At 42.2% G+C, this 71,288-nt stretch overlaps 2 protein-coding genes across 7 annotated transcripts; one reads left to right on the plus strand and one right to left on the minus strand.

The window, feature by feature from the left end:
* The first annotated feature begins 247 nt into the window (after positions 1-247).
* ASNS (asparagine synthetase (glutamine-hydrolyzing)) lies at positions 248-19,000 on the plus strand. Of its 2 annotated transcripts, XM_048305009.1 has the most exons (13): positions 248-538; positions 1,626-1,702; positions 2,220-2,502; positions 5,757-5,994; positions 7,469-7,654; positions 7,958-8,059; positions 10,112-10,239; positions 11,006-11,132; positions 12,488-12,594; positions 12,944-13,044; positions 14,854-14,935; positions 15,203-15,358; positions 16,671-19,000. In XM_048305009.1, the coding sequence occupies exons 3-13, from the start codon at positions 2,254-2,256 to the stop codon at positions 16,878-16,880; spliced, it is 1,686 nt and encodes a 561-aa protein (XP_048160966.1). In that variant the 5' UTR covers positions 248-538; positions 1,626-1,702; positions 2,220-2,253; the 3' UTR covers positions 16,881-19,000. The 2 variants fall into 2 exon arrangements, with proteins under 2 accessions (XP_048160966.1, XP_048160958.1); XM_048305001.1 differs by lacking the exon at positions 1,626-1,702.
* Positions 19,001-28,318: 9,318 nt separating this feature from the next.
* On the minus strand, positions 28,319-34,776 carry TAC1 (tachykinin precursor 1). 5 transcript variants are annotated; one of them, XM_048305050.1, is made up of 6 exons: positions 34,703-34,776; positions 33,748-33,885; positions 33,520-33,616; positions 32,872-32,895; positions 31,167-31,220; positions 28,319-28,940 (listed from the first exon to the last, which is right to left on the minus strand). In XM_048305050.1, exons 2-6 carry the CDS (start codon positions 33,868-33,870, stop codon positions 28,891-28,893), a joined length of 348 nt encoding a protein of 115 aa, XP_048161007.1. In that variant the 5' UTR covers positions 33,871-33,885; positions 34,703-34,776; the 3' UTR covers positions 28,319-28,890. The 5 variants fall into 5 exon arrangements, with proteins under 5 accessions (XP_048161007.1, XP_048160990.1, XP_048160999.1 ...); XM_048305033.1 differs by having other exon boundaries at positions 34,628-34,708; XM_048305042.1 differs by lacking the exon at positions 34,703-34,776 and adding an exon at positions 34,593-34,654.
* Between the last annotated feature and the right edge of the window lie 36,512 nt (positions 34,777-71,288).

Here is a 71,288-nt window from a genome sequence, read left to right on the forward strand (position 1 = left end):
GCACAGAAAATCGTACGTCCTCGGCAAACGCTTCCAAAGGTGTGAGCTTCGCATGCACTCACCCCTCTCAAACCAAATAAAGGAGCTTTAAAGCAGTGCCATAGCTCTTCTCGCTGGACACCACACAAGGCACGCCTCGGAGTAGACCTGCAGGGACAGGATTTCTGATAGCTACAAATCGCCCGCCTGAGCCCGCAATACCCAGAGCGCCCAGCGGTGCCTGCCGGCGTACGCTTCCCCTCACAGCGGCCCGGGGAGGTGCCGGAGCCGGCACTGCTCGGCCTGCGAGCTCCTGCCCTGCCGCGGGGCGGCCCGGGCCGGCTGCAGATGGAGATACGGCTACGGGTGCGGGCCCGACCGTACTTCCCCCCGCCCCGCCAGCAGGCACGGCAGGACAAGGAGGCGCATGATGAAACTTCGCGGCGTGTTTCAACAGCAGCTGGCGGCGGGGGCGGAGCCGGCGCTGGTGGGAGCCGCCTCCTCCATCCTCCGCCGCGGCACGGACGGCGGCTCTTCGTGCGCCGGCGGCCAGCACCGGGTGAGGCAGCGGGGCGGGCGCGGTCCGGGGCCGTGCCGGGCAGGGCCGGGCGGAGGGGCTGCCATCGGGGGCCTCCGGGGGAGCTGCCGTAGTACTCGGCCTCCTGCCGCCGGCTGGCGAGGAGGCGGCGGGCCCGGGATGCGCGGCAGCCGCTGGAGGAGGGGGCGGCCGTGTGGAGGGGCCCGAGGGGACCGGGTGCGCGCGCGGAGGGAACCTGCCCTGGGTGTCCGCTGGCGCCCGGGGACCGTGGGTTACCAGGAGGACGCTCCAGATGGTGGGAAAGCCCAGCTCCATGTGGTGAGGCTGAGGTCCGCAGCGCCATCGCTTGTCCAGATAGGAAAGATGTGGAGGGGGAGCAGTGTTGTTGCAGTGCCGCGCTCCCCTTGGCACGCCTTTTGCGTCCCCAGGGTCCCTGTAGCTGTAGGCTTTGTGGCTCCCTGAACCTTAACCCTAGTGGCCGCGTTGGGCTGATGTCTCCAGCGACATCACTTGATTTGGAGCTCCCCAGCTTCAGCCCAGCTGCGCTGTTAGGGTTAGGTTCAGAGAGCTACAAGGCCGGTGTGTATCTCCAGAGGCACCGGGGCTGCAGCAGCGTGCTAAGGGGAGCATGCCACTGCAACAGCACTGCTCCCTCCACAACTTTGCCAGCGGGGCCTGCTACGCTGCTGATGGGGAGCTCTCGTCTAAACCTATGCTCCTTTGGTTCGAAACAGTTCCCCCTTGTCCTGTCACTACAGGTCTTGCTAAAGAGCCTCCCTCTTTGTTATAAACCCCCTTTGTATGTAAAGGCGACAAACTGAAAGGACGGTTAATGTTTCTGCTAAGATGATGTTACTTCAACGGATCATACTCTATGACCAGTAATGATTTGTTCTATTTGTCCTCTATTAAAAAAAAAAAAGTCATAGACAGCCTTGCTGTATCTAAAGGTAAAATTGAAACCTAATTTCTTGCTGGCTAAGATTTGCTTATCATACTTTGAGCAAGCCAGGCTTTACTTCGTGTTAGTAAAGTCTGCTATTCTTTTGATCAGGCCTCTTGAAGGTTAAGTGATTAATAGCCTACATCTGTTATCTGTGGTTTTTAGGTGTGTGGTGGATTGACCTTGGCTGGATGCCAGGTGCTCACCAAAGCACTCTATCAGTCCCTCTTCAGCAGGATGGGGTAAGGGGCAAGAAAATATAATGAAAAATAAAAAACATTACGGGTTGAGATAAAGGCGGTTTACTTAAGGAAAAGTGAGGATCGTGCACAAGCAAAAGGAAAAAATAAAGATTTTATTCTCTCATTCCCATCAGCAAGTGATGTCCAGCCACTTCCTGGGAAGCAGGGCTTCAGTACATGTAGTAATTGCTCCCCCTTTATCCTCCTTTCCCTTAGATTTTTATCTGGGCAGACATCAGATATGGAATATCCCTTTGGATAGTTTGGGCCAGCTGTCCTGGCTATGTTGCTTCCCAAGATCCTGCTTGCCCCCTGCCTGCCCCTTCTGATGAGGGGGTAGTGTTGGTTTGCATTGATGCTGTGCAAGCACTGCTCAGCAGTAGCCAAAACAGTGCTGTGACACCAATACAAAACACAGCACTCTGAGGGCTGCTGAGGGGAAAATGCACTCCCTCCCAGCCAGACCCAATACACAGTGTCAGCTCTTGCTTACAGTGTTTGTGTCTCTATTGAACAGGTTCTCCACTTGCAGGTAGAACAAGAGCCTCACAATGTGTGGTATCTGGGCCCTGTTTGGGAGCGATGAATGCCTTTCTGTGCAGTGTCTAAGTGCCATGAAGATAGCACATAGAGGTCCTGATGCATTTCGTTTTGAGAACGTCAATGGTTTCACCAACTGCTGTTTTGGTTTCCACCGCCTGGCGGTTGTTGATCAGTTATATGGTATGCAGCCTATCCGCGTGAAGAAATTCCCATACCTGTGGCTGTGTTACAATGGAGAAATCTACAATTTCAAACAGGTAAGTGTTGTATACATAATAAGGCAATTTAAAAAAAAATTCTTTCTTTTTTTTTTTTTTTCAATTTCAAGACTAGTGGATATTCAGAACGTCTTTAAAATGTGTTGGACGAGAATATCAGAAAAAAATTTGAAAGTTAGCAAAGAACTAGTACTTAAAAGGAAGTAAATTGTCTCAGTGAGCTATGAATCTGGTAGCTTATTTAGCAACATACCTAATCTTTAATACTGGGAAATCGCTTTTTAATTGATAAGAAGGGCAGTAAATATTTGCATCTTCAGGTTTGTTCAGTTGAAAGTTAAGACACATTCCTCATTGTCTCTTTGGGAGGAGAATTCCAAGCCTCTTTCTCCCCTTCTTCTCTTTTCATAATACTAATGCTTTCAGACTGTCTTGCTCTTCAGTTGTTTTGGGTTGTAATTCTCCCAAGTTGTTGGGTATTGCATTCTTATTATTGCATCTCAATCTAGATGGGATATGTCACTTAAGATATAGTGATGCATAGTATGCATGCTTACGTATTTATATAAAAGCAACAAGCTTAGGGAGATGTTTCCAGTGTGGCACAAAAGTCCTTAGGTGTCTGCAGCAGAAGTCAGATTTTTTTGTGGGGTTTTTGAGAGTCACCTAAGTTTCTCAGGCACAAAACAAGCAGCAACTCTATTTAGTTCCTCAAGTTTCTAAATGTTCCTGATGGATGTGATGCTGTTGCTGAACACTGTCAGTGTTCCTCAGTCCCTGTGCTGAGATGTCCATACTGCCTGTGTTACTTGGCAAGATGATTCAGATCATCCAAATTTGATGTATAAAGCAGCTTAAAACTTTGTCTGCTTCTGAATCATGCTGAATGAATGTGTAAAATGTATCATATACTAAGTGTGGTATCATCAGAAACGTATGAATAATCTGAGAGATTATAGCATTTCTAATACTAATGTTACAACATCTCTAACGTCGCATTTTTTAAGACAAGTCAGGCTGCAGTCAGTCACATCAGTGACATCAGTAATGTCATTAGGAATTCGACTGAATAGGCAGGAGATTATATTTTTTTTTCCCCAGTCTTCAAGTATTTGGCTGTTTGAAGGGTGAGACTTTGCCCTGCAGTACCTGTGAAATGTATTGTACCAACAGTCTGTATTACTTGCAGTGTTTTGCATTGTGGTTTTTCTGTGTTGAAAGCAGTTAAGAATTACTCTCAGTCATGCTATGCACTGTCCTAAGGGTACCTTAATTGTGCAACACTTGAATTCTACAGGAATTTGTTTGGTTGTTGTCACTACATTATGTACCCTCTTTCTTTATAATGAGATTTTTCTTTCAAGCTTGTGGCTGAAATCCTTTACCTAGGAAAGGATCATTGGTAAAACAGGTGCCTTCCTTAGGTAATGACTTACTTATTTTAACATTGACTCAATTTGATCTAAGACTGCCCCATAAGTAACAATTAAAACCAAAGAACTTAAAATGTTAAAGCATTGTTTTTGTGGGGTTTCTTGGCTTGTTAGTTTTAATGAAACCCTCTCTTTCCCTCTGTTTTGTATGTATTGAAAGGACTTTTAAGAGTAGCACCAGAAGAACATGAAGAATAGTTGGTCTGACTTAAGTCTGATGGCTAATTTCTTCCTCCCCCGTTTTATATGCACAGGCAGAGTGAAGGGGCTAGTTTGAGGAATGGAGGAAGATTAGGCAGAAGGAAATTCTCTGCATAAAAAAACGCTGAGGAATTGCAGTGACTGCATAAGTAAACCGAAGATTATTTCCAAAGTACTTCACTCTGCAGAGATGTTGCACGTGTCTATGTGTTTTGAGTTCGGTAGTTTTTTTTAAACAGTGTTAGTGCTTCTGAAGACCAGTGCTTCTGCACTTCTGGCTAGTGCAGTTTGACATCCTCAGATAGAAGTGTTTCCCTGAAAACTTGCCTTAATGTGAATTGCTTAAGACTGCAGTGTCAGTCTCACTGCCTAAGAGATGATCCTGGGTAAAATTTTTGTAGTGGGTTGCCCCTGACTGGATGCCAGGCACCCACCAAAGCTTTCCTCCAACAAGTGGACAGGGGAGAGAAAATACAACTTAAGTTTCATGAGTTGAGATAAGGACTGAGGGAGATCACTCACCAAATACTGTCATGGGTAAAACAGACTGAACTTGGGGAAATTAAATTAAATTGAATTTATTACCAACAAAATCAGAGTAGGATAATGAGAAATAAAACAAACCTTTAAAAAAACCCCTTCGCTCCACCTCTTCTGCCTTCCTGAGCTCTATCTTTTCCTCCCCAGCAGGAAAACAGAAAATGGGGGTTATGGTCAGTTTATCACATGATGCTCTGCCACTGCTGAAGGAGATTTCTTCCCCTGCTCCACTGTGGGGTCCCTCCCACAGGAGACAGTCCTCCACAAACTTCTTCAGCTTGAGTCTGTCCCACAGCAACAGTTCTCCACAGACTGCTTCAGTGTAGGTCACTCTTCCATGGGGTGCTTGTCCTCCAGGCACAGCCTGCTCCAGGATGGGTTCCTCACAGGGTCACAAGCCCTACCAGGAGACCTGCTCCAGCATGGGCTCCTCTCTCCACAGGTTGGCAGGCCCCTGCCAGGACCCTGTTCCAGCATGGGTCTCCCACGGGTTCACAGCCCCCTCTCAGGCATCCACCTGCTCTGGCGTGGTGCTCCTCCACAGGCTGTGAGTGGATCTCTGCATCCCTGTGATCCTCCATGGGCTGCAGGGGCACAGCTGCTTCACCATGGGCTGCACCCCGGGCTGCAGGGGAATCCCAGCTCTGGCACCTGGAGCACCTCCTGCTCCTCCTTCTCCACAGACCTTGGTTGTCTGCAGGGCTTTTCCTCTCCACATATCCTCACCCCGGTCTTCTCTGGCTGTAATTACATCTTCACAGTAACTTTTCTTTCTTCTTAAATATGTTATCATCACAGAAGGATTACTATCATTCCTGATTGGCTGGGCCTTGGCCAGCGACGGGTCCATCCTGAAGCTGCCTGACATTGACTCTGCCAGATGTGGGGAACACTTCTGGCAGCTTCTCACAGAAGCCACCCTTGTAGTCCCTCCACTACCAAAGTTTGGCCACACAAACCCAGTACAGCTTTGAACACAAAAGTTTTCCTTCTTTGGCAGAAATATTTATATAACTTCTAAAGTGTGATTTGACATACAAGATTATTCATATGAAACAATTACTAAGCAGCCAATGTTTGCAAATGGTTATTTATGTTTTTCTTTATATTTTTTCTTAGCTGCAGAAGCAGTTTGGATTTGACTTCCAAACATTAGTGGATGGTGAGGTTATCCTTCATCTATACAACAGAGGAGGAATAGAACAAACAGCATCCATGCTAGATGGTGTATTTGCTTTCATCCTTCTGGACACTGCAAACAGAAAAGTGTTTCTGGCGAGAGATACCTATGGAGTCAGACCACTGTTTAAGGTGCTGACTGATGATGGATTTTTGGGTGTCTGTTCTGAGGCAAAAGGTAAAGCCAGTTGTGTTTAGTGCCTAAATAATCTTAGGTATTGCTGTTGGAGACAAACTTCTTTGTCAGGCTTTTCTTCTTAGTATGAAGAGAAAATGAACTGTAAGTTCAGTAATATATGAGCTATACTTAGTAGTGTAAGAACTACACATCATTAAAATAAGACATCCAAGATGTTTAATTGTCCTTAATATCTCTAAAATAACTTGCTTATTTAATGAGAATTCTTTGTGTTCTGGAGTTATAGCAGTATTGAATTCAAGATGTTTTATGTTAGGCCAAAGTTAAACATAGTCTATTGACTTAGACTAGACTTACGCTACAATAAATTATATTAGACTTTGGTCTTGGTGTTATGTAGTGAACTAAGTAATTATGCCAGAGAACTGCTAATCTGTAAAAGTCAGGAATTTTGAAACCCTCCTGAAATTTACTGCAGCATTGGGTAATTTCCCAGAATCACATACTTTATTTGATGATCATTTTTTTTGTTTGAGATGACACATCACTGCGCTCTCTTTTGAAGTAATTATCTCTAGTCTTGGCACTATCATAAACAAATCCAAACAATGTCAAAAGGGAGTGCCTAAAAGGCACTTTGGCTAAAATTGACTTTTATGATTATTTCTCTCCCATTTATTGTCTGTCTATTTTATTAGCAGACTCCAATGTTGACTCTTCTAATAGTAGTACTATGTAGTAATACTAAAAGCTGCACCATTTCTGTTGCTTGGGAAGGAAGAAGGGAAGGGAATGTTTTGGAGACTGTGTCCTATAACAATCACAGTGAATTACTGGTCAGTAATTCACTAACAACAAATTCTAACAAATTCTCTCTAACAACAATTCTATGTCCCTTTTGAGGATGTCCTCAAGGGGCATCCAGGTGACCAGCAGGTGCAAAGCATCCTCTTTCACATGGGGAATGGAAATGAGGTTTGGCTACAGGTCTGATACCTGGCATTCAATAGCAGTGGAGTAGATCAGTTGAGAACTGATGAGCTTTGAAATCACTAAATAGATGTCAATTAAGCAATCACTACAATGATGTTGTTTTATTGCAAACCCCTTGTTAGCTTGGCTACACTTAATTTTAAACTCAAAATTACTTTATAATTGTCATTCAGATTCTCCTAAGCATATTATACTTTGACCTGGACATCATGTAGTCAGTTAGAAAAGTGCTCTTCCTAGTGCTCACAGGGATAAATTGCTACTTGCCAATTAGTAAAACTTGCTGGTTTACTTTCTCTGCTATCTGCCTCAGCTTGAGATGGCTCATCCTGCCAGAAGCAGAATCGTGCTCTAGCCAGGACTGATGGTGACTCAAAAGGATATTTTTTTAATACCAGGTTTAGGATCCGGAGAAAATATTTGTATATAGTTTTAGTAGAGAGGCTGTTGAGTGAGGAATAATTTAACCATTTTAAGTCAAAAACTCTGACATTTTTCTTTTTTCCCATTTTATGTGTAGGACTTATCAACTTAAAGCATTCAACATCCTTAGGTTCTAAAGTGGAACCTTTTCTTCCGGGTCATTATGAAGTGTTGGATTTAAAGCCCTCTGGCAAGGTTGCATCAGTGGAATTAGTAAAATTTCATAGCTGCAAAGATGAACCACTCCATGTTGCATGTGATACAGTGGAAGCTCTGCCTTCAGGTAGTACAGCAAAAATTTTACTCTGATTTAAAAGTGAAAAAAATCATAGTCTTTGAATGTAAAATTAGCTTTGATTGGTTTAAAAAGTACCATTTAAGAAAGAAAACAACCTGGAAGAACCTTTAAAATGTAGGGACTTTTGAATTGTTTTTGTAGGCAGTCATGTACAAAGATGGACTTGAGTGTCCCTGTTATCAAAGGAGATTCAGACAAACATCTTTGTTTCCTAGTTAGCAGCATCCTGCAAAGTCTAAGTAACACTTTTTGGACATTTTTTGCCCTTCTCTTTTCTTTTTTGAGCAGGTTTTGACCTTGAAACGGTGAAAAGCAACATCCGTATTCTATTTGAAAATGCTGTTAGAAAACGTTTGATGGCTCACAGAAGGATTGGTTGTCTTCTGTCAGGTAAGTAGCAAGAACCACAGTGATTCTGTACCTTCTCTCTCTTTTCCCCATCCTCTACTAGTTAAAGGAAAATATATTGGCTGTTCTGCTGTGATGTACCTGAAGGGATCTGAATCTTCATTTGCATTTTAGAACAGGCAACAGAGAACTTGTTAGTTTGGAATAAAGTTTTCCAATTTACAAATACCTTGAAAGTCTTGTGCTTTTAAAGTTTACTCTGGGCTGGGATCTTGGCTTATTGAGACACTGAGCATTTTAAAATAAGGCAAATAAATATAGTATTCCTATTGAAAATCACTCAATGTATTCTTAAATACATGAGATTTAGAGTTAGGTTGGTGTCTAAAAAGAAAATGTAATTATTACATTCACTTTGTGCAGATTGAACCTAGAAGAAAGCCTTGGCATGTTTCAGAAGCAGGAAGAAGTGAAATTCTTACTTGCCACCTTTGCTTTAGTCTTCATCCTAAACTTCCTTAATTTACCGTATTACAGGAGACCATCTGGACCAAAATTATTTGCTACACTCTTTTGCAGATAAGGTAATAGCTTGTGGTACAGGAAGTTGTTCACTGACTTAGCTGATCACTGTTGTGATCTGATGGTTCAGTGTTACAGAGGTACTTCACAGTAGTAAGGCTCTGTAACCATGGATCTGACACCTTATTTTCTGTGTTTGTGTAGCACTTGGTACTTGTGGCTAGAGTTCTGAAATGCTTTTCATGCATTCACTGAGCAACAGTAATTACATTCATTTGTCATGAACCCTATTAAATGTGCATCTGAATGAGAGAACTGGCTAGGAGATACTGCTGGACCATTTCTTTACTATGCAATCATAAAAAGTAGGAAGAAGGTAAATTAAACAGGAAGATACACAGAGTTGGAAGATCTCAGTTTCAGTAAAAAAGCTTGTTTAAACCCCAAATTTCAAATATCAAATTAGAAGGCAGTCACCAGCTCCTCAGATGCACATGGAGGAAGCAGCAAAACTAAGTGCCCGTGCTGGTATAAATAATACCAGAGTATCTCAGTGCTTCAAAATTTTGAGTATGCTTGGAACATCACAGAGAATTGCTTTTGTTTCCAATCACAGAGGAAATTCTTCAATTTCACAGTGAAAACTCGGGTTTTTATTTTCCTGATTTCCGCATCCTGAGCCCTCTGTTTTCTGTGCTCTCCTTTTCTCAGAATTCGCGTGTAATTTCGAAAGGAAATATTTTTTTTTACAAGATAGCATCCCCACAAAGGGGATCAGGGTGGGAATTGATGCTAATGCACTTAGCTGAAGAAACACATGCAGACAATAGGAAACAAAGAGAAGAGGGTTTTGCCTAATGCTTATCAGAACTGCAGGCAGATGTGGGCAAACAGGTACTGTGTTTTGCTCAGTACTTTGTAGGAGAACAGCAAGTAGAACTAGCCAAGGATTAGCAGAACTAGCTCACAATAATAAGAAGGTGGATCCTTAGAGTACATCTAGGGAGCTTGTGCATCTCTTGGTTTTATTTTTCGCTTGTTCTCCAAACTGTTCAAATCCTTTCACTCTGCTCTAGAAAGAAGAGGAGGGAAAAAAAGAATGATTGGAGAAGAGTGGAACCCTTACACTAAACGTTTTGTTCTTTTACTTAATTCTGTTCTTTTACTTACTGCAAACAAAAAAAATCCATAGTCCTATCAGTAGGCTATCAAATGTGTAGGTGAGGGGAAGATAGGGAGTGGTTTTGAAATGAAGAATAAATCCCATTTTATCAGAGCTGAGAAGGGGCATAATCTCAAGTGGTACAATGTGTTCAGTACACTTTCTGTTTATCTGAAAGAAGGAGTCCCACTGATGCTTCTGACACCAAAAGTACTAACAACTGTAACTGAAGATGTTCCATCATAGTTGCCTGATTCTTTTATTAAAGAGGTAAATGTGCACTTGTATGAGAAGTACCTTCACACAGCTTAAAAATGAAGCCCACTTACAGGATTCCAGTATCTAGATTCCTTAAGGGGAAAGCAAGACATCATTCAAACACCTAATCAGATGATTTGTTTTGTTGGCAGGGGGCTTAGATTCCAGTTTGGTTGCAGCCATTCTTCTGAAACTGATGAAAGAAATCAACGTTAATTATCCATTACAAACCTTTGCAATTGGAATGGAAAACAGTCCTGACTTACTTGCTGCCAGGAAGGTATCTTAAGCGTTGCTTTCAGTTTGTTCTGAGCTACTGAATGCTAAACAGTGTATATTAATGGTGCTAACTTCATGGTATGGCATTAATAGTAACCCTGCATATTCATTTATTGCTGTGATATAGATCAGTTTGCAGTAAGTCATTTGGTACAACATTTGCTGCGTAATCTTACAAAAGAGGCAGCTGGAACCTTACCTGTTTTCTCTTGCATTTGGAAGACTTTCATGATGGAGTCCCTGTTGCATTGTTGCCAAAAGGATTGTACTTTGGACTTGTCTCAGTTCTCCCTCTGGGTTTTAGGGTAGATCTCCATGCTGTGGTTCCTATACTAAGGCATTTGTATATATGTTAAGTATTGTAAATTAATTATCAGTTTGCTGAATTAACAGCTTGGTACAAACCGTTTGGCATCTGGGGTACTGTGCTGGCTTTCATTACTTTTGTGCTGCTTTTTCCCTTAAGGGCAGATATCTGGAATATTTAGAGTCTCTACAGATTCTGTTAATGTTTTAGGCAAGCAGCTGGATGGTCTGTTGCAATCATGATTGAACACTGTAATTAAGGAGACGATGTTCTCTCTGGTGAACACATCACTGCAAGTCAAAGAGCTGCTAAGTAATGTCTTTTCTTGATCTAATGTAATAATTTTCACTGTAGCAGAAGGGAACTGGTGCTTTCAATAAATGTTTTCTTTAAACACAATGTATGTTTATAAAATGTTTTAGTTGAAAAGTGATGCATTGTTTTGACTTCTTGCAAACAGGTGGCAGCACATATAGGCAGTGAACATCATGAAGTAATACTTAATACTGAAGAGGGGATTCAGGCAATAGAGGAGGTTATCTTCTCATTGGAAACCTACGATATAACAACAATAAGAGCTTCTATTGGTAAGATTTTTTTAATGGCAATCTTTGGTTTATATCACCCAAATAAAATTTTATGCAAACCCACATGTTCATCTGCTAGATCCTTTAGCTGGCACAGAACCTGGGGACTGGGATTCCAAAGTTCTGCTCCCCAGTCTGATCTGTGATACCACACTGAGGCAAAAGCAGTTATTTGCAAGTCCCTGACTGCACAAAACAACTGTCAAGAACCGTTCTTGAAGCTTTGAGATGAAAAACAATTAGTTACATAAAGAAGAAACATTAGATCTGCAGGTCTAAGTTTTCTGCTCTAGTAAGTATGAACCTTGGAGGAAGGGGGAAATTCACAGGTTTTCTGAAGTATTGAATGTTATGATAGTATAACATAGTTACCCTTTCCTTGCGTATTTTTAATACTAACATGAAGTATTTATTATTGCTCTTTAGTAACATAGGTTTAGTAACACAGGTTCTTATAATGTATGTTTGATTCCAAGAAGTGAAGGAAGTCACCAGCAGCTTCTAACAAAGCAATGCCAGCCTGATAAGAGGGAAAAAGCCCCTAATCCAGTGGGGCCTTTTGCGTAATGCAAGCTACAGCATTTTACCCAGTTAACCTTGTGTCATCCTAAAACGTCACAAAAGAGTTATGAAGCCAAATAGGCAGCACAGTTTTCGAAACTGAATTCCCTGTGTGGAATTTTGTCCATGAAGATGGGATTTAGCAATGTAAAATAATGAATGCGTTTCTTTAAAAATTAGAGCAAACATTTTCTGTCATTTTTAATTTGTGATTTGCTGCTTAGCATAAGAAATAATGAACTAGATCCTTTTCATTAGATTTGTAATACTTTTGTTACAAAAGCGTGCCATTCAGAGAGATGCATTGAGTGGAAGGCATAATTCTGTTTAATAAATAAATCTTTACAAAAAAATTTGAAAAAAGGGCTTCATCCAGTTCAACTCTGTGGCAGAGAGTTAAACATCAACTTTTGCTTTTCTCCAAGGCTAGAAAGGTTCTTTGGCACTGTACTGGAATTAATATGCTTAATTTCGTATTGGGTCGGAACAACTCCTGTGTGTGCTCCCACGGGAATCCTCCAGTGTTCCCAGGATCCTAAGTAGACACATCTTTCTGATATATTTGAGGGCCAAGTGTAAATACACAGTTCAGGTATATTTGCAGCACCAACTTAGTGTGGCTGTAGGTTGCTTTGAGTAAAAATGAGATGCTACTTTACATTAGTTGTTTGCTACAGAAGAAAGTAGTGTAGGAGACAAATTTCTAAAATGCTAAATTTAAAACTACTAGCTGTATATAGCATCATGTATGTAGATGTACTTTAATAACTTTATCCTTTTTTTTTTTTTTTAAGGTATGTATCTTGTCTCCAAATATATTCGGAAAAAAACAGACAGTGTGGTCATTTTTTCAGGAGAAGGATCAGATGAGCTGACACAAGGATATATATATTTCCATAAGGTAAGTACATTCACTATAGAGAATGCCCTTGAGTTGCTTGTTCTGCCTTTCAACAGAACATCTCTGAGATTTCAAGGTGTGATGTTTGAGAGTTGTCACAACTGTATATTTGTTGAGTTTTTCTTCTGGGGTGGCTTAAAATCCAAGAGATCATGTCAGACATCATAATCACCTAAAAAATAGCTTTCTTAATCTTCAGCAATTCCTGAGACTGTTATTTCTTGTACGTAGTTTTTGCTGAGTTTGAGATCACTTGGTGGTCCTACAATTCAAATGTAGGGCAGCCAGCAATGGTTGCCTCAGTGCAGCCGTATTCCACCTGTGTGCTCCATGCTGTGTTTGTTTTCAGGCGCCGTCTCCCGAGGAAGCTGCAGAAGAGAGTGAGAGGCTTCTGAAAGAGCTCTACCTGTTTGATGTACTTCGTGCAGACAGAACTACTGCAGCACATGGGTAAAATATATTCCCTTGGATGCTGAGCACTCATAACTTAAAACCAAAGAAGATTAGGCAGGAAAAGACTGCTGAGGATTTGTATGCCAACATGAAGTTGTAGCCTGAAGGAATTTGAAAGCACACTGCCAGATTTAATCTGATCTGTGACTATAGGGCCCACTGTGTTGCCAACTGAAATATTTTTTTTGTCTGGGACTGTACTGGTCTTTACAGAGGCAGTGAATTAGAAATACAAATATTCAGAGTTAAGGAGGGAAGGCAAACTTGTATTTGACTTTGGGGTCTTTGGAGGTTTAGACAAAGAGGAATCTTGAATCCGATGATCATCAGTACTAAAACAACATACTGAAAAGAGAAAAGTATGTGCATTAGTCAGATAGCTGACTGTAATAAAGAGGTATCAGTATACAATCTGTGTAACTGATACCTTAAAGAATCTCCAAATTGAGCGCTGTAGAAAATAGTATTGTTTTACTAAACAGAAGCATTTTACTAAAATAAATACATTAATTAAACCAAGAATAATGTTGGAAAGCTGTCTATAGATAAGAAAAAGATGGTACCTTTGGCAAAGCAAATGACTTAGCTATTGGGAAGCTTTTGTTGTATATTGATCCCACCACAAAATGACTTGCCCAGCTTTTTACAATTTTCTTATGTTTCTCTTTCCTATTAAAAAGTTGGGTAAAGTGCTGGAGAACTGCCATTTGCCTCATAATTTGTTTCATGCTTAAAATTTTCACCACACTTGAAAGGCTGTTTAATATCACATGCTGGCTGCTTTTGTTTTTCTTTGGTCCCTGCTGCACAGCACTGCTAGGAAGAAAGAACCCTCATTAACAAATTAAAACAGAATTTAAGGAGTTCAGATTTTTGGAGAAAAGGGAGAGGAACTAAGAGTAGAGAGTAAAGGATGAAATTACCATTATCAGTTAGGAGCAAGAATAACTATAAGGAAAGAATTGCAGTGCAAATCTTGTCAGTATATGGAGAAATGGAGCCCTCAGTATCTGATTACTGAATACTCAGTATTGGGTTCATTTGGGGTTTTTTTGGAAAGGTGGGTATTACTTGAGGTAGCTGAAGCTTTTTATCACAGTAGAAACTAAAGAGACAATGAAATTACTAGGGTGCAGTATAACATCTCCTTTCACTTGTGAAGCTGGACAGCATAATGTCTCTTGAGGAGACACACTGAGAGGGGTTCTTTCTGTTGAAGATGCAGTTACTGTCATTTTTTTGTTGTCTTCTGTGTCTTTAGAAGCTGTGGTATACAAAAGTGGGAAGGCTTTGTATGTGTGTATCTGCCACTGGTATAGGAGAGAACTAGTGTGAATGCTGTAGGGCTCCTTTTTGTTGTTTCTTGAAAACACAAACAAATGTAGATTTCAGAAATGACAGCAGAAGTCCTTGCTTGGTTCTGTGATATGTTTACAAATGCTGATGCACTCCTAGTGAGTGACTTGGTAGTTCTCTGAGAGGATTTTTAAAATGTGCTTTTGCGTATGTGTTGCAATGGTTGTTGCAGATCCTGTAGGACTGTAATCTGTAAATTCAGGGCACTATAAACTGCCCAGCATATGGCATTATAAAACATCATAGTCTTTAATCTGTGTAGACCATACACTTTACAAATTGGTGAATTAGAATCTGGTAGTCGTAAATATGCAAGTGAAATTTCTTCTAAGTAAAAGCAGAACCTGGTGTTTATGTGAAAGACAGGGAAAGCTTAGCTGCTGTGGAATTTGTAAGTAGATGACTTGTTGGATTAATTCAGTATCTTTTCTATTTATTCCTCCTGCTTAGTCTTGAACTGAGAGTCCCATTTTTGGATCATCGGTTTACTTCTTATTATTTATCTCTGCCAGCAGAACTGCGAATCCCAAAGGTACGTAAAACTAGGGTTGGATGCAAGTGAAAGTTTATAAATTCACTGATACATGCTCTAAGCATGACCAGATTGCTGAATTAGATGGTTAAGTCCTCCACCCAAAATCAAGCATGCTCTTAAGTACTTTACTGAATTGTTGGGCTACTGGGAACCCTTTTCTGAGCAAAACTTCTGAAGGGAAACTATTTCATAAGTGTTTAAATCCAGATCTTTGCACTACAATTCCTGAGACTCATGACATTGTTTTTTTTGTTCTGGAAACAGAATGGAATTGAAAAATACCTTTTAAGATTGTCGTTTGAAGATTCCAATTTACTTCCCAAAGAAATTCTCTGGAGACCCAAAGAAGCTTTCAGTGATGGTATAGCATCAGTAAAGAAGTCCTGGTTTTCCATTCTTCAGGACTATATTGATCAACAGGTACAATACCACTTTTTTTCCTTTCTCACTTAGGTCTGTTAGGTATGGTTGCCAATGGGAGGCAGCTCACATGCTTAGTTGAGAGAATAAATCTGGGTATAACAGTTAACTTGAGCTTCCTGGTGGAGGAGTAAGATAAATCTTAATCAGTGTGCTTCTAGATATCTGAGTTGGTTAAAGGCATTCGTGATCCTAGTTACAAAGAAATGTTAGACCCTGCCAGAAATGACTGTATGAGGAAATGAACATCATTTAAGTGTCTGGATTGCAAATTAGATTGTGCATCAACAAACACAATTTCTGTGTTACGGGCAAAGCAGCTGCTTCAGCTGAAGGCACTTGCATGAACTTACTCTGCAGCTGAGTAACAACATAATGACTTTATAATGTACTTTCTCGTTTGCGTCATTAGTTTTTCAAAGCTGTCCCTAGCTAAGCCTTTTTGCTTTTTAAAGCCTCTGCTTGCGTTGTTAACCAGTGAAGACTTACAGAATTTTGACTCTGTACAAGGGATAATCCTCTCTGGAGTGTAGAGGTAGTTTAATCATGGAGAGGAAGGAATAACACCCTATTTACAGCAGAGCTCCATAACATGGAAATATGTGTAGTCAAGCCTGTTGATGGGAGCTTGTCTGTCCTACCACCAACTCTGTGTTCCCCATTTTCTTTCTGTGCTTCCTCAGGCAAGAAAGTAGTTGGGTCAGGCAACAGTGTTGTGCTGCCTGCTCTGAGCCTGTATTGCTGTAGGAGCAGCAGATCTATTTCACAGAGATGAAAAGTTAGGCAGCATGTTGGCAGTGGAAGCTGCTCATTGAAATTCTCTCAACTGGTGCAACTATTCATCCTCCCTTTCTCAGCCAACTTAGCAACTGCAGGTGTCTTTGCCTCTGCATCCCAGGTCTTTTTTTGCTGAGAGTGTGGTTATACAAAGTCACCTGTTCCCCAAGCTATGAAAACAACCTAGGAAGCCACTTACAGGGCAAAATGACTGTGTTAAGTTTTTCAACTTGTTTCACAGCAAAGGAAGAGTAGGAAAGAAATGTCTGTGACCTCACTAACAAAGGTGGTTGTGACCCAGAGAAATGGGCTTCCGTTATCATGCAGAGAAATACCAACAGCACTGGAAATACATTTGCATATTCATAAAGATCAAGTGAACCCGTGACAAAGGTTTGACCTGTCAAACCTGTGCATCTAGAATAGACTTTTTTTTTTTTTTCAAAACTGGACATTCAGTGGTGGGTGAATCCTTGTGTGTCTTTAAAAGTTGAAGATATTTGCAGCTTAACTTGAGTTTTGCTTATGTCTGTAGGTTGATGACCTTTTACTGGAGAAGGCAGCAGAGAAATATCCTTTCAATCCTCCTAAAACAAAAGAAAGTTATTACTACCGCCAGATCTTTGAAAAGCACTACTGCGGGCGGAGCAGCTGGCTGCCCCACTACTGGATGCCAAGATGGGTTAAAGCTACTGATCCTTCTGCACGCACATTGAAGCATTACAAGTCGGATACCCAAGAATAGGCTGTTCAAATAATCCCCCAATAAAAGTGCTACAAGCGTTTTGTGTGCACTCTGCTTTAAGAAAACCAAACAAATTATGCAAACCTAAAGCTTAAATCATCTTTAAGATGTACTTTGACAATGCTATTGGAAATGACAGCTTTCTGTTGTTAGTGTACTATTAAAAACTTATGCTGCTGTACCAAACCTTTGTAATTCATGGGAAAATACTTTCTGGACAAGGGACTACTTTATTTGACAGCTCTGTTCCTTATGTAACCTTGATGGTATTAATTTTCCTTGAAGTCATTTAATATATTTTAATGTGAGCTCTGTTTTGAGGACTTCAATCAGGCTGAGGGATGCAAACTGCTGCTGACCCTCTGAGCAAAGGGGAATTGGACCCTTGCTATCTAGTGATTTGTGTTCCTGTCTGTGGGACTTGGATAGTCTCTGTATTATTCTATTCTGAATGTCCTTCTACACACTCCTGAAAACCTTGGTCTAGTTTTCAAAAAGTATTTAGATACTCATAGCTATGCAGAGATGCTTACTATAGTTTATAATAGGGGTGGTGCTGGGTGTTAATTAAAAGAATGGCAATCTTATTTTTTACTGTGAAGCCACCAGTTGGCTGTTCTGTAAAGAACAGTTGAAAGACTGTTATCAAAGAGCAGAATAGATAAGAGAAGCCAAGTTATGTCTTTGTTTCTAACTCAAGGAATTCCATTTTTTAATGTATTTATTATTCTTGAAAAAATCGTGTTAACTGGGTGAAGTGTATCAGTCTGATGAAAATTGCATGAATAAGTATTTTAAGAAATTTTTCATTTGTTGTGAGAGTTTTCCCACCTGTATGATGAAAAGGTCGACTGCTGCTGCTGAACTGCATGTGGCTGACTGTGGGTGAACCGAACCTGTCAGCCATAGACTCTAGTTGGACAAAACATCGCTGACAACAATGGGATCAGACGCCTTGCTTGGAAAAATGGGGGAAAAGCTGCTTCAGAAATCACAAGAACTTCTAATACTCTACTGAAAAAAAACCCTGATTTTTTACCCAAGACAACTTTTTATTAACTACTTAGTTGTGGGTGTTACTTTTGTGAAGGTAACTTAAATATAAGGGTGGTCAAGAAGTATGTATGTGTGCTGCAGATTGACTTGATTAGCATCATGCTCTTTATGAAAACAAGTCTGCTTTATTGTCCCTCTTGACTAGGAGACCAAAGCCATTTTTTATTTAAAAGATACAATATAAGCTGTTCTGATTTAAAACCTTCATAAAATGACTGGTTGTCTGTTTGTTGCTCCACCCTAATCCTGCATTTGAGTCTCTATCCCAGAAACTTTACTGAAACCTTTTGGTGGCACCACTGCACTTGAGAGCTGTCTGTAATATGTTCCTGCAGCTTTCTTCACTTAAGGGCCATGTGCTTGTCTTTTTGGATGTCTTTGAAGCAGTAATGGATATTTTGATTTGAGAGAGGAGTTTAGAGTATGCGGTTAGGTACTGATTTGTAAAGATAAGATTTACTACTCACTGTAAACTTCCAAGACTGAGGTAAGAAAACAGTATTTGCCTGAAGTGAAAATAGGCTAAACACATTTTGGGGTCACTGCTCAAATGTACTTTCTGCTGCAACCTTGCAGCAGTCAAGGAAATCCAGCTAAATTTTTAAAAATTCCTAATACATTGGAGGTTTATATATCAGGGCAATATTCTAGACTGATGATTCAGTTATTTTAGCTTTTTACTGATGTGCAGAGGAAGAATACAGTATTTGCTGCCTCGTTAAAGGTCTTTTGAGTGTAAAATCCGTTCATTCCTTCTCCATGTATGGAATTCTACAGCCTTTTTTGTTTCTGGGATACTATATTTTCTCTTTTTATCCTTTAAAATAAAAATTGAGGCAAAAAAAGACAAAACAAAAAAGAAAATGTAAGACAAAAACCATTCGGCTACTCTGGATCATCTGCTAGCTCCATGATGTTTGTAGTTTGTCACAGGAGGGAACGGGATGCAGATCCAGGGTGCACTGCTGTCTTGTCTAGTTTTCCTCTAGCTTTATTCCTGATGTGGTAGCCTCTTTTTCTCACTCTGTTTCTTTTGAATAAAATTAAGCTGGACTGTTCTGACAGCTTGAGTGTATTGGTTTGAGTATTGTGTCAGATGGGGATGGGGAAGGCAGAGATGAGTAGTTGCTTGTCTTGCAGGACTGTAGGGTTCTTGCAAAGTGGCTAAAAGAATGTATGGAGTTTTTCATTGATTTGAGGTGGTTTTGTTTTAATTTGAATTAAGTAATTAAATTTTGTTTTCCCGGCGATCTTTCCTTCTTTTGAAGGAGAAATTAACAGTTCCAAAGAGAGCAGAGCAGGGTATGAGACCTACCAGGTGCTTAAGGTTGCCCAGTGGCGCCCATGCCCTTCATCTTTTTAATGAAGCCTATGTGCTGTTTCAGCCTCCTATTGGTTGGTTGTGTGGAGCCTCACTGACTGTGCCACATCCCAGTGTCCCTGACAGTGGCTCTCTAGAGAAGCTCCCCAGTACAAACCAGCATGTAAGATCCAGGGAACACTTGGCAGGACTTTAGGGACCCTTAGTGCATTGGTCAGAGATTTTTGTGTGGGATGGTTTGAAATTATGTAAAATTTTTGGAACTGTGTTTAAAATCACAGAAAAGTGTAAAAGCAGCCTATTTTAATTAGAGTCTTTGGAGGGGTGGACTTAGTTTGTTCTGATACAGACCTAATTTCCGATTCCCATTAACAGAAGTTGTGGAAGGAGGATTTGATACAAGGTAGGCCTGTGTTTGAGCTGGCTTTTGAACAGTCTCTCCAAAGGAGAGAGTGGCTGCAGTGTGGGAGAGGCTGCTTATTTCTGTAACGAGTTACACTGTGTTCCTCAGCGCCTCTCCATGGGATAGCCAAAGCGCATGCATCACCTGCACCATGCAGGTTCCTCATTTTGGAACTTTGAGACCTGTTGCTTTTTATTTATGTGTCTTCATAGACATTGTGGTTGATGGAAAGGCTGCAGTTAGGAAAGTCTTAGAAAGTTTTGTGTGAGCCTGACTCTGGATGCAGGTAACGCACACAATTGTAATTATTTTTATTTAATAATATCAATTTATTTTAATTTAAAAGAGTAATTTTAATTTTTTCTTTACAAAGCTTGTTCCCAGGAAATGGACAAAGAAGAATGAAGCAGAGAGGTGGTCTTTGCTGCTGTGCTGTCCTGCGAGTTGGTAGGGGTTAATAGCTAGGGGAGGTGGTACATTAACAGCTGCTTTCTAAGACCTGTTTGTGGTCTTTCACCCACCCGTCTCTGTAGTGCCCCTTTCCATCTTTTTGTTGCCTGGAAACTCTTTCAATAAGAGAACTGGCTGGGCAACCAGTTTTTCCCAGCACTATGCTCAGGTTTGGATCTTTCAGTCATCCTATGAGCTACAACAAAAGAGGTTGACTACTCTGGAGTCCACCTGACTCTTGTGTTTCTTGCATGCAAGCGAGTCAGGGCTGATTCTGTCCCGTTTTGTGTCCCGGGAAGCCAACGGGCAGCCACGTTTCTCTCAGCATGACACAAAGAGTCTGTCAAAATTTGGATTCGGATCGAGAAGTTGCTTCCGGGATGATTTAATTTTTTTTCCTAATTTCCTTTTTCTAGCCGGCAGATGGCAGCCTCTATTTAGCTCGTCCTTGCAAATGAGCTCCTCATCCCTGGGGAAGATGCTCTCCATCCTGCTCTCCTTCCCGCTCTCTTTCTGCTTTTAGTATCTTCCTTCACAAACGCTTGTCACTGGGATTTGTGCGTGAGCTTAATGGAATTTAATAAGTACTTGATTAGAATAAGGATAAAGCCAAGCATGAAATAAAGCGCTTTCAATTTGGTCTTGCTCAAAAGATGTTGTGCAGAGCTTCTCATGCTGGTTCTGCAGTTAAGGCAGCAGCTAACAGTTGAATTGCATTAGTATTGAAGGCATTCAATATTGAATTTAGAGATAATTCAAAACTAGTTATATTAAAAATCAGTAATGTGAGTTGGAACAAGTAAAAAATGTCAGTTCTAGGGAAGATGGAAGACAATACCAGACTAGGGAATAAGCAGAGTTAATTTTACCTCTGAAGTTGTTAGGGTTTTTAGTTTTTCCTTTTTTCTTTGTGATTAATGTATGGATCACAGGATTTCAGATAGTCATACAAAGAGAACATTATGATAGAATCATAGAAAAATTTGGGCTGAAAGGCACCTTAAAGATCATGTAGTTCCAACCTCTCTGCCATGGGCAGGGATGCCTTTCAGTAGACCAGATTGCTCAAAGTCCCATCCAACCTGGCCTTTAACACTTCCAGGGATGAGACACCCACAACTTCTCTGAGCAACCTGTTACAGTGTCTCACCACCCTCACAGTAAAGAATTTCTTCCTTATATCTAATCTAAACTTACTCTCTTTCAGTTTAAAGCCATTACCCCTTGTCCTATCACTAAATATCCTTGTAAAACATCCCTCTCCAGCTCTCTTGTAGGCTCCCTTTGGGTAATGGAAGGTGCTATAAGGTCTCCCCGGAACCTTCTCTTTTCCAGGCTGAACAGCCCCAAATCTCTGTCTGCCTTCATGGGGAGGTACTCCTGCCCTCTGATCATCTTCGTGGCATCCTCTGGACTCACTGCAACTGCTCCATGTCCTTCCTGCGCTGAGGGCCCCAGAGCGGGACGCAGCAGTCCAGGGGGTTTCATCTGAGTGGAGTAGAGGGGCAGAATCCCCTCCCTTGATGTGCCGGCCACACCTCTTTTGGTGCAGCCCAGGAAACCATCAACTTCCTGGGCTCCAAGCGTACATTGCTGGCTCATGGTGAGCTGCTTGTCCACCAGCACCCCAAGTCCTTCCCCTTGGGACTGCTCTCCACCCAGCCTGTATTTTTGCTTGAGATTGTTCTGACCCAAGCGTGAGGCCTTGCCCTTGGCCTAGTTGAACCTCAGGAACCCACCTCTCAAGGCTGCTAGGAAGTTTTAGAGGTGCACATCAGAGAGGCTCAGGCACTTGTTTTCTCAAAAGTACTATTTTAAAAATAGGTATGCATTATTAAATGAAGTACCTAATATAAATTTGGAAAGATTTCCCTTTTATGTTAATGGTCAATCCAGTTGTTTTGTGAACTCTGTGATGATAAATTATGTATACCTGAGCATCTAGACTTGAGCCCTGTCAGGAAAAAATATCCCCCAGCGACCACTGGTGGTGTAATTGCAATGTGGAAACACACACAGCCTTTTGCCTGCTCCAGGCATCAAGACATGCTCTGCATGCTGTGAGAGAGGTCTTCTGCATTTTTTTCTTTTTTTTTTTTCTTTTTTTTTTGGTGGTACAGGATGCTTAATTGATGAATTTTCATCAAGGAGAAGATAGAGTAATTGAGTCCAAAACAGTACTTTAGAAAATTATAATACTGGGTACATAAAATTATTTGAACTGACCTCAATTCCTAAACCATAATCATCTTGCAGAGGCCAAGAGGAGAGTCAGATTGTTCTGGTTGCAAAAGCAGACTCCGTTTTTGCTACTTCTATCAAGGATAGAAGTAGTTGTCTATATTAATAAACTGTATTATTTAACGTCTTTCACCACTGCTCTTGAAGACTGCCTTTAACACCTGGGGCAAAATGTATATTAATACAAATTACTTTTGATTAAAACCATTATTATTTTAGCACAAAAAGGAAGGGGGTGGTAGAAAGGAGTGCTCTCGTTTTAAATATTTAAATACTCATTATACCAAAGTGATACAAATTTCTGGCTGACTGACAACTTGCTAATAATAGCTTAAAAATGCAAATAGAGCTATTATCCCAATTGACACTAATTGGAACTCCTTTGGCAGCCTGGGAGGGCAGGACAGGAAGGTTTGATTGTTTCCTAGAGCTGGAATTGGGCTGGTAAGGAAGTGTGGGGAAGATGTGCTGTGGATAAACAGGTTTCCATCTGCACACATCAGAATTCATTATGCTGTATTTCAAGAAACTGCTCTGAAGTGCTGTCTTGTGCTTATGTACAATTTTGGTGAGGTTTGTGGTGCACTGGGCTGGTCTCACTCACGCCCACACAGTGCAGGTTTTGCCCAGGCTGAGTTAGCACTGTGGGACTCCAAGCTGTAAATGCTCGAGTCTCACAAAATAGCTATGATATCTTCTGGGTATTATGAAAATCCACAGTTTTAAAATTCACTGAACTATAATTTCTTTAAAATGTAGTCTTAAGAGTAACTACACTGTATGTATATATTCCTTCAGTAATTATTGTGTATCTTCTCCAAGCAAGGTTTGCTTCCAGATGGTATTGCTTGAATTTTAATGCTTTGGTACACAGAAACACAATGTTGCTATTGTTGTCTGAGTGTTATAACAGTGAAAATTAAATCATTTTTATGTGCAAAATTGAATATCTGTGATTAAAGGTGTTCTATTACTTAGCTAGATGTTTTCAATGCTAACTAGTTTATGAAAATAAAGTTGAAGTTATATTAACATGTGCTGGTGCTGAGGCACTCTAGCTCTGATTGAAAGTAAAAGGCATGAATTTATGCAGCTCTTTACCTGCTTCACACAGTTCCACCCTTTCTTGCCTTTGGGTGGTGTCTCCATAGTTAACATGGTTCAACTCCACGATCTTAAGGGTCTTTTCCAACCTAAATGCTTCTATGCTATGTTGGTGCAGGTGTATCCTTTAACTCTTCCATAGCTATGCTGCTGAAATAAAAATGTAGGAAATTGTTTAGATAGGAAAAAACCAGAAAAGGCACTTTTTTTTCCCCTCAAATATTTTCTTAGCATTTAACATACTTTATAATTTGTGAAGTTTCTTTGCACTTAGCTAGCACATTGCAGAAGTTGCTGGTGAGGTACATGGTGTGCATTGCATTTCTAGCACAGCCACTGTTGTTACTTCTGGCCAAGCCATCTCACCTTGCTGGGCTTCCTCCCTCCAGGCTTCTGGGAGAGCATGAAGCAGCATGACAGACGAAGTGTTTTGTTGTCCAACAGTCAGTTCACATTTCACTTCTTCCATATGCAGTAAGTGGTAATATTGTTTAATTTGGAGATGGATGTAGAAAACAAGAGGTGATTTTTTTGCACACGCTCGGTGTACCTCTCTTTTAATAGGAGTTTCTGAGCTGGCTTATTCTGAAAGAAATCAGATACCTATCAGGAGTGGAGCAGTGACAATTTTTAATGAATATCATAATGAATTTCACACAGCATCTACAGCTGACAAATGTTTCAGTCTCTATCAAGAATATTAAAAGAATAATGCACAGAGTATCTTTTTTTCTTCCCTGAAGGATGTAGGTTCAAGGATGTTTGTTCACTTGCTAACACCAAAAACAAAAATTAAAAAATCATTACTCTTCCAGTAACAAATATTTTCTATAAAGGGAAGTGAGATCTTTTGAAGATAACATGAGGACATGTGGCTGTATCTGGCACTGCAGGTGGCTCTATGCTGACACAGTACAACTCCATGGAAGGAGCCAGTGTGTGCTCTTGTCCTGTCACTCCCGTCACTCCATGAGATGTTTGTCAGTGCAGCGTGTAATATTATGTCTAAGGGAACTGCTTGGGCTCATCAGAAGAGCATTTGGTCGTTACCAAAGTTTGCACTGGGACTTGTTCAGTATCTCCTATGATAAAGCAGTTAAGAGACATAGTTGAAAGGACAAAGTTTGCGTTTAAATAATGGCTATTGGTAGCTCTGAAGGAGCTGTTACTGGCATACTCTGAATAAACATTATTTTAAAGAATCACTTTACTAATTTACAAAAAACTTCTTGACGTTATTCTGCTCTAGCTCATGATGATTAGAGGCTGGGTTCGTGCAAGATGCCCATGCCTAGACATTTCCGGATCCTTCCTTTTCTTTTGGTTAGGACCATGCTGAAAAATACCTGACATGAAACAAGGACTTGCTTGTGGCCTCAGAGTTAGGCAAGTGCTGCAGAGCCTGAGCTCTCCAGGTGAAGTGAGTTGTGGGGAGCCAGACCCCCCTTGCAGCTCCCCAGTTCATGGGCAGGGTTTGTGAGCAGTGGCTCTGGCTCTGGCTTTGGCTTGCCAGGTTAAGTTTGGCTGCATCTGCACCATGGACAACCAGTCTCCATGCAACGGCAGAGAGATGGAGATGACGAGTAGAGCTGCTGGTCCTCTGTGTCACTCTTGGGCAAGACAGGCTTCTGAGAGTTTGACTTCAGCATCCCCATCTGGGTGGAGGGGAGTGCGTGTGTGTGAGGGAGACAGTGCCTACCAGAAGAGCAGCCACACCTCACAATGCAGATGACTGATGTATTTCTGGGGGAAAAAAGAAGCAAAAAGGGTGCTGAGCATGTTGAAGGTGAGCTGTAATGTCAAACTGCCTGTAGCATCCTCAGTGGGGACAATTATCAGCATTACTCTGGGTTTACTCTCTATGCTTATTTCCTAGAAATATTTTTATTGCTTTATTTAAAGCTTGCTTGCATGTTGCTGAGAGATGTCCTTGCTGCAGTGTTATTGATTAGGTTATGCAGCCTGATGGATGTCAGACTGTTGCCACCAAAAACAGCTCAGTCTGTGTCACAGCTGTGGCTGGCTGTTGTGGAGACAGTGAGGGATTTAGTGAAAGCCTCTCCAAAGCCTGCACTGGAGCTGGAGAGTGGGCACTGCCCAGTGATCCAAGGCATGAGAGGCCCAGGGCTACAAGCAATGCTGTCCAACTAATAAAAGTGTTTAAAAGCTGATGGAGCCCTAAAAGGCAGATTAAAGACCACAAAAATTATTTAAAACTCTCTTTGAAATACTCAATAGTCCATAGACTATACTGGTAAAGACTAAGGGCTGATAAAAGACATAATTCCTCTTTGAGTTTCCAGGATCCCAAGATGCCTGTGAAGGCAAATACTGGTATGGGGAGGTGTTGGGAGTGAGTCTGAGGTAGGGACAGGCAGCTGGGCTGGATGCCTGCAGATGTATGCAATTCATGCACCTCCACATCTGCCCAGAACCTGCTGGGGAGGCACAGCCCCATAGCCCTGACGTGGCATGGCCTGGCTGAGCCATCCCTGCCAGCACTGAAATGTGGGGAGGGTTCTATTTTCCTGCCAGCACTGAAATGTGATGATGGGTTTTTTGTATTGCTGGTAGAGTCAGCTGGAACATTTCAGACTATGCCTTTTGGTGTGTTTTCTTTATATCTAGCTGGGAATATGTCTATACAAACATATAAATCAGTGCCAATTTGAAACTTATTTTTCAAAACCCAAATTAGCACAAATCTGATATTATTTTGCCACCAGAAATTAAAATGAGTTGTTTCAAATGCTAAATTAAAACCACTCAACAGACTGACATGTAAAAGAAAACTGTTTTAATGACAGAGGCTCAGCCTTTCCTTCTAGAGTAAATTGTGGTAATGCCATTGACATGCTTGAGAGAAGGAATGCCATCCAGAAGGACTTTGACAGGTGTGGGGAGTGAACCTATGTGAATTTCATGAGGTTCAGCAAGGCCAAGTGTAAGGTTCCACACCCGGGTCAGGGCAATCCCAAGAACAGATACAGGCTGGGCAGAGAATGGATTGAGAGCAGCCCTGAGGAAAGGACTTAGGACTCTTTGTGGACGAGCAACTCAACATGACCCAGCTCACAGCCCAGAAACACAACCACATCCTGGGCTGCATCAAAAGCAGCGTGGCCAGCAGGGCAAGGGAGGTGATTCCAGCCCTCTGCTCTGCTCTGGTGAGACCCCACCTGCAGTGCTGCATCCAGCTCTGGGTTCCTGAGAACAGGAAGAACATGGACCTGTTGGAGCCAGTACAGCAGATGGGCATGAAGATGATCAGATATTTAAATTGAAAGAGAGACTTAGATTGGTTTTAAGGAAGAAATTCTTTACAATGAGGGTGGTGAGACTCTGCAACAGGTTGCCCAGGGAGGCTTTGCGTACCCCCCCCTCCTGGAAGTGTTCAGTGGCAATTTGGTTGGAGCTCTGAGCAACCTGGTCTAGTGAAATGTGTCCCTGTCTGGGGCAGGGGGTTGGACTAGATATCTTTAAAGATGCCCCCATCCCAAACCATTCTATATTTTTTCTAGAAAATTCAGTCCTATCTGTTTACTGGATGCTGTTATTTACCTGTGTTGTCTTTCAAACTCTCAGAGCCCACTGTCTGTTTGTGGGCTTTGCAGTGGTTTCTTCTGCAGGGAGGTTTTTGAGATGTGCAGGCTGCAGGGAGTGGATAGTGTGGCTTTTGCTCTTCTCTCTGTGTCTCACAATTCAGCACATGGACTGTGAGCTCTGTGAGCATTGGGGACCTTCAGGCAAGGGTAACAGCATTTTAGAGTTTTTCTCTTTTTACCCTTCACTGAGCATTACTCAACATGATTTCCACAGTCCTTTTGCTGTGCTGCTATCCCAGCAGTCAGCTTCTCCTCCTCATTGAGCTCAGTGGGAGTTCATACAGAAGTTTATTAGTCAGAAAATTAGCCCTGGAAAGACAAAGAGCTGCCAGAATGCCAGTACAACCCCAGCGTCTCACATCAGTGTGGTCCCTGCCACAAGTCCACCCCAGTTTTTCCACCATGCAGCCCCCCCACCCTGTTAGATCTGGCTTCTACCTAGCTGAAAGTGGGATCTGTTTTAAGCATGGGCAGGCTTACATGCTGCTTCTAACGTAGCAGGAGTGAGGTCCTGTACCCACCTGCTCCTACTGGGGGTAGTTGTGATGATGCCTTAGGTAACCTTGAAAATAGAGGTTTAGAAGTTCATTTCCAAAATGGAAAACAACAAGCAGTGAGTCCCTTTGTATTAAATTTAGCTTGTATACACTGTTTTTATTGGTGATTCATCTGCAATGAAAGTTTGCATCATAGCATCAGAGAAGTACAGCTTGTAGCAGGGGGAAAGAAGATAGAACTCCAGCTGCCTTAGCATCTGGTGAGATGGATGTAGCATTTCAGGACTATCCTGGATATATAGCAATCAGATATTTTAATTAAAAATATAATTACAGTCACTTTTTTTTTTTTTTTATATTGCATGGATTCACACCAACAGGTGCTTTATTATAAATCTGAGGGATAGAGTTTATTAAGAGCATACTTTCAAATAATAAACCTACAATATTGGATTAATTCCACAGCAAATTATTCCCCTTGGGGCTGGGGGATACATTATGCTCTTTCCATTCAGTCAGCATGCTTCATGACTTCCGTCGGGTTTAGAAGGGACGGCACCTTGTGTGACCTGGAGCAGTCCCAGGAACTCCTATCTCCAGTAACAAATCCCTCAAACATTCACTAAATACACGAGGAGCCTCCCTGCAAAAAGAAAACATTAATTTGATATCTCTTTCCAGTCTCAGACCACTGTTGCTTGGATCTAAATCTCATTCCAGACCAACATGGGAAATAACTCCATCATTTTCACCAAAGGAAGGATGTTGCAAAAGCCCCAGAGTAGTTTTTATTTAAAATGTTACTATCATAAAATTCCAGACTATGAAATTAAGACCTTGGACTCCCATTCAAACATTACCCATTCCCTTTTTTAAAATATATTGATAACATAATCACAGAACATAAAACATGCTGCAATGATACAAATATATTTTTTGATACAGCAATTACAGTACATTATAAACCATGAAAACAAATTGAGGCACTAGACTGAACGTCAGTTCTGGTCTGCACTAGCTGTGAAGCTGATAGACTCACTTCCAATGGACAAAAGAATACTTGCTTTTTTAGTAAACGTAACTTTACAGGTCATATCAAACAATGTGCTTTGTTGTGAGACATCACCAGGGTCGCTGGTCCTTTCAGAACCACAACACACCTACACAACAGGTATCACTGCCACAATATGAAAAATAATAATTTTATTGAATGTACAACTCAAAAAACCAAACCCCTTCAGTTATTAAATAAATAATTATTTCATACAGCGGTTAGTTTATATTACACTGCATTAGAACAAATGAAGTTTAATAAATAACGCACAGGAATGTCTCATTTATGCCTCTGTTCGTAATTCTGTGCTATGCTCCCTTCGGAGGACCCTGCAAAAAAAGAAGCAGATTGAAGCACAAGGTACAGACTGGCATAAACCCCAGCAAGCACGAGAAGTGTCAGTCAGAGATCTGCAGCCAGCTGGGGCATCACCAGACCCCAGCAGCATGTTTGGAACAGAGACCAGGGCTCCTGGCCCAGCCCTGAGCTGCTTTGATCTGGTTTTACCTCTCTGACTACACTGTCCTCCAGGACGCTGAAGGTCTGAGCAGTGTTTTCTACCTTTTGTCTGCTGAGCTGCTTGAAGCACCATTATCTCAGAGCCACTTTACATCCCAGTAATTCATCTAAGCGATGGGATCTGAGCATTCAGGTCAATTTGTGGTAGAGGCTTTCTGCACAGACATATCCACCTTCATTCCAGTACCATCAGCTCTTTGAAACTCTCCCTGTCCACAAGCCCGGCACGCAGGGACAATTTTACTATTAAAATGTGGCAGGAGCCAAGCTCCACAGATGTACTTAGACTACCACATCGACTAGCTGCAGGCTAAATTAGTCATAAGTAACTTATGTTTAGTAGTGGTAGATCTCTCCTTCTCGTTCTTTTAAAATGAGAGCAAAACCTAGAGAGCCCTTCTTGAGCAAGGCTGTCCCCAAACCAGGGACTGAGACATCAGCACCCCCTTACCCTGCTTTGGCACATGAGGCTGTAAATCAGCATCCTGCTCACACCCAGAGGGACAGCGTGAACTCCTGCACATTGCCAGGGTGCTCAGGGGCTTTTTGCAGAAGAAAGCCACAGCATGGGGTGAAGGTGGGGCCCAATTAAATATCTTCCAAAAGGGAGAAGTGAGGGTAGTCCTAGCACTTATTATTCCTGATCTTGCTTTGATTACACAGTCCTTAGGACCCATCTTCTCCTCTAGTGGAGCAGAAGCAACTGCTTATGATTTCCCCCTCAAGGAATCAGGCGGAAAAGCTGTGAATTCTAGTTTTACCTGTCAGACAGGTATTGCATAGTCCAACAGAGTAAAACATAATTATTCCCTTTTTGTTAGAAATATCACATTACAGTATCCTCACTATACCAGAAATTTTGAAATTACAGCAGTAAAATCTTTGCATTTTAAAAAACATTTTCTGTACTTTACATTCTCATATTAATGTAAATGTAATCCCAGTGGAAACCAACCCAAATTTATTACTTACAGGCTATTTGCTTTTGTGATAGCAGATGTATTTACAGGTATTATGTATTTAACAGCTATTGCCACCACAGAAAATTGTACAAAATTATTCATGATACATAGCAATTTGCAAAATAATGCAGAGAGCAACATTACTAGTCTTGAAGGGGGTTTAATTGAAAATAAAAGTTACTGACAACCATAATTGCAGAACATAGATCACAGCACATATCCACATAATATAAAGGTGTCAGCTAGTAACTTAACTTTTATCATCCATTTAATGAAACAGTGAGAACTATTTCAGAGACATTAAATACATATTAGGTTTTTTATTTTTTAAATTCTTATCCTGGAGAATCAACTCATACTTTATGGTTCACAGTGAGGGATTTCCTCAGTACAGTCCTATAGCACAAGGAAGGTAGAGCTATGGGGAGTCTCCGGTATCCCAGAGGGCTTCTGCACATGAGGGGAGAAGAGAATTCTGCCCTGCATGGATGCTATGGGAAAATAAATTCACAGTATCCACTCAGTATAAAATACTTTAGGTGAAGTGAAAAGCTGGAAGATGCTGTGAATGTTTAACAGCCTCATCTGCAGAATGAGCTGGTGTTAATGGCAAAGTTCTGTTCTTTCACCTTCTACTCCTAGTGTTAGGAATAATGGTCTCCAGAGAAGATATCCCTTTACCTGATGAGATCTGGATTTAGACCACAATTTTAAATGACCCTTGCATTTTCAACCTCCAAATTTTTCTTGATATGTCAGTAAAATTTAGGGGTTTCTCTTTCACTAGCACTTTGGGGACTAGCAGAACATGCAAAGACAGGGCAGTAATGAAAGTGCTCTTGGGAATGCTACCTGAGCTCGCCTGCAGCTCAGACCAGCCTGGTCATTTCAAGCATTGGAGTGAAGGGAACTCTGAAATATCTTGGGTAACAAAGAAAACGGAGATTCTTTTTCAGAGAACTCTGGATCTGCACTACATAAAGACTGCTTCTTCCATCCGCTGGGAGAGAGAGAAGAGGCAGCGGAATGAAGAGGCTGTGTTTCACTAAGTATCAGATTTAGTCAAATACATACCAGAATTTAAAGATCTTTTGCCCATAAGTCCAACAAAGGAGTCTGTTTTATGTCCTGAAAAAATATATTTAGGGGTGTTTTAATACATTTTAACTAGGCAGGCTTTTAAAATAACAGGTTCTTGCAAGGAAAGAAGACAGGCTCCAAAACTGTTTATCTCACAGACCAGTTGTTCACATCACTCAGACAACAGAGAACAAACATCAGTCTGACTAATCAGACTAAACAGGATAGACCAAGGCACAGGCCAGTTAGTGGACATCTTCTCATTAGCTTAGACAGATCTTTGGTTTGGGATTTTTTTTAAGTATTATGGAAAAACAGTGGCCACTAACAGATTCTTATTTCTCTCCCCATACAATTCCTATTGATCTGAGCAAATGCACAAGGAGGCAGTGTCTTGGTATAGCCTGCATCTGCATGATGCATCTCTTCTACCTGTTGTTTTATTTCTGTAACGTGGAAGAAAATCCTCCCTTGCAGGTCAGGTGGAGCCCTTACTGGAGAAGAAGCCAATGGGACTATGTCTCAACACATCTGAGCTAGACAGTCTGGCTCTATTTTTGGAATATTTATAAGTTCAGGTATTACCTTCCGGTCCATTAGTACTTCTCAAGACACTGGAAGTGTCGAGGATAAATTAACTCCAAGTTTAGGCCTACAGTACATACCAGGTTATAGTAGTAGCTACAGTTTCAGGTAAGGAATGAAAATGAACCGTTCTTCTTTATCTAAACCGGCTTTTGAGACAAACTTAGAAGTTTCTCTTTGGAAAGAATTTTGCTTGGAGAATTCATACACAAAGCAAGATCCTCAGACCTCACGTGTGTTAATTCAAGCTGAAGCAGTTTCAGAAAACTATAATTTTTTAGTTTAGTCAGCAGATAATTTGGCATGAGCTTTGTATCAGACTCTTTATTTGGTTTTCCAGTACTTAACCCTAGAGAAAGCTTCTTGTGGATAATAGAACACTGGGACAGTTGTTGACCTCTGTGGACAGAGAAGGTTTCACAGAATGCAAGATCATTTTTACTTTACAAAAATCTTCCAGTTTCTCTATAAACATCATGAGACAATTTCAGAAAATAAAACTACCACTGTGCAGAGCAAGGTAACACCACAGTGCTGATACCATCTCCTGCTTGGTGGTACACAGAAGCAGAGCAAGGCACACTTATTAATGGAAAAAGATATGGCTCTTCCTATGGCAGCACATCATCAAGCAGCCCCTACTGTGAGCAGGGGTCTGATTCCCAGCCAGGCAATGCTCAGAGCACAGATACAATGTCTCACATGTGAGGACATGGGCGCTCCCATGAAAGCATTCCTGGGGGCTTGGGAATTCATTACTCTAATTTTCCAGATTTTGCCATCTTAATTGCTCCTCTCAGAGTCTGGCAGTAAGCCTGCCTCACCAATGAGAAAGGCTTACAAAATCCCCCCCTTGGGAAATAAGAGAGAGCTGCAACATCCGCACATTAATATGGATTGAAATCTCAAAGCTTGCAGCAGCTCAGATGAGATACAGGCTCACAGTGGCACTGAGGGGGAGGTTTCAATTCTTTAACAGATCATTTCTCCACCAGCGGTGCTGCCAGTCCCTAGCTGAAACCAGTCACCTTCTAAATAAGCCAGTCAAATACACTATTCTCTATTTGAATATCTTCTAATGATTACTTAAAATATTTGTATTTTTTAAACTTACTTTTGTGAGAGATCTGGCCATATCCTGATTGGAAGAGGAGAGGAAAGAGAAAAAAAAAAAAAAAAGAGTTGTTAAAAAAGGATTGGCATATACGTATGATGCTATTGCAATGCTCTGAAAAAAATCAAACAAAAACCCAAACCGATCCATATTCCACTTAAGGGAATTTAAGGTGATTGTTTACAACTGCATTTTTCTTTGAAGAGACTACAAAGACTTGTTTCAGCTTAGCCCACACAATTTAGATTAGTTTAGCTTCAATTTCTTAGATCAATTCTTGGCGCAGTAAACATGTAGAAAACATAACAATAATTGTATACTCAACCCATTTCCACACTTGGGTCATTCAGTGGCATGTATGCTGACCTATGAGTTATCCTGCTATTCCTTACTGGGATTTACGTGCTGTAACTGGTGCACACTTAAGACCTTAAAGCCCTCTCTTTCCCAATCGGTGAGTTTAACTTATATAAAACTTAAAAGAAACAACCGAACAAAAAAGCCTAAACCCAAACTAGCCTCATGGCGGCTTACGAAAAAGATGTAACACATTAAACCCGAGCGATAACCGTGAAAAGTTTGGGCAGGCGCTGGGAGAAGAGGCGTGCGGAGAGGCTTGAGCAGCAGGCAGCCCCCCGCCCCGCTCACCGGCATCCCGCTTGCCCATGAGGCCGAAGAACTGCTGGGGCCGGGGTCTCCGGGCCATTCTCTGCAGGAAGTGCTCCAGGGGCAGCGGCAGCTCCTCCTACGGGGCGACAGCGGGCGGCGCTCAGTGCGGACCCCCCACTCAGACCCGCCCGGGGCAGTGCCCGGCACCGCAGAGCCGCTGGCACCGAACCCCTCGCTGCCCCACCCCGCGGGGCCGCCGGGGCTCACCTTCGCCTGGTCACTGTCGGACCAGTCGGACCAGTAGCTGAGGTCGTCCGTGGTTCCCATCTCCTCGCCCAACGCCTGCGCCGAGGCCAGGAGGAGCACGGCGAAAGCCAGCGGGAGCCTCATCGCCGCCTCGACGTCCTGTGGGGGCAGAAGTTGGAGCCCTGGCAGCCGGGGCGGGCGCGCACAGCCCTGCACGCACTCTCACACAGCCGCCCCGGGGCACACCTGGGCACGCCCTCCCTCTCACGGATAGCCGCACACGCGCCGAGTTACTCCGGCACCCTGCCCCGACTGCTACAGACCCCTCTGGATGCGCACACCCCCCACCTTTACTAGACTGGCACACAGGTCGGTGTGCACCCCAGCGCGCAGACACACAGACACGCACAGCCAGCGGAACCCCTCCGCACACGTACATACAGGGGAAGGCATAAACACACCCTCACACGTCTGTGTACATCTAGACATTCACACTTTCCAAGATATACACACGCAGCCAGGTGCATCCCCCTCATACACGCATCCAGGTACACAGGCATCCACTTACAAACTCATACAAAGAGCTACACACCTTAAATGCTCACACCCGTGTACGGACGTAGCTGTCCACACACACACAGAGACTCATAGCCAGAGGTGCGCACTCATCCCTTCGCACATCCGGATAGGCACATAAGGACAGGCACAAAAACATGCTGGCACATCCAGGGACACGCACGGGCAGACACACAAGCGCGTATAGGCACCCCCACCCCCCGCATAGAGGCACACACATCAAGACCGGGACAAAGAAGTACACACGCACAGCCGCTCACAACCACAGGACAAGCGGACCCCTCACACACAGGCACGGCCGGCCGGGCTCCCGCAGCGCACGCACCGTCTGCAGCGGGGAGGCGGGCGCTGCTCGCCGAGCGCATTGGCCGGCCGCAGGAGCGCTCCCCACTTTATATACCTGGAGACGGGGAGGGCCAAGGCAGCCTCATTTGCCTAAATGCAATTACCCCCGGTTTTATCGTCCCAGCCCCGTGACAGCCCCCGCCCCGGCGAGCAGCCCCCGCCCCCGGCTCCCGCGGCGCCTCCCGGCTCTGCCCGCGGCCAGGCAGTGCGGGGTGGCCGGGCGGCTCCCCCCACTCCCCCCGCTCACCCCGCCGCTCCCTCCCGCCGCAGCTCCGCGCCCTCGGGGCCGCCCCGGACCGTCCGCGGCGAAGGCGCGTCCCGGCGGCGGACGCGGGTGCGGACGTGGGGTGTGGATGCGGGATGCAGGTGCGGATGTACGGGCGCAAATGCCGCTTTTCGCTTCTGCCACCCCGCCCTGCTCCCCCAGGGCATGGAGAGCCGCTCTCCGCTGCGAGAGGCACCGCCGGGAGAGAGAGCAGCGGGCAGGGGCCGGGGGCCAGCGGGAAGCGGGGAGGGAGCCCCGGAGCCTCCCGTGCCTGGGCCAGTTCCTCCCCCGGGTCTGTCTCCCCCGTGCCGCTGCTCAGGTAGCCCCAGCCCATCGGGACCAAAAGTGAGGGATGCACGAAGCTGAGGAGGGCCTGACGGGGTGGGTGCCATGTTTGGGGCGCCGGACCCCCCAGGTCTGGTGTGTATGTGCCTGCAGAGGGTCTGCCGCCACCGAGCAACAGGCTGGCACCGCTGGGCTCCTTGCTGTAACAGGCGAACGCCTGTGCTGGAAAGAGTACTGAGCCAGTCTCTCCAGCAGCACATCCCTGCCTGCATCCTTCCCTAGGACAGCTTTGCACTGCTGCTGGCATTCGGCTCAGATAATTGCTTAGGCTGTTATCTGTTTCATGGTTGCCCCATCTTATTTCTCCAAGGTAAACTGTGCATGAGGCTTCTCAGTTAACCTTGGTGGTCCCTCAGCCCCCACGTTATAAGCCTAAATCAGGCAGTTTGGACAGAGTTATTGGGAGTTAACAATGTTTCTTTTGATAAAGAATGGAATGCTCAGGAGCTCCTTGGTACCACCACTCTGCTTGCTCCAGGATGCTGCCATTAAGGTTACAGTGGTAAACTTCTTCTCTAAGGACTGTTAATTGGCATATAATTGTAGATCCAAGGGAGACTCAGAACCTTCTCTAAATAAAAGTATGATTAATATCAGGCCTCCCCGTTAACCAGAAATGCTCCTCAGAACCCAAAGCATTTCCCGGAACACAATCAGTCATGAGACTTGTCCAGGTTCTGTGGATGTCTACACTTTGTCTATAAGACTGCACTTAAATAAGAAAGATTGTGACCGAGTGAGCTGAGGGTCACTCTGGTCAACATGGGCTGTTTGAGAGTGTGGTTGAGAAAAAGAGCGGTTTGGAGAAGCCCAGCAAGGGACTTCATCCAGCCCAAGCGCCTGAAGTGGGTACCTCTGTTGAGACCTCAAGCATGGGTGGTGAGAATGCTCCTCATTCTGACTATCAACAAGCTTGCAGAAACTACAGTGTTTATCAACTCTGGAAACCCAAACCATCAGATTTTCATGCTGCAGCTTTGCAGCATTCCCTTTGATGTGTGAACTTTGAAGTCTCTTGAAGAAAAATTATTTTCTCGTGGTTTTTTAAATTATGTTGTTTCTGTTTACTATGGTGACAACAGAGCACAGGTCAGATATATCAAGCCAGGCTTGCAAATCCTACAAATGTTCCTGAAGCTCATGTCTCTCAGAAATCCTGACAACTCCCAACTTCCTATGAAGTCAATATCTATCACCTGGGAGTCCATGGAAAGCACAAGTTCGAACCAAAAAATCCTATCTGTTCTAATTCTCTAATTCAACGTTTTACCAAAATGGATGTAACCATAACTTGACCTATGAAATTACAGGGATTTTATTTTTTGAGCGAGCAAGAGAAGAAAAATTTAAAAGGGGTCCTTTCTACTCTTCAGAGACTTTAATGAATTCAAGTGCCTTATCTCAGACTTACCTAATAGTTTGGGTGGAAATGAAAAACTGATTAATATATCAAGCTCACTTTTCCCTTTCTCAATTTTAAAATAAATTGGCTGTTTAATCTTTCCTTGACCTGCAATAGCCAGACATAGCACCATGAACTTTTCAGAAAGTGAGCAGAATTCATGGCTAATGAGCAAAGCTGATTCCTAGGAAGATTTTCTGAGTTCATTTCTTCATGTGAAAAGGAGGTAGAAGGCTCAAAAAAGGAAGCAAGCTGAAGTGCCTGCCTTTGTGCTGCCCAGTCCCTATCCTAGGGATGCACCAGAGCATGGCAGAGTGCCCTTTGTGCACAAACAAAACCCCGTTTCACCAAAACTGCCTCTGCCTCAGACGTATGATATTGGTATATCAGCTTTATATCTCTGAGTAACATTTTGAATAAATGTGTGAGCTCAAAGGCAGGTACAAGGTGTCTATGGTGGATATTTCTTTTCTATCCATGCTCAGGACACAGACCCCACCCCTCTGTTGCAGCTAGACCATGTGATTTCTGACAACCAGCAGGAAGATTTTTGGTTGTGAATCAAGAAATCATTAGATCCAAATGACCCAAATAAGGGTTGACATTTCCTGTGGAAGTGACAGAGAAAGCTGCCTTCAGAGTCCTTATCCAGACACTTCCTTAATAAAGATTAGAAACTGGACTAAAGGCACTTGCTGTGGCTTGAATCTCAACACTAATGGAAAACTATTTGGGAAGCAATTGCTTGTGAAACACACCTCAGAGAATTGGTTTTTCAGTATGCTTAATGTGACACCTCTTGTGTAATGATCCTTGTGAAAAGTTTATTTGAATTTTATGATGATGTTTTGGTTTCCAGTAAAAAGTCTGATAGTTAAACGGTAAGTTACATTGGCTGCTATACTGTTACCTGGTGATTCTTATACCATTAACAAACAGCTAATGTGTGATGGCAAAATAGCAAATTACATGTGCCCATGAAGATTTTGTGCAGAATACAGATTTGAATTTTTTGAGTATGCACAATTTCAGAGCACTTGACATGAAATGAATGCATCTGTCATTGTTCTTCAGTGGTCTTGTGCTTTACAACTGCATGCTGTATATTTAAACCTAGAGCCTAATTCTCATGTACATTGAGATATCTTCATCACTTTACCAGGGACATTCAAATAACAGAGACAGCCCCAGAAGAGATATTTTATGTAACTTCAAAAATTAGGGATGAGATACAGTCATTACTGAGCACAGTGATCCTGTCTGTACATATACCAGACCTCAGCTCTGATTTTGATCGTGACAAGAAGACTGGAAATGTTCTTATCCAAAGATACAACTTTGTAAACATTGGAAAGAGAGACCGTGATTGATGACCTCCTAAATTTTTCATAGGTATGTGTCTCCAGTGTAAATAGAATGATTTCAGTTGCAGATGAGGGCTCTTCGTAACACAGTGATTTATTTTGCCGCTGTAAGATTATTTATTGGCAATGCATTCAAGTGGCATTGGAAAAATTAGCAGAACTCACCATAGCATCCTGTTTTCTAATTAAGTGTGGACAGATTATTGAATTAATCTTTCACCTTTCTTGTATTTTAAATCTTACATTGCAAATTTGTCATCTTCAATTTTTCCTTTAATCAAGGTTTACATTTTCAGAGCATATGCTCATACTTATAAATGCCTATGAGGCATATGTGGTAATTATGCACCTCCCTCTCTTTCTCTCTCTTCCCCCGTCTCCATCTATAAAGAATGACTTCTTATTCTTCTGTCTGTAAAATAAAACATATTGTGCTCACAAGCAGGCAAGGAGGGGAGCTGTGAGATCTGCATGCCACAGGAATGCCCTTTCCTGGGCAGGCATAGGCAGAAGCAAGGCTGATCTCACAGTTACTGAATCATCTGGTAAGAGCTTAAAATGCAATATTGGTCTTTAATTCTCACTTTGGAAAGTTAAAGGGTTTTCCCCACTCTTCTCGTCACTGTCATCTTTTACACTCCCATCACTGTTCTGCATCCCACCAACCCACTAGTATCACATCTTACTTAGAGTGAGCTTCTTTAACCATGATCTGAGGCCCACTTTTGTCCACAGTAAGTTAGACACAAAGCTGGGATGTGGGACCTAATGGAAATAAATGTCAGGGTATTAAAATGCTGAATGTAAACATACAATATAAACGTTGCAGAGAAGGTTATCCCCCCAGCCTAATGTCTCTAGAGGCAATCATCTGCAAGGGAAGTAATTGCAGTCCTGTCAAGCTTCTTGGGTGCAATAGAGAGCATGTCCTTGGAAGGGAAAAAAGCACTTACTTTCATCTGTTTGTAGATCTCTGAGAAACAAAGCTGTGCAAAGCCATCTCTACATCTGCACGAGCTGTGAAGGAATTGGTGAGGAGAAGGGCCTCTAGAGGAATTTCTAGATGTGTATTATTTCAAAACAACTGTGAGAAGAACTGGACTTGCTACTTGGAGATGCCTTGCCATAACTCTGCAAATGATTTTCGTAAGAAAAATGGGAGATACAATATTTGCTCATTTTGTTCAAAAAAGCCAACAGGGAATGACATTTGAACAGCACATTTCGATAGAAAATACAGGACAGTATTCTTCTCACAGAGACAGTGTCTGTTGCTTTTAACCATGAAACCAGGGGTTTTTTCACATTTGCCATCACTAACAAGACGGCCAGATGCGGAGACATACTTACAGCTTTTTACCGGCTAGGCTCATAGTTCAATGCCTTAGAAAGCCTCGGGCAGCCTAGAGAGGTAGCACGGGCAATCCAGCATTTCAGTAGCTCTAAAAGCGGTAAATCACAGCTGCAAAACTGGTATCACCAGCAGAAGCAAAGAGGGAGAAACATAGCTTTTGGTTTGCCTAATTACCGCAATTAGAAGCTTTTAAACAGAAACAGACGACAAGATGTTCACAGAAAGGGTGCAAGCCAAAGAGGGTGGGTCCTCCCTTGGTCCTTTCTTTTATTTGGAGAAGGGGAAAGGGGAGGACTGGGGGCGGACCCAGGGTGACCGGCCAATCAGACACTGCTAAAGAGTTTGAGTTACATTTGGCTTTGCCCGTGCTTGGAACAAAGGGGTTCAGAGCACATGGCAGAGGCAAGTGTCTTGGGGAGGGGGAAGGGAAGCTCAGAACAGGCAGCAACAATTCCCTATTTTTTTTTCTTTAAAGCTGGGCTGTAACTCTTAGTAATTTACAGTGCATAGAACAGTAACAAAACAACAGTGTAAAACATAATTGGAATCTATCATCCCTACAACTCGACAGTACCTAGGATGTCTTTAAACTCAGTTAAAGTTCCCCAGTTAAAACTCAGGGGGCTAGTCAGGACATCTATGATATGGGCTATCAGGACGAAGATTTACAAAATACAGTGCAAAATGTGAGTGCAAAACAGTGCAACTTAACTTAAGGGATTAACATCAAAATCTGCAGTAGGGGGTTTATATGAGGGTGCAAAATCAGGACCCTTTTACGGCGTCTCCTCCAGGAGGCAGTTTTAACCTCCTTAACTTTTGAGGGAGTGACATAAGGTTTTACCCATTCCCCTGGGATCCACCTCAGTCCTTGAGGGGTAGATATACTGGCATATCCATGTCCCCAAGTTACAAGTTTGTATGGTCCTTGGATTTTTTGAGTCTCTGGGTCCCAGATCAGGACTTCTGGATTTTCCTTCAGCTTCTGTCTCCCGGTGTTCTGGAAATGATGATAGATGGGAGGGTTCGGATCCTCAAAGGTGCCGTTCAGGAAGTTTATGGTAAACAACGCTTTGCTGAGTCTGAGGACAGGTGAGTTGAGTTTAGTGGTCCCTGATTGTTGTAGCAGCATTTGCTTGAGGGTTTGATGGGCACGTTCGACAATGCCTTGTCCAGTTGGGGAGTGAGGAATACCTGCAACATGTCGAAATCCCCACTGCTGACGGAAGTTTTTAAACTCCTGAGAGGTGTAGGCAGGTCCATTATCAGTTTTTATCTCCTCAGGTATACTGAGCACAGCAAAAGCTTGGACAAGATGTTTTTCAACATCCTTAGCTTTTTCACCTGCATGTGCAGAGGCATACATAGCATCAGAGAAGGTATCAATAGAAACATGAACATATTTTAATCTCCCAAATTCAGGGAAATATGTGACATCCATCTGCCACACTTCACCGCTATTAATGCCTCTGGGATTGACCCCCATGCCCAGTGATGGAAGCTGTAGCTTCTGGCAGTTGGGACATGTTACCACTATTGCTTTTGCCTGTGTCTGCGACAGATGGAACATGCAGATAAGAGCAGGAATATTTTGATGGTACATGGCATGGCTCAATTTTGCTTGTTCAAAAACTTGGGGGAGCTTTGGTAAGTCGGCTGATCAACTATGTCTGCTGGCATAGCCAGAGCATCAGCTCTACGATTACCCTCTGCAATAAATCCTGGCAGGTTTGTATGTGACCTCGCATGCATGACAAAATAGGCATGCTCTCAGTGGGAAACCAGATAAATTAGCTTTGAGAGCAAATCATAAATTTTTTTGTTTGAGATTTCTTTTAGGAGACCATGCTCAGCTCTAGCAGTTACTCCAGCTACATATGCTGAGTCTGTGACCAAATTAAAGGGTTCTTTGAACCTCTCAAATGCTCTAACGACAGCTGCTAGTTCAGCTACTTGTGGTGATCCCTGGATTACTTTGATGTCAGATTCCCACTTTTGCATCTTTGGGTTTTTCCATGTGATCACGGACTTTTTACTCTTTCCTGAAGCATCAGTAAAATGGTAATCACATCGAGGGGTTTTCTACTCTGAATCTCTCGAGGGATGAAAGAGAATGCCAGATTAAACAATGTATATTTTGGGTAATGATTTGAGATTTGGCCTGAGTAACTATCTAATGCAAATTGTAAATTTATATTATTTTGAAGCAGGTGATCTAATGTGTCTGTTGTTACAGGTAAGTAGATGAATGCAAAGTCACATCCTGCCAGGGTGTGGAGCCTTGCTCTAGCCTTCATGATAATTTTTGCCATTAGTTCTTGTGGCTGTGTGATGGTCTTAGGCGGTTGGAGTGGAAGGAATACCCATTCAGTTATGATGAGGGGTTCCTTCTGCTCTTTGTCCCACTGAAATATGAGGCCATGAAAGCGTGGTACCTTCCCTAGAATGACAAGCTTAAAGGGTAGGGAGGGCTGGTACCTGTGTGCTTGTCTGGTGGAAATGATCTCTTGTATCTTTTTGAAAGACTGCCTTGCCTCTTCTGTCAGGGATCTAGGGCATGCTGGACCGCCTTCCCCTTTTACCAGGTTTGCAATAGGAGGTACATCTTCTGTGGCAAGTCCTAACCAGGACCTTAAATAATTCAGTGTCCCACAGATCTGTTGCACTTCCTCTCGTGTTTTTGGGTTATTATTAATGGTGATGGGTGTTGGGGTGATAGAGGTTTCTGTGATTTTGAGTTCGAGGTATTTCCAAGGGCTTGTTCTCTGCATTTTTTCTGGTTGTAATTCAAAGCCCTTGGCCTCTAGGGCCTCCATCACCATGTTAAGTGTCTGCTCGAGATACTGATTATTGGGAGCACACACCAGCACATCATCCATGTAATGCAGGATGATGGCTTTCTCTGCTTTGGCACGGATGGGAGATAGAATTTTAGCAATATACTCTTGGCAGAGAGTTGGGGAATTTTTCATACCTTGGGGAAGCACAAGCCAATGATAACATTCCATGGGAGTTTCACGATTAATAGAGGGCACATAAAATGCAAATCGAGGGGCATCTGCAGGGTGGAGTGGAATATGAAAGAAGCAATCTTTAATATCAAGAACAGCTAAATGCCAATGTTGTGGGAGCATTGAAGGTGATGGCATACCTGATTGAAGGGGTCCCAAGTCTTCAATAACCTTATTGATTTCTCTAAGATCTTGGAGGAGCCTATATTTGTTCTTTCCTGGTTTTTGTATTACAAACACAGGAGTATTCCAGGGGCTATTACTTGGTACTATATTCCCTTTAGCCAACTGTTCAGCTACTAATGTTTTGAGTGCCTCTAAGTTTTCTTCTTTTAGCGACCACTGGTTAACCCACACTATTTTCCAAGTTAGCTTTTGTGGTTGGCAACTCAGCTCCAACAGCCACAAGGGAAAATTTTGATGTCTAGGGATGATATCAATTTTTGTTCCACACTGAGACATGGCATCCCTTCCCCACAGGGTGAATTTGGTGTCCAGGACATATGGACGAAGTGTCGCTATTTGTCCTTCAGGACCTTCAATTTGAATGGTGTTTTTGGATTGCTTCACAGTTTGGGTACCTCCAATCCCTTGTATGATGCTCTGAGACTGCAATTCCCATTGCACAGGCCACTTATCAAATGGAATGACAGACACATCAGCACCTGTGTCTATCATTCCCATGATACTGATTTTATGTGATCTGTGACAGAGCTTACATTCTATTACAGGTTTGTCGTTTCCCAAAACCTCAGTCCAATACATGGTTGGGATATGACCATCTGTGGGCAGGTATTTGGGCAGTGGAATGGCCTGTGACTTGACCCTTTGGCATAAAGTATGGTGGATATATACGTTGTACCATTAGGTTAGAACACCCGTTCTGATCCACTTTCATGAGTGTGGGTGTAACCTCTATCCCAGAAGGTGTTTCCCAAGTGTCCCCAATAACAAAAAGGTATGTAAAGTCTGGCATGTGGTCCACATTCTGGAATGAGAAGGGTATTACAATCTGTTTGTTGTTGTTGAAATGGTGTGTTTCATCACAGGTTACCTTAAACCTGAATCCAGAAGTCCAAGATGCTTTGTCTGCAGCTCCATTTATGTTGGAACACGGGGCTGTTAGGACGTGTTGAGTCGCTAGTTTCCCTGCTGTTGACCTGGGGAAACAGTCTTTGGAGAGTTTTTATCAGCAATTATAATTGCTCTGCAATTGCAAGCTCCATGTCCCTTTTTCTGACAACGATAGCATATAAGGTTACCTCGAGATTGAGTTTCCCCTGTATCCATAGCATTCTCCACAAGCTCTCCCACCATCCCCACTTTTTTCAAAAAGGGAACAGCTGTGTTCAGCTGCACCTTCTTTGTACAGGCTTTGAGGATGGATTCAACAGTAGGAGGAGGATGCAGAGGGAGAGTGAGGATGACTTGTTTGCAAGCGTCATTTGTATTCACTTGGAGCAGTTCGAGTAGGAGCACTTGTTGGAGGTCAGGATTAGGGACCTGGGAAAAGATAGCTTCACGCAAACGGTTATAAAGTGAATAATATTTTCATTTGGCAATTGCTTGATGTTGGTATAATGAGATGTAGGAGTCTGAGATGGTAATAATGTTAAGGCCTTTTCAGCACCACATGTGATTTCAGTAAGAACTGCACGAGGGATAAACATTGCTTATTTTTGGGGATTTGCCATATTATTGTCACCAGATAAAAGGTCTAATGTGATATAATTGTTGCCAAAGTCCAGGTAATTATGTGGAGTTTGCCACAAAATTTGCAATAAATCAGATAAAATTATTTTCCGTTGTTGTTTCCACAACACAAAATCACCAGGTGTGAGAAGAGTTTGCATCATTGTAATTAAATCATGAGGTACAAGTAAGTGAGTAGCAAAAGTAGCACTTAAAAGGCTCTTAAAATAATTACTATGCCTCCCAAACTCCTTAATTGCCTTGCACAAGTCTTTAATATTAGAATAAGGAAAGGGTGTCCAGCCAGGGTTAGCTATTATGCTAGTAACAGAGAGTGTAGCAGTAGCAGCAGCAGTTACTTCCTGGTAGCCATGGGTTTCAGGATTTAAGGGGGTAGTCACATGACTGTGGGAACCAGGGGCGGGACAATGGGAAGCAGGGGCGGGGAGTGGAGGGGCAGGGGCGGGGAGTGGAGGCGGGGACACGGCCGGAGGAGGGGAGGGGTTGGGGGCGGGGTTGTGGGAGGCAGGGGCGGCACTTGAGCCGTGGGCAGGAACAGAGGGAGGGGTGAAACACGAAGCTGTGGGGGTGGGGTTGGGGGCGGGGACAGGTTCTGACGCGAGAGTGGGAGGGGATGGGGACAAGAAGGGATTTGTGGGGTGGGGGAGAAAGGGATTGTGGGAGGTGTAGTTTAGAGATGAAAAAACATTGCATCCGCCATTATTGGAGACAAACTCAGAGAAAAGGGGCTGGGCAGAGGGGGTTTTTCCCGGGCTGTGAGCACACGGCAATGGCTGTCCTGGGAACAAAGAGATCAGGGGAGAAGGGATTTTTATGCGTGCTTAAAACATGAGGGCTAGAAACTGGGGACAAAGGAGTGGAGAAAAGGGGTTGGGAAGCTCCTGGGACGGGCTCCAGATTCCCGTCCAAGGGAGGGTGCTGAGGAAACACAGGTGAGCCAGGAGGATGATGGCACTCCTGTGCTGAAAAGCAGTCTGCTCTATCTGTGTTTTCCAGTGTAGGGGAAGAGGGGTCAGGGACACAGGGGTTAGAAGAGGGTGTAAGGGAATTAAAAGAGGATTTCTGTGGTGGCTTTTCATGTACTGCTTTTTTCTCCAGCAAAGTATAACTTAGTAACAGGAGAGGAAAACATTTTGAAACTGTTTCGTCTCCTGAATGCTTAAGAGAGGAGAGTTTTCTCCCAACATTATCCCAAAATTCAGAAGATCTCATGTCCTTGGAGTTCAGATTAGGAAAGTACTGAAAAAGCCATTGTACAAAAGATTGAACTAGATTTTTAGGGTATTTATGCCCAGTACAAGAAAGGTAGCTTTGAACTTGGTAGTATATTCTCTATGATGTGCAGAAACCTCAGATCCCATTACAAATGCAGCACCACAAACTTCAGCCCCAAATCGCAAAAAAAGAGAAAAAGAGGGAAAAAAAAAAAAAAAAAAAGAGAAAGTTTGCACCAGCACCAGCTTAAGACACGAGCCCCTAAACCAGCAGGGAAATACTCACCAGAATTCTGGATTTATCACAAGAAAGCAGGTCTGGAGAAAAAAATAAGCAAAGTGGGTCTTCTACTTTTCAGCCGTTCCCTCGCCACGTGGTGTGGGGGAGGGTTCAGGCTGAGGCTCTGGGCTCGATGTTACACAAAAAGTAACAGCTCGCTACACAGAGCTGGCACGGCAGGAGGTACAGAGCTAATTCCAGCAGACACGCAGCTGCTGGGACACCCTAAAGGTGTCTCTGAACTGGGGTTCAGAGAGAGCACGCTGGGCACCAGATGCAGAGATATACTTACAGCTTTTTACCGGCTAGGCTCATAGTTCAATGCCTTAGAAAGCCTCGGGCAGCCTAGAGAGGTAGCACGGGCAATCCAGCATTTCAGTAGCTCTAAAAGTGGTAAATCACAGCTGCAAAACTGATATCACCAGCAGAAGCAAAGAGGGAGAAACATAGCTTTTGGTTTGCCTAATTCCCACAATTAGAGCTTTTAAACAGAAACAGATGACAAGATGTTCACAGAAAGGGTGCAAGCCAAAGAGGGTGGGTCCTCCCTTGGTCCTTTCTTTTATTAAGAGAAGGGGAAAGGGGAGGACTGGGGGTGGACCCAGGGTGACCGGCCAATCAGACACTGCTAAAGAGTTTGAGTTACATTTGGTTTTGCTCGCGCTTGGAACAAAGGGGTTCAGAGCACATGCCAGAGGCAAGTGTCTTGGGGAGGGGGAAAGGAAGCTCAGAGCAGGCAGCAACAGCCAGGGACAACCATGAAATATAGTACAAAATATTTCCAAAGCTGAGGCAGAGTGTGAGCATCATTGTCCTGAGCTTGACCAGGGAAAACCTGCAATCTGAGCTCTCCTCACAGTGCAAAGGGCTCAGAGCAGCCAAGGAGCAGATGCTTGAGATTAATTAGGTTTGTCACTCTTGGAAGAAAACTGCTGACATTGCTTTGTTCTGATGCAGAGACACTGTTTTGTCTCCTGAATACCTTCTAGTTTACAAATATATTTATAAATCAGTTAATTTGATTCAAACCAAACCTTGTGAGTCTGGATCTCACTCTCTAAAGCTTTTTGCTTCAGCTGTCCAAGCTTATCTGCAAACTACCTCACAGTGACCTGTGAAAGTAAGGGAGGATTTAGACTTACTTCATCAACAGGTGAAACCAAAACCCTGTCTTAAAATCTAGCCTTAGCGCACCTTCTGTAAAGCTTTTCTGTAGGAAGTACAATCTTTTCTCAGAGAACGACCTTGGCCTTAGTAAATGTCACAGTTGGATCATCAAAGCCAGGTCCTTTGCCTGTTTTCAACACCCGAGTATCTTCTCCTGCCACCAGAATCTGTCCTCATTGCACTGGCCTCTGGCTGGCTCCTGCTGTGGACAGTAGTGGTGGAGGACAATGGTCAGGCTGGAGTGATAGCCCAGGAAGTGGAAGAGCCCCAGCCTCATGCCATGGGAATACACAACAGCACTGCTTGGTTATCTGGGAAAGCCATGGACACATCACTGTCTCACTCACTCTATTTTGACCCCTGTGCAACAGCAGCCCTCAGTGGCTGGGCACGGGCCTGGGTAGCCCTGCCTCCCACCCCCACTTCCAGACCTTCTCCCACAGGGATGATGAGGGGTGTTTTACACCATCTCCTTCTGCCGATTCCCCACAGCTTCCCAGTGCTCATTGCAACATCAAAAAAGGAATAGCTGCTCATGGCTGCTATGATTTCTGATTAATTGAAACACTTTCTTAACTTGAGATCAAACACTGATGAATCATCCTCTCTTCTACGCTGTTTTAGAAACTGGATAATTTATATGACTATATCTTCATTGAATATTAATAGTTTTCTCAGTAACTTGGTACATTTGAAAAACAGATTCAGACATCAGCAGGATAAAAGGGCACAGTTTTGGAAAAATTTAGATTAATTCTAATATTACTACAACTACCAGGTTTTTAGTAGTTATGTAAAACAACTTTTACAAATCCATAACACTACCTTCATTATTTACACTTGTTGCATCTCAGTGTATCTCTCTTCTTCCTCAAATATCTTCAACAGAAGTTCACAGTATCTCCAGAAGTCTTTGAAGTCCTCAAAAATCTTGCATATGAGTTTTCTGCTTTGTGTTTACTTCACAATTTTTAGGAGACTTCATTCTAAATCCTTAATACGTATATGAAACACTGTGCAACAACTTGTAAAAGCACATTGGCATTTTTGGAACAAACACCTAGAAATTTTGTGTTGGATGTAGCATTGTGCATGGCGAGATATAAGTGAAGTAAAGAAGAAGAAATTGCTTGAGGACGAAATCAGTGGAAGATGTAAGGAGCTCAGATGCTCAAATAAAAGAGAAAAAAAAAAGGTAGGGAAAGGGAAAAGATACCAAGGACAATTTTGCTGCTTTGATAATCATTTGAAGTAAAATACCTTTCTGTGGCCTGGCTGTCTTGTCTTCCAATATTGAATCTTATGATATACCCATATTTTAAAAAACTGTCAAGTTCTAAACTCATATTTGTGACAGGTTCATTTTCAAGTCACTTCCTGACAAATCCTTCAGCTGGAAAGATAACAAAAAGTGTGAAATTAATTTATAGGGATTCTTTATTACATGGAAGTTTAACAGAAGTAGCTGCCTAACCAAAGAAGTGCTATTCATACTGGAATTCAAATGTGTGTCCTGAGGAGGAAGGTGACAGAACTGCTGGTGGATCCTATGGAAACTGGAGACTTTTTCATCAGATCATATGTGAGGATATTTTGCCTGTTTGTCACTGTCATCCTTTCCCACTCACCCCACGCTGACTTCTGAGCAATTTTAAAACCTCGTCACGTCTGACGCAAATGCTTTAACAAGGGCTGAGCCCCACCATTGTTGGCAGGTAAGAGGGAGGGACAGCTCCCCACAGCAAGTCTTGGGGGACCACCTCCAAGCCCAAGGAAATTAAAGAAGCTTTCTCTCACCCCACGGCCCCCACTGCTTGATGTAAAGTCCTTGATATGGTGGGATTCTTGCTTAGATAATTTGCATCTGTTTCTTCTAGTGTTCCTTTTGATGGGCATGATGAAAGACGTGAGGGCTCTTTGCAAAGGGCTGGAGGACAGAGCAGGAGGGTCACAAAACCTTGGGTTGGTCTAAGGAAAGATGCCTCCCTGTTGAGTGTTTGGGCCCTGCTGTTCCCTGTGGTTCCCTGCGAGTCAGAGCTCTGTGAGAGCCCTTTTCCTCTCCCCCCTTTTCATTCTTTCACATCTCACCCACCAGTATGACTTTGCTCCCAGGTTCTCCCTCTTGTTAGTGGAGACCAGTGAATGACATGTTAACCTGGAAGCACCCATGCCTTTGGGAGAGTCCTCACTTCTACTGGGCTTGCAGTCATCTGAAATGAGATTACTGGTCTGCCTCAGACACTTGATAATTTCTGTCCCATTAACAATTCAGACAGTCTTAAGAAACTAATTCTTTGTACGTTTGAGGCACAAAACAAGAAGTAGTCAAATTAAGAAGGTGAGAAAATCAAGTCTTTTAGGAATGCCTACCAGTAAACCTCACTCAGTCATTATTTGGCTAGAAACAAAAACTTCCATCCCTTCAAAAAGTTACACACCAGACTGTGTCATTCTCTTATCTAGAGCCTGCTTCTGCATACCTCCCAGCCCTACTCAAAGAATGGCTAAATTCCTGAACTCTGCTGAATTTCTCATCTTTCTGGTCACTTGCAGCCATAAGAGATGGGTGTCATCTAGGTTCATACCATTCTCCATTAAGGCAAAGCTGTCATATTTTAATTAATTAAGAGATGCATGAGGTCTTATCTCAGAGTGGCCATTAAAGCCCTGGCTCTCCATCCCATTGCCCTCACAGATGCATTGTACTGCGTGTACACAAATAGTTTTGGTAGTTTGTATTGATTATAAAATTGTGCCCTGAACAGTTTCCTAGACAGTTGATTTACCCAGGACATCCAGAATAATTAATTCAGACAGAAATGATGAGCAAATCTGCAGCTGTGCTGGCTCCCACATAAGATGCCAACTTGCAAGTTCACTTGGCTCTCTGTATCCACAGCTGCACACAGAGCTGGGGGCATTGGCTGTTCCGTGCACAGGCAACACTGCCTGTCTGTGGCCAGGAATGTGAAGGAGGAATGGCTGTTTAGTAAAATTTACTTCAGTTGGCACAGTGTTTGTCCAAATGATGGAAGCATATCACATGCCTTGCATGTGTTCCAAATTGTGGAAGAGAAGTCTTCCTGTATTTTCATATGCAATTAGTAATAATAACAATAATAATAACAACAACAACAATTTTTATTATTATTGTTACTAGTAGTAGTAGTAAAGAGGATTTAGATACATAAAAGCATAAGGACTGCAGTGTTTAAGTTTTAGCTTCTTATTAGAATACATCAAGGAATGAAATTCAGGTTCCTACTTCTCCTGACCATCACCAGGAAGAAGCAGATGCTTGGAAACAGAGTGCAAACATCCAATGCAGAGTCAGACCACTTGGGGTTAGTCAGAAGGAAGTGTGGAACTCTCCTATCCTGCCCATCTTCAAGTTAATAATCTCATCAGCTGTTTGCTCTTTCCTAAAATTAAAGAACTAAACCACTCTGCCAAAGAGCTCAAGGGAACTGCTGTGGTCTTTTAAAATGACGGGAAGGATGCTGCTCATTTTAACTAATTTGAGAAGTGGATTGCATACGGATCTACCATAATTGGTGTACACTCACTGCACAATGCATAAAAGGCAATGCAAATTGCTCTGCGGTTTATTCTTAGCGTTAGAAAAGAAGGATGAAGGCATCGCCATTGACCTTCACATAAAGCTCTGGTTAGTGAAAGTAGACTGGGGGGTGATACTGTGCCTAGCAGTGCTGATAGATACACTTCCATTGCAGTAGGGAAAATACTTTGCTGATAATACTAGAATGACATAAGATTTATGCCAGAATAAAGGTGTCTACTCTAAGGCAGCATGTTGAATAAACATGGTCCAAGTGAAAGCTAGAGTGGTGAACGTTTTCTTGCCCATCTTAGAATGAAGATAGGTTGTGCTTATAAAATGTGCACGTCTTTCTTGAGTAGCTTATCCCAAGTTTTGTGCAGCAGATAATGAGAAACATGTTAAATATGTTTGGACACATCAAAGTTAAAAATATTACTCATAGATCTGAGGTCTATTACCTCAGGACAAATTACATATTCTATTTTTCATATGTTCTCCAGTACTTCATTAAACATTAGTGGTTTTCTATATGTTTTATACTTTTCCCTTGATATTTTCCTTAAAAAAATGGAAGATGACAGCATTTGCTTTCTGAATCAAACTCTGTATTTTTATACTAACTTTTGAAAGTAAGGGTTTGTCTCTGGCAGATTGGCTTGATTACAATTCTTTTATTAACTGAAATTCTTTTATTAATATACAGGCAAAGTCTACACACGTGGTCAAGTGTACAGCATGGAAAACAAACATCAGGTGAGAAAAAGCCTTTTCTCTTAAAAACATCAATAAACACATTTGCTAAGGGCTAGACTAATTTCGCCATCATTATTACTTCTACATTAAAGGCACTTCATCTCTTTTGCATCTTTTTAGACCATAAATTATTTAGGTGTGACTTTTCACAGAAGTAAAGCAGAGATTAGGAGAGCGCATACATAAACACCACTTTAATCTTGATGTCAAAACATGCATAGATTTATCTGGTGCCTTCTCTTCAATGGAGATGAGTCTATGGTTTTTTTTCTGTAGCTGTGCATCGTGAACAGAGGCTCTGATACTACAAACAATTCTAGGTCTTCTGTACTTCAAGGGTCTTCACAAGTGCCATAGTTTCCACATGCTCCCAAGACCTGTGGAAAAAGATGTGAGTTCTGTGCCTGAGGAACAGAAGGTGGCAAACACAACTAGAGCATGAAGGCCTTCATGAAGGAGCCACATGCAGCCCTGTGTACAGACTGTATCTTATGTGCAATAAGAGAAGGCTCTTAAAGAAGTTTTGTTGGTTTCTTGAGGGAGGAAGATGCTGGTAAGGGGTCTCCAAAATGTCAAAAATTGCCTTCTTCAAGTTAACCTTAGTTGTGTGGCCAGTTCTGAGGACCAGTAGACTGGTCTCGTTATGGGAGAAGGGATCCCACCCTTTGAGAACCTGAAAGCTTTGGAAAAGAGGGAGAAACAAAAGCTAAATACAAAATTGCACCTCAGAGTTGCATGCAGGAAGTGATACTTGCTTGGAGGAAACAAAAGAATTTGGGACTTGGAGAAAGTTTTGAGAGTTGCTTCAACTTACACTGACTCCACGATCAGAAAGTGTCCCAGTCAGCCTGCTGGATGGAATCTCTGCTCTGCCCCTTCCATGTAGTGATATACAAATAACTGATTGAGAAGCACAAGAGTGTGTGCTCTCAATCTATCCATGACTAAGAAGTGCAGAGCAGGCTTGCTGTCCCTGATATAACTTTGAATTTATCCTAGAATTGAGAAGGGATGGACTGGATGACATCCAGAGAAACGTTTCAACCTAAGTTCTTCTCTGGTGGAGAGGGCGATGATCAGCACAGTGACAGGGTGGAGTTGGTTTGGGAAACATGTCTTTAAATCACTTTTTCTTGCTATTCACCCGCAATCATTGTCCCACGTCTCAGATAGCATGGTGACTGCTGAGTGAGCAGTGTGTTGTTTTTGACCTGGATGCCTTCCTGTCACCAGTGCAATGGTCTGTACAGAAGGATCTGTTGTTGTTTAATGCTGGGGTTTCTGAGGTTGCAAGGATCTGCTGCTCGATTTTGGCCCAACACTTCAGTACGTCAACAGAGAAGCAGTCAAAAAAAAAAAAAAAGCTCCTTTTGAATTAGGCTGGTTTTGTTTGGGCGAAACAGGAAGATGATTCATGAACAGTGAACCTGACGAGAGCTCCAGGAAGATAATGCTGTGCTTCCTGAGCAAAAGGAGAGGTGATGGGCAGTGAGTGCTTTTGCACTTTAGGTTCATGACTTAGGCCACATAAATGTGCCACTGCAGATCAGGGCTGCTGTGGTATACGTCCCCAGGAGAAAAGAACCATTTCTTGTCCAGGGCTTTGAGTACAATCAAGAGAGAGAAACAGTTATGGGGACTATTTCTACTCACAAGGGGAAAACAGATTATTTGAGTCATTCATCACTGTCTGTTATAAAGTAATTCCACTGAAGCTGTAGATGGTCTGAATATAACATAATGTAGCAGTAGAGTAATATAAAAATAACAGATTCAAGATTTTTTTCTTCCTTTCCAAGAAGGAGCTATTATATTTATAATTGCATAGAGCAAAAGTACTTTTCTGGTTTCTTCAAGATTCATGATACAAATTTCCTGCTCTGTTCTCATGCTTTTCTGACTGGATGTATTTCACAACTGAGCATTTAGAGCTCCTTTTGCTTAAGAAACACTCCAGGATGGGATTTGTCCTATGACAGTAGGGATGAGCTGCCTTTCCACAGGAGCCCTGAGTTTGTGTCTTGAGTCACCTTCTGATGCACACTGTGATGTGCCATGGGACTGCCGCCAGTTACCCACAACAGGCACCTGTTTGCATCTTCTGTGACTCCTCTCCCACATCCTGGTGATAAGCACTTAGGTTTTGCTGTGAGACAGAGTTGGTATGTGGCTAAGTTATGTTACTGAACACAGGAATCTCTCTGCACCCCAAACCCAGTAATATAGACATTGTCTATGTGATGGTATTTTACCATAACTAAATATTATATGGATACAGTTAGACAGCTTTACTCCTATCTGAAGGGTGCTTTAAGCATCCTAGAGGTCTTAAGATCGTGTTACCCATGGCATTCAAACACTGGAGAGTGACTACATCTTCAGTTTTCAAAATAAAAGAATTACAAATTCCCATTTTCACGGAATGCTTCAACACCTGGCCAATTTGCCCTTAGGGATGTACAATAGAATTTTCAGGTTTCTGGAAGGAGAAGCAAGCCCAGAATTATATTTAAATCAAAGTAAATAGGAATAGTGAGGATTGACCTTGTTGGTACTGAAATGTTTATCCTCCATATCTTCCATTTTGTTTTGGTAGAAAGTAGCCTTTTCCAGTAAGTTCATAAATTACATCATTCTGTCAGAAACCCCAGGTTTGGTCTAGATTACCGTGTCATGTAAAATAACCTTACCTGTGACATTCTGTCTCAGTTTTGAAAGACAGGTGTCTGCTAAGGAAGGCAGAAGCCCCCCCTTGAAGTGGCAGATATAACCCCTTTTCCCTCTAAGTTATTATATTTTGAAATCAAGGGCCTTTAGGCGAAGATGTGGGAAATAGGAATAACAGTTCTTTACTATATATATCTATATGTATATAACTAGTCAAACAAAACAACAACAACTATGGCAGTAACAGCAAACAATCACAAACCCAGTCCCAGCCCTCTCGGCTGTCAGGCCCTTTCCCCTCGGGTGCAGTTCCGCTCGCAGCCGGCAGGGGCGCTGGCGGCTCCCGGTGAGCAGGGCAGGTGCGATGGTTCCCCCGCGGCTGCAGGGGGCGCTCCGGAGCGAGCTCGGGAAACCCGCGGCTCTGGTGCCCTGGGATCCCGGGAAGGGATGGAACAAAGGCTTCACAAACCGCTGGGCAGTTGATCCCGGGCTCTCAGGAACAGCAGGCTGAAACGGCAGGCTGGAACGGCAGGGACGAACGCAAATCCCGGGTGGCAGACGAGATGTATCCAGATGGGAAAAACCACGGAGGCCCAGGCAGGCAGGGCGAGCAGGGCTACAGCGTAGCGAAAGCTCGAAGCAGCAGCGGGGCAGGGCAGCCACAGCTCGGCCTCCAGCAGGGCAGGGAAAGCGACTTTTGGGGTCCCGGCGTTGTTTCCAGCAGGAAGAAAGAACGGCCAAAAAGAAAGGAGCAGCAGCTCCTTTCTCTGCAGCTTCTCTCTCCGGACGCTCAGAGCGAACTCACCCCACACCCAGGTGTAGACAAAGGAGTAGCCAGGCCCGCCCCACTCCCCTTTTTGTCTTTCTTAAGTACAGCTATTTGTCCCCTAGCAACATGCATATGGGAGAAAATTCCTTTAACAGGAAAAAACTAAGACTAAACTAAAACCCCAACACATTCTCACTAGAGATGATTTACTCTTGTTGATATACATTAATCTGTCAAGTGCTGACAAAATCATCGTCCTGATAGTTCACAGAAGCAGGATGTTTTCACTGGAAAGGTTTTATTTTAATAGAGTACGTAAAAATGGAGGGGAAAAAAAGGAAAACTCATGAAATCATAAACAGCTTGCCATGTTAGGTAAGCTGCACAGTTTACAGTGCTGTGGTAGGACATTATAAAATCATACAATAGGGGCACAAAATATCTTCAAGGATTTTTTCACTCAAACAATCTGTCTTGGTGAAGAAAGTTAACTGATCTTCAAAGCTGCATTTGCTCTTCCTAAAACACGTTGCAGTTTCTTCGTCTCAGTGATGAGCCATGCACAGTGTCTAAGCTGTCAATGCCATCAATGTATCCCAACTGACTGCAGTCACTGTTCAACATTTTAGAGCAAAGAGGGGAAAACATCACTCTCAAATAAATTTTTCAAGACCGTGTATTACAGTCAAGATCAGGAGTTTCTCAAGGAGAAATTATGCCATGAGAAGAGAAATGGACAAGAAGCACAACAATAAAAATGAGCAACTTCCATACCGGTCCAAAACACCTGAGCTGCTTAAAAATAGGAAGGGTATGGGAGCTCGTTGCAAATGTGTTGAGAGTGTCTGCATAATAAAGAGGATGCACAAAGGCATTAAGCAAGCAGTTTTGGATTTATGCCACCAAATCATATTTGAATTGAAATGGGAATGCAGAGTGGTGCTATACTGTTGTGACTATCTGCAATGTGCCAAATACGTAGCATAAGGTTGCTTTGTCAAGGGTGGACCTAGTTTCCTTTAAAGAGACTTTAAATTTGGGGTCTGGAAGGTCTTTTCTCCCCCTACCTCCACCTCTATCAAACAATCTGCTTTGATTAAATTATTCCCTCCATATTAATATCTTATCTGTAGAATTTCATTCTCTTTACCAGTTTTGCACCAGCATTTATACTTCAAAGTAAAATAATATGCAGGATAATTAATGTATTAACTAACTCATTCTCAAATTAATTCAGGATTTCTCAGCTTTTGAATCACTAAAACAATAGAAAAAAAAAGAAGATAAATGCTTTCTTGTTAAACTGGTTAAAAGACTTACTTTTAATATGTAAAATAAAATGCTTTTATGTTAACAGGTCTGTTATCTTGTCAATTAATAAAGGATTTATTGGCCTAATATCCCTTTTTGCTCATAAAAGAACAGATCATATGAGAAATGTGACTTGGAATGAGTAATAATTTATTAGTTCGTTGTAAGCTTTAGCTCAGCTTCTTCAGAAACAAGGCTTGTATCATCATGAGGTCTGTGCGTTTCTGCATCAGTCCTTCAGCCCACTCTGAACATTTTTCAACATGATAGTCACAATGCCAACCAAATAGGGTAAAAGTAATGACTTCTGAAAGATTTTCCTCAAATATATCAGGAAAACAGAGTGTATGTTTTAACAACATGGTTGAAATTATTGCTTTCTATTGGAGAGAAGGCCACAGGATGTGGCTGTGGAAAACGAAAATAGGCTGGAGCCTAAAGAAACCAAATGCGTGTATTTGCCTGCTCACTAAACAGTTTGTACACTTGAAGAGCTCCATATTCTGTCTTTAGACACCAGACTCATTCTTATAAATAATAAAGATGTATAACAGAGTCTTTGCCATCTGGTTGGAAGCCACTGAGTTCAGGACATTTTGGGAGACTCCAGGTGGGTGGCAGGCAGAGGATCTGGCAATTTTTCAGGCTGTAAGAGCTAAGCAAAGGAGAGATAAAAACATTGTTCCATAGAGAGATGGATGTGGACTGGTTTTTCACTAGTGTTGCCAGTAGAAGAAGCATGAGGCATTAAAGGGCAACCAGCAGGAGGAAGGTTCACAAAGAGTTATATATCATAGGGGCAACTTGTGGACATCTCTTCCTGGGATGCTGTAAAAACATTTATTGAGTTCATTAACAACCAGCCATGCTTCACAATCAAAAGGGATCAAAAAATGTATTGAGAGCTTCAGGATGTCCTTGAGATTTAAGTTTAGGGGGACAGGAAATGTTCAGGAGTGTTACTGTCTCAATTTTTGTCTCTTTGCTATCTGCTCCTGTGTTTTGGGAAATGGGGTTTATATTACACAAAATGCTTTCCATTTACATTATTTAGATTTGTTGTACATTAATTACAGTACTATATATTTCCTGGTAATTTTACTGCTTTCCAAAGACAAACTGCTTTACACTGATTTATTCACGCTCATGAGTTTGTGTGGGACATCTGAGGGTGTCACCCCAGAGACACCCTCTTACAGGCTGGAGACAGGACATCCATTTTTGCTCCATCAGCTGCTTCTAACTGCTCAAATTCTTTCCCTGTCCTTCTAAGTGACACATTTTCCACTGTGCTCTTTTGGAGAGATAATCAAGGTATGTCACTTCCTCTAAAGGATACCTGTGGTCCAAGCTCCTTTGAGGGAGACTATAGCACTTGTATCTCTTGTAAGATATGCCACCAGGAGAAAAGGGAATGATGGGAGGCTGAAAATATGGCCAATTTGAGCAGTTGCAGTTTTCACCATGTGCTGCTTGTTCCCGTGTTCCTCAGATTGGTCTCAGATTCAGGAAGGGAATTGATGCTTGACTTGGAGGACGCACCAGGAGCTGAGGTTCCGTAGTGACTTCTTAGGGAGCTTTAGCACATTTCACTGGTGGGTAGGTAGTGGCCTCTTTTCCTTCCTTTTCCTTTTCCTTTTCCTTTTCCTTTTCCTTTTCCTTTTCCTTTTCCTTTTCCTTTTCCTTTTCCTTTTCCTTTTCCTTTTCCTTTTCCTTTTCCTTTTCCTTTTCCTTTTCCTTTTCCGTGTTAGTCTTTTACAGGAAGAGACTGAACGTGGCTTGGCCAACCAAAAATTTCCTGCATTTGGGAAAATTAAAGATCAGCACTCTAGGGATGCAAGGGATAAGCCTCACCCTGGGAAAATGATCTTCCTGATCAGGCTGTCCCCCATCCCTGCTGGGGAAGTATCGAAGAAAGGATTCTGGGAGGATGCATCTTTGGTCTAACCCAGTGTGGCTTTTTTGATGCATCTGGGCAACAGTTTCAGATTATATGACAGATACCAGGGCTTTTTTGATAACACACCACAGCAGTGATACCCCAGTTGTGACTGTGAATGCAGCTGCTCTCCATGTCTCAAGAAGCAAGAAGATACCAGACCATCTGAAGGAAACAGTGTAGTTTTCATTTATGTTTTTAAAATAAAACGTCATACTGTATCTGAAGGCTCCAACCTGATTGTTTAAGCAATCCCTGCATACACACTATGAAGGATAGTAGCTGTCCTGAGAGCTAGAAAAGAGTAAACAGTATAGTAGTCTTTATTTATGAAAACAACCTGTGCCTATGATTGCTTACAATTGCTTGAATAGTGCTTATGAGAGCAGTTGGAAACACTAGACTGAACAGTAGATTTTTTTTCATTAGACTGCATTTATGCATGTAAGCATATCTGTGTAAGTACTCGCAAACTTACAACTCTGTAAGGCTTATACTTCCACAGGAATAAAAATATGAGTCATTTGCCATTCATAGTCTCTGTCCTAAAAAAGTTCCCATCATTTGGATTAAATGGTGGGAATATCCCTTAGGTCGGGTTGCAAAAGTAATTAAATTAGTCTAATTATATTAAGCAGTAGGAAACTAGTATACTAGCTAGGTGGGGTAGTCAGATAGAGAAAAATCTTCTTGTCCTTTGGCAGATAGACATTTAAAAATACAGTTACTTTTGTCCTCTATTTCTCTTATACAGAAAGTTGTGCCTCCACAGAAATGAGATGTGTGCAAATAATGATTAATGGTCATAATATGTAGAGCTCTGTGTTACTCGTGATCATATTAGGCAGTAAAAATAATGGTTAAATAAAATCCAGAAGCAATTTTTTCAGCTCTTGAAAGTGAAGCTGTACAAAGAATGCTAATTCCTGTTGGCCATGGTTTTATCCAGTGCAATGTAACTCTAAATGTGAGGAAGGAGAGCCTGCTTCGTGTGAGGTTTTTTTCCTGAAAGCTATTGCTGGCCAGTAGGGAATTGAGGAAGCAGATGTGTTTGAGAGGCCTCACTTTGGAAATCAATTTACTGGTGTGGAGATAATCCCAAATGAGCAAAAGGACAAGATGGACAAGACTGCTGATATCTGGAGAAGGAAATCGTCATAAGCTGAAAGGCTGAATAGCAACTGAACCTGGATGGAAAAGGAAATGTAAATTACATGGTTGGAAAAGGAAATGTAAATTACATGGTGTTTTAGGAATGAGAACCTTTGTAGTAGCATTATGTAAAGATAGATGACTGCATCTTTTTTCATTATTTCAATATTTTTAGATATTAGACTAATCATGAGGCTATATCAAAGAGCAAAGCCTTGATTGTCAGTTTTTCCCTCCCACACAAATAGATACAAACACACACATACACACTCACATGAGTGATGGCAATATTGCTGATTAATGTGACAAACTACAAAGCACCAACACAAATTGTTAATACGTGGTAGACAATTACAGCTGCATTAAACGTATTTTAAACATATCGATATCATGCAATTATTTAATCTATATCCTATAGCCTGAAACTGAGGTCTAGTCAGTAATATCTGTAGCAAGCATAGGGACATCCATAACACTGATGAAAGTCTGGGTGTTAGTCAGGATGCACTGCATGCTTTACTCTAGGACAGAAACTAATTTACAAACCAACAGGCTTTATCTGGGTTAGAAATCCCAGTTTATACAAGATCAGGCAACCTAAGAAACTTTCCTCCTATGATTTAAAGTCTTTTTGAGAAAGTTTATTCTGGCTAAATTCACACTTCTTGAGCAACATCAAGATACTATTACAGCCTGGTTTCCACTACAGCCTGGTTTCCAGAGCCTTGATACAAGAAACTCATAATTTCATACTTGTCTTTAAAGACAAATCTTCAAAACCCCTCATTTTCTTAACAGGTTCCAGAAAACTGCTGGATCTCTTACCATTGTGCTTTGTGTCCCTGGAGGAAAGAAGGAAGAAAGTTCAGTAAAGGCTTTTTCCTGCATTTTTTTTCATACTCCTTTTCTTCTGTCAAAGTGTTATATTATTTGGACTATAGTCACAAACTCCATTTGTATTACAGTCATTTTACAAAGCCATTTCTTTTTTAATTGAAACACTCTGAAAAAAATTGCCTTAAATTAAAAAGAGAAAGAAAGGCGTGGAAAAAACATGCTTAGTGTAATTTTGTAATTGTTACAGAAAATGTAGGCTTTACTGGAACTGAAGTAAAGATATGAGCTATGTCAAGAAGCCGTGGACAATTATTAGAAAATGTAGTTTCATCTAATATTCATTACTGGAGGTCTAGAAGTAACTGTGTTTACCTAACCTCCCAAATGGAAGTCTAAAAAAGGAAAATGAAATCTCAAAGAACTGGTTTCTCATTTCTAACAAAGGTGAGCATTTGCAGCTCCTGTACTCCTTTTAATGCCCTACAATACCTCCTCTCCTAATTCAGATCTCTTCCCCAGTTTTTTTTCTCCTGGTGGACTTGTGTTATTTTTTCTGCTTAAAAAAACCAACAAATGCAACAAGTATGGAAGTGAGCATTTGCTGCCCTCTTCCAGAAGGCCCTGAGCCTGTCTGTAGAAACTCAGCTAAAGGAAACTCAGTTGCCTTGAAGTATTATCCCATCCTGATTAACTGCTCATAATAGTAGACCTTTTTTGAGTATTCTTTGTATCTCCATCTTCCTCATCCTGGTGATTTTTTTTTTCTGGAAATCATCACACGTTCGTCTAACATAACAGCACTGGAAGGTGCTTAAATATCCTGTAAATGTTGACACACACTACATAATCAGAGAGGGTACTGGTGGGTTAGGTGGATTTCCACAAGTGACACAGTAGGAGTTTTGCCCTGATTTACACCAGAAATTGCATAGAAGTGCCAGGGCAGATCTTCTGGAGCGCCATCAGGGCACATCCCAGGCTTCAGAGAGCACTGAAGGCGAAGAGGATGCTGCCCCCCTCTTGGCATGCAGGGAGGCCTGTGTCCTCCCCTTCCCTGCCGCACTGATAGATAAATGGAAAATCTGAGCTGGGGCCAGGCACACCAGAAAACTCTGGGAAATGTTAAAACAACTGAAACTGAAGCTTTACATGGGAAGTAGTAGGAAAAGTCAAACATAAGTGCTGCCATCTGCACCGCTTATAGCATAAAGTACAAGATGTACGTCTGGGGCTGCCAAAGGTTCAGCAGCTACATCCTCCTCTCAAAGCCCTGAAATGCAGCCCTGATGGTGGGACTGAGACAGCCTTTGGCAAACAGGGCTGTGTTCAAAACTCAGAAATGGAACCACGCCGTGCATTTTGGGTGGACATATTTGTCAAAATACTGTTTTAATGTAGCAGCAGTGGAGGCTGAGGCTGTTGCTTAAAGCCCCATCAAAACACTGAAGAGTGAAAGATATATATTTGTTTAGAAAAGAGCACAAGTCACAACCAAACGGACTGTCTTTTCCACATCATTAATATTTACAGTTTTATGCATATAACACCATTCACAGCCAAAACTGCTGCTCATTAGACTTCATTAATATTCATAGCTGCAAGCCAAGCAACACAACTCACAACTGCTGTCTATTCCCAACACTTCATTAATATTTACAGCTCTATAGGTGATTTAGTCAACTTATATAAGTTCACAGTGGTAAATCATAATTCTAAGATTAACTTACACTGTGCCCTTTCAGGCTAAGTAGGATCTTAAAATAAAAGCTGTGATATGAATTAATGTTACTATCAGTAATAACTTCAATATTCATAGTATTTAGCCTTGTAATTCAGCTTGTATTGAATAAAGGTTTTTCATGTGCAGCATAAAGACTCTTTTAAAAGTAAAACTGAAGAAAAATCATGTCTGTTGCCTACTGTGGTAGCCAGACTTTTACCAGAAGTCATTGGCATTTTCATTATGAATCCAGGCGTACTTAGCACATGCTGCAGACTGGATTGTGTTGGTATAATGAATTAACAAATTATTTGTATGGATAATTAATATTTGATGCAAACCTTAGTGACCTACTAAAGGTCATCCCCATGCATCTTTATTTAACAGCTAGATATTTACCTTAAACTAGTTCCCAGAATCACTCTGTTCTCAGTGGGGATAAGCCAGCACCTCTGGAGGATGATTCATGCCCTATGCCCAAACACTTTTTAATTCCCTTGTCAAAAACTAAAGGGTCCATTTCCCGACTCCATGAGGAACCTGTAAGAATGACTGTGTGGGATGTGAGATGCAGATCTGGGGACAACCATAATTCCTGTGAGGGCATAGTGAGTTTCCTTATCGTATATTTGCATATATGTATTTCTGGTCTGCTAAAAGTGGTTCACAGTAGTCTTACATGTAGATCAATGTGATAACAAGCAGAGGTCTTCTTAATAGTTTCACACTAATAAATAGAGTAATAGAACTCTATTTCAAATTCACAGCTGCTACATTGTATCCAAAAAAATTGGTCTGCAGGCAGGCAGACTTCAGCCACGATCTCCAAAAATTTCACAAAATCATAGAATCAATTAGGTTAGAAAAGGCCTCTGAGATCACAGAATCCAGCCTTTGACTGAACACCCCCCCTGTCAACCTGACCACGGCACTGAGTGCCACATCCAGGCTTTTCTTAAACACCTCCAGGGATGGTGACCCCAGCACCTCCTTGGGCAGCCCATTCCAGTACCTAATCACCCTTTCTGTGAATAATTCTTCCTGATACCCGACCTAAACTCCTCTGATGCATCTTAAGGCTATGTCCTCTCATCTTGTCACTGGTTTCCTGGGAGAAGAGATGGACCCCCACCCGGCTACACCCTCCTTTCAGGCAGTTGTAGACAATGATAAGGTCACCCTGAGCCTCCTTTTCTCCAGGTTAAACACCCGCAGCTCCCTCAGCTGCTCCTCATAGGTCTTGTGCTCCAGACCCTTCACCAGCTTCGTTGCCTTTCTCTGGGCTTGCTCCATGTCCTCCTTGAACTGAGGACCTATGTCCTTCTTGATTTGAGGGGCCCAGAACTGAACACAGTACCCAAGGCATGGCCTCACTAGTGCCGAGTGAAGGGCAAGATTCACTTCCTTAGTCTTGCTGGCCGCACTATTTCTGATACAGAAAACTGGTATTTCAAATAATTTCAAAATATTTTCACACCCTGAAAAACCTGTAACTTTGTGTAAAGTATTCCTTTTCCCCACCTTTTCAACCTTTGAAAGACATAAACATAACTCCCAAAAAACTTTATGTAGTTTCAAGATACTTTAAAACAAGCCATGGAGCACAAAAGAAACGTAGCAGAAAAAATATGCTGGAGAAATCTTCATTGTTGGCAGCAGCTCAGCAGAGGTTGGAGATGCTGTTAAAGGAGCAAAATGCAGCTAGTGGACCAATGATGCCCCTTGCCTTGGAGGGACACAAAGATTTGCAGGACAGCTGGTCCCTCCCATCTACTTGCTTCAATGCTCATCTCTTAGCCATGCCCACTCCCAAAATCTGGCCAAGTGGTATGTGATATAAATTGTCAAATCCTGCAGCAGCATAATGATGTTTAAGCTACCAGGAACTTTATGGTGCTGATATATTAGTATGCAAAAATTAGCTAATGGTACAGAAGCTAGTAGTGTTCATCCTTTTATGCACTTTTGCTTTCAAACTGAGCAGGTAGCAGAATCCATTCTCCCACCCACCCTGTCCCTTGGGTGTAGAAAAATAAATTCCTTTTCTAAGAAAGGGAGTTTTGGGGCATTAGCTAATCTTACAGTAGGACAACTATTTTTCCAACTGCCTAGTATCTCACTGGGGAAACAGAAGGACTGAGATAAAGGAAAAAACAGTAAAGGTTTAAAAGCAAGGAACAAATGGGGGTTCTCACCTCAGGGCTCTGCTCACTTGTCTAGAAGGGCTCAGTAGGGTCTGACCTATGACTCAGAGCTGGGAGTGCTCCATAATCCACCTGTGTGGGTAGTGCATCACCACCCCAGATACACAGACATATGAAAACACTTCACTCTTGTAAACCTCAAGTGAATGTTCAGAATTATATGGTTTTGCTCCATAAATTGACATTTACATTAAAAGGAGCTCTAACCATCTGCTGAGGCAACTTTTATCTCTATCTGAGATAAAAGATACTCGGCCTGAGAATCTGTCCCCAGCTCTCTTGAGTTTTTTGGCTTTTTTTATTTATACTTGGCAGGAATCTTGAAGGGTGGTGGGCCATATTCTGATGGTGGAGTAAAAGTGGGGAGAAAGGAGCTTTTTTCCTCAAAGGATTGTTTGAAGACTCTTGCAAGCCAAATACCAGCAGCTACAAGTGTCAATGAAATGATGAAATGTACAGAGGAATCAGTGGAGAACAGTAAGCATTTCTGGCCACACCTGCTAAATGGCTCTGCCCATAGGCAGTGAGCAGCACTAGAAACAAACAGGAAGAATTATTGAAGAATAATTCTAATCTGAAAGCAAACAAGTTACACAATAAGAATCACGTCCTGTGATATCACAAGAGGAAGGATCTTCATTGTAACGATTCTTTCTAACTGTTCTGAGTGCTGAGAGAATTGCATCTGTTAAACAGGCATCAGGCACACCCATGCAGTCTTGTGTTCTTAGGTCCCGCCTCACATCACTACTCAGTGCACTGTGGTCTCTTTCTTGCATTGTCGTGGCTGGGCATGAGGTGAAGAAAAAGAAGTGAGAGCAAAGCCTTGGTGCTGTACTGCAGCTGTGGAGTGAGTCTTGGAATGGGAGGCCCATGCTCCAAAACTACCTTTTGAATGCCCTGATCCTCAGCTTGAGCTTCGTGTTGCATTGCCTCTGTCCATCATGAAATGTTACATGCTTGGGGCAGGTTGTGACAGGAGAGCAGGGGTTTGAGAGGTGTGTCACTGGCATAATGGCTCTGAAACTTGAGCACAACCCTCCCAAGGAGGCCAGGATCTCCTCCAGAGTTACTCCATTTTGCCTTCACCTTACATGAGAAATGCATTGCATGTAAGATTTTGCAAACCATCTACCAGAAAGCTAAGCAAGAGTCTCTGTGTGTTTAGGGCTGAAGGTGAGAGTGGCTGAGAATGTACTGTCAGTTAGAAAAGTGCAGTACTGGATTAGGGTATCAGCCTGTCACCATTCTCTGTGGCCAGAGGAGAACTGGCCAACCTGTCAGGGCTTGGAGTGCTCCTCCTACTCCAAGTACTGTGGCACACAGCACAAAGTTTGGGAAGGTGAGTAGGGAACTGCTCATAATAAATAATTTTGAAATATTTATTGAGCTAGAGAGAGGTTTCCTTGGAGGATGATTTATGCTCTGCCATCTCTTCTGTTTACTTCCAAATGGTGTCTTAATTGCTTTTCTCCTACTTGTCTCTCAATTAAGGCCTCTCTTCACTTTTGCCTTCATTTTCAGTACATCACTTAATTTTCCTTACTTACGTTTTAATTATGGTCTGGCACTTTTTGCCTTCTGTAAGCTCATAGCATTGAAAACTCTGTCTTTCTCTACTGTTTCTTGGGAGCAGGAAATGAAATTTGTTTGCTCCAGAAAAAATTAATTTGACTCCTTGTTTTTTTCCTCTCTTCTAATGAAGCCAATGTGGTTTAAATCACTGGCTGCATAAAATTATTTTCTGGGATCAGATACCTCCTCTTCTGTCATTTTTGGCAATTCAGGTACAGTAAAATTAATTCTCTTCTGCTAACAGTATTTTTCTGCAGGATGAATCAATATCTGCAATAATAATTTGTAGTATTTAAGCAGTAGCAATAGTATTTTCTACAGTTTCTCATAGATTTACAATTTTTCCAGGTCCTTTTCTGCTGATGTCCCCTTGGTTATGTGCAGCAGATGTACATGTACCTCTAGAATAAAAAACTGAGATAAACATGTAATATATTTATGCTCACGGAACAACCAACCGTGTAGAAAAAAAGAGTAATGCACTCATTAGCATGGCTTTTAAGCAGATGCAATTTATTCATGTCCTCATAGGTCTGAATCATTTATTTGCTGTGATTTTTTCAGTAGCCCTCTATTTCTATCTGTTAGCCATATCATCAATTTGTGTGTAGGTATAGGTGAACAAAATTCCTATTGCCTCTTTTCCAATTATGTTTAAAATACCATCATACAGAGAATACTAGATTTTGGGTTTCCAAGGGTCAGAGCCTGGCCCACCACTGTGAACAGATTGCCCCAGAGCAATTCCCTCTCCTCCTCCCATCCTAAAAACCCAGCCTATCTCAAGTCTTTCTGCACCACTAAGTGGGGCTGCTTTTCATTCCCTCAACAGGGAGGAACGTGTTTCAGTAGCCTGAGTGTGGTCCTGTGCACTACCTGAGGGTGTGGGGAAACACACAGCTACCCAGTCAGTCTCCTGGGGCATTACGTTCTTCAGCAGACACTTGATCACAACACAGAAGTGGACAGCAACCTCCTGGGAGACCAGCTAAGTACTGAATTATTAAGACTATATTTCAATGTCTGTATTGACAGCACACTCCTTCCACTATTGAAGTCCAAGACCATGCACAGCTTAAAGAAGAGTGAACAGGAAGATTTGAATTCTATGGAGATGACGGAAAATATCCTTAGTCTGTCATTCGAAGTGTTAATAGCATCTTAAAAGATAAGACATATAAGGGACATCCCATATAAATGATTTATCCTTGGTCTCATGCTGCTGAAGGTAGAGGCAGTTGTTTGTGTTCAGCCACATGATGAAATTCATTGTCTTTTATGTTTGAATTCTTTGGTGTACTTGGTGTATTTCTAGCACTGAACCTAAGTAATTTCAGTCCTAGAAATACGTTTTACAAGCTGGTCTTACCAGTTGCTTAATACCTCTCAAAGTGTCCAGGACATATTTGTGTGATTACTAAGGTGCACGTTTGTGGTACAGCTTCTTTTGGCAGTAATGGAACAGTATAAAAAATAAGGCACTAATAGCTTTATTAATATTTATGGTAAAGTCATGTAACTACTATTGGTAACATATTATTTTATTTTGTGAATGCTTTAATGACTTAGTGCTTTATTCATGCAAGCAGTTGAAACTCCTGGGTGTTTCACAAATACTTGCATGGATACCTCCCTGCCCTCCAGAACCATAATTAGACCCAGGCTCCACTCTAGGTTTGCCTCTAAAAAAGACATCCATTTGGAGAGTAAAAACACACAACTGGGATATATCACTGAGATGCTTTAATTAAAATACATTAAATACTAAGCAGTAAGTACTATGTAAACAGCCTGCTAGTTAGAACTTGGTGAACGACCTGAAATCAGGCCCAGTTCACAAAAAAAATCACAGGGAGAAATATGACAATTCTTCAGGTTATTTATTTGAAAAGAAAAATGTAATCAATCTATGTCCTGATGAGCATGCAAGTTATTCACACACTGCCTGGCATCTGGTTTAACTACAAAGAACATGCCAGGCACACTCTGCTGAATCCCTCTGCATTCTCAAGTCTGGTCATAGTCATTTCAATCAGACCAGCACCACTTTGTTTACAATTTTCACATGCACATTGAACTGTGATTATGGGGATAATATAAATAGTTTTGAAAGGTACAAAAAAGGTGTTCGTTAAGCTGATCTCCAGATTTAATGAATGTGTTGGGACGTCTGCTGGAATTGGTGATTTTCAGACTTCAAGTTTATAAATTGGTTTCATTGTAATAAAAAGGTTCTCTGCTAAGATATGCTGAATCCAGGAATAATTGATTACAAAAATGCAGTTGTTCCAGGAAGAATAATTTAGAAAATCCAGTCCATTTAAGAAGAACTTCTGTTGCTTGCTGTGATGTGCATTGAGAAAAAGAACAAAAAAGGTAAGTTTCTCAGCAAGATTTCCAGCTAAAGTGCTGATTTCTCATCCAAACCTATGACATTGGCAAGTACAATAAAACTCTTCCAGTAGATGGATGGTACCATACCCTTTCTTAGAGAGTAAGAATGTAATGTTAGCTACCATATTTCAAAAAAATACATAATTCCCCTATCTACAGAATTCTGTGAATTATCTTGTCTTGCAACTTTATGCAGTTCTTTAGGTCTGCCCTCTATTTCTAATAGTCAACTATGATTTTAGTCAGCTTCCTGTTGTGATACATTAGAAGGAACTGTTGGATCATTGTATTGCTCCAGAGCAGATAAAGTTGCTATGGTTTATGGAAAGCTGCATATGATTCATCTGATTAAACAGCTGATCAACTGGGAAAATAAATAAAATAGAATAAAATATATCCTTAGACTGAACCATGTATTACTGTCCTTTACTCTGAAACATAGCACAAAGGCAAAATAAAAGCTCAAGGATTTGGAAGAAAAAGTACAGCCATCAAAAAAAAAGGCTTTGCTCAAAAAAGCTAATAATCTTGGCCTCATTCTCCAGTGTCATGTCCCAAATTGGGCCACAAACCCCATCCTCCTCTGTACATCCACCTCAGTAAAGCAAAATCACAGTCCTGTGATCATGTACCCCTCTGGCCCAGACTCCGAGCCTCAGAATTGTCCTTACAGGCACCTGAAGTAAGTCCACACATCCATATCCTGCCCCTGTGGATCTGGCCCCATGTCCTGAGCTGGAAGCATAGATCCCAGCATTGGCAGGATCCTAGCAGTGGATGCTGTACTGGGACAACTGCCCTCCTGGATTTAGTGAGCATTAGTAGCTGCCGGTGTCAGTAGCTGCTGGTGTGTATCTGCCAGGGAAGTCCCCCTACCACAGACACCACTCGCCCTTTTCTAAGACACCTTCTGCTCTACCAGCATTAGACCATAGCTTGGGACTTCCTGCTGCTGGCAGAGACAGACCCACCGGCTTACACAGAAAAATCCTTCCTTTCTGTAGCTTTATAAAATGAAAAGGAAGTTTTGTCCACTGTAAAAACAGAGGGACATGCTAAGGGGACAAGAAGTGCTGTTTGAATAGAAGAACTCGTCAGCTTCATGACAAATTTGTTTTACCTCTGAGAGCAGGTTTGCAGCATGGGCTTGCAATTTTCTTTCAGTTTTCATTGTACCACCCCAGTCCTTGACACTAACACTGGTCCACATTTTCTAGGGACCAAATCAGATGATCCCATGATATGCTATTTAAAGCAAAATACGGCAAACATTTCCAAACTCATCCTTGTAAGCACTGCAAACATAAAAAGAACTAATTCCAAATGAGTCCCCTTCTCAGGATTGAGAGTAGAGCCTCATCACTAAAAATCCCTGGATGGGCCCTAAAATGACTCACCAATACATGAACTTGTTTCTTTGTGGGAAGAAATTATCTGCAGATCTAATTTGGTTTACTGCTTTCAGTAGACAGAAATGCAGGTCTGCAGTGACAGGAACAGTGGTTGCACTTCAGAAAACAATTGGAAGCTGGCCTTAGGAAGGTTTTAGGAGCCAAAACAAGAAAATAGCTTGTGGACTCAGTATGTGCAGCAAATACAGCAACCATCACAACTAAAACCTCTTCCCTAAAGTGGTTTTTCTTCTGGGCTCCCTGGATCCTTTACTAGCTGGGCAATTGAGAGCTACTTTCAAGAAATTTCAGCATTAGGCGAGAAAATGTTGTCTGCCTTGTAACTTGTTTCTTGCTGAATGGGAAAATATTGCCATGATAGAATAGGAAGAAAGATGGTCAAAGCACCAGCTGAAACAGAAATTCTGCCAGAACCAGTCTCTAGAGAGAGGGGAGATTGGGGATGTGGTGGAGATAAAACTGCAATTGCTCCTGTAAAACCCATGTCAGGAAAAGGAGTGGATGTCAGCTAAGGTGTTACTAATAAACTTTGTTTTGTTAAAGTACCTGGAGTCAAGGCATCTCACAGAAACTCTCTTCTCTTCTGGTATGAGTCCATCCTGATCAGAACAGGGTACCATGAGTGTCCATACAACACAGCAACTGCTCCCAGCTGCTTCAGGGCAGACACTCTTATCTGTAATTTTTCCCCTGTTTCTAATTTCACTGCCCAAGAGTTCCCAACAACCTTGCAAGATCTTGCTGGGTCGCTACACAGCTGCTCTTCCCCAGGGCAGATGGCCTTGGTGTCTTGTTGCCCAGAGTTACTGACCACATATCTCCTTGGGCTGTGTTTGTCTTTGGATGGCTGGCAACCAATTTTCTGAGCCGACAGGAGAAGTTTGTCTTTCTGAAAATATGAAAAGTAAGAATTCAACCAAATCTTCTTTCTGAGACTGGTGGCCTAAGGAGTTTTGCCCTTTCCTCATGACCCTCTGAGATCACAGAAATCTTTGGCAGACCTTGCTTATGATACTGCTCAGGCATGCTCTGAGAGAGGCGCCCAGGAGCGCAGTGCAGCTTCTATCTTGGAAAGCACTGACAGTGGGCATGAGGAGATCTGCACCCATGACATGGAGGCCACCATTATCACCGTACAATCATGCTGTCCTAGCTGTCTAGTTAATGGTGAGTGCGAAGCATCCTAGAAGTCTCTAGACCCTTTGTCAGTGTTCTGCCCAGGAGACTGGACTAATCCTATTGCAGATAACTTTGATCCTTGGAGCACTGAAGACATGGGAAGAAGACTAACATGGTTGACTTGCACGCTGTTGTTTACACAAAGCAACGTATCTTCATTATGTGCTTTCCATTCCACTTGAATGTCTTCACGTCCTTTTTTAAGGATACACAGAGCCCTCAGTATTTCTGTAATTGCTATACTCTTTGACATAAAAACTGTTCTGAAAGAAGACATATCCAGTAAACACAGACATGAGGAAGCTTTTGTTGTTCATTTGTCCACTGGGGAAGAAGTAGTGCTTGGAGGATTGCAGCGAGTTTATCTCAGAGAGGTTTTTAAAAGTGTTTTTTCTTATACTATGAAAAGTGGTTTCACAATATGGGAGGTCGGAGTATACTCTTGTCTTTCGCTGCAGTAGCTGAGAACTTTGCTTAATCATTTTGGAAGTGATATTACTAAATTTAGGCAAAATTGTTTTGGTTTTCATCTTTTGAAAGGCTTTTTTTTGCACTTTTACCATTACGGTGCCAAGTGAGATAACACCTTTAAAGAAAAGCTGCTACTGATCTTCTTGAAAAGGAAAGCAGAAGCACCAAGATTTCTGGGAAAGAATTTATATTTTAATTTTGTGAACTCATACTGAGACACAGATGAAATTTTTGCAAAATGAATGCAAGTTCGTCAACTGAAATTCTCAAAGGTTTTGTTTTTTTAATTTAAATGGCCCAGAATTTAGACTAGGGAAACCGCTTTCACTACTTCAGGGCTAGAATATCCCCATGTGATAAAATTTGTTCTTTAGAAACAAAGTAAAACAGGTAATGACTTTAATTTATGCCAATTCACCTTTGCAGAATTGTCACCTTGAGTGGAACATTTACTTCAGTTGTCTGAAGAGAGAATAAGATATTTATATTTACTCTAAATGTATAAATTTGATCAACTAGTTCCATTAAACAAATTGAATTGAAAATATGCGGATTACAGCTGTACTTGAGATAGAGAATTA

The sequence above is a fragment of the Corvus hawaiiensis genome, chromosome 1 (genome assembly GCF_020740725.1).
Source record: "Corvus hawaiiensis isolate bCorHaw1 chromosome 1, bCorHaw1.pri.cur, whole genome shotgun sequence".
Taxonomy (NCBI): domain Eukaryota; kingdom Metazoa; phylum Chordata; class Aves; order Passeriformes; family Corvidae; genus Corvus; species Corvus hawaiiensis.

Excerpts from the sequence above, each read along its gene's own strand:
- ASNS (XM_048305009.1), top strand. The coding sequence starts at position 2,254 with ATGTGTGGTATCTGGGCCCTGTTTGGGAGCGATGAATGCCTTTCTGTG. Across the intron at positions 2,503-5,756 it reads AAATCTACAATTTCAAACAG|CTGCAGAAGCAGTTTGGATT; the intron begins GTAAGTGTTGTA and ends ATTTTTTCTTAG. Across the intron at positions 12,595-12,943 it reads GATATATATATTTCCATAAG|GCGCCGTCTCCCGAGGAAGC; the intron begins GTAAGTACATTC and ends GTTTGTTTTCAG.
- TAC1 (XM_048305050.1), bottom strand. The coding sequence starts at position 33,870 with ATGAGGCTCCCGCTGGCTTTCGCCGTGCTCCTCCTGGCCTCGGCGCAG. Across the intron at positions 33,617-33,747 it reads CCGACAGTGACCAGGCGAAG|GAGGAGCTGCCGCTGCCCCT; the intron begins GTGAGCCCCGGC and ends GTCGCCCCGTAG. Across the intron at positions 32,896-33,519 it reads CATGGGCAAGCGGGATGCCG|GATATGGCCAGATCTCTCAC; the intron begins GTGAGCGGGGCG and ends TCTTCCAATCAG.